The sequence below is a fragment of the Polypterus senegalus genome, chromosome 12 (assembly GCF_016835505.1).
Source record: "Polypterus senegalus isolate Bchr_013 chromosome 12, ASM1683550v1, whole genome shotgun sequence".
In the NCBI taxonomy this organism is placed as follows: Eukaryota; Metazoa; Chordata; class Cladistia; order Polypteriformes; family Polypteridae; genus Polypterus; species Polypterus senegalus.
Window position 1 is genome coordinate 160,970,764 of NC_053165.1, and position 63,468 is coordinate 161,034,231.

General features: G+C 42.1%; 3 protein-coding genes across 4 annotated transcripts; 2 read left to right on the forward strand and 1 right to left on the reverse strand.

The window, feature by feature from the left end:
• Nucleotides 1–22,558: 22,558 nt before the first annotated feature.
• LOC120540077 (neoverrucotoxin subunit alpha-like) lies at nucleotides 22,559–34,153 on the forward strand. 2 transcript variants are annotated; one of them, XM_039770554.1, is made up of 3 exons: nucleotides 22,559–22,711; nucleotides 28,609–28,746; nucleotides 32,128–34,153. In XM_039770554.1, exon 3 carries the CDS (start codon nucleotides 32,416–32,418, stop codon nucleotides 34,132–34,134), a length of 1,719 nt encoding a protein of 572 aa, XP_039626488.1. In that variant the 5' UTR covers nucleotides 22,559–22,711; nucleotides 28,609–28,746; nucleotides 32,128–32,415; the 3' UTR covers nucleotides 34,135–34,153. The 2 variants fall into 2 exon arrangements, with proteins under 2 accessions (XP_039626488.1, XP_039626487.1); XM_039770553.1 differs by lacking the exon at nucleotides 22,559–22,711 and adding an exon at nucleotides 23,187–23,270.
• An 82-nt stretch (nucleotides 34,154–34,235) lies between these two features.
• LOC120540078 lies at nucleotides 34,236–35,393 on the forward strand. Its single transcript, XM_039770555.1, has one exon. The coding sequence runs from the start codon at nucleotides 34,257–34,259 to the stop codon at nucleotides 35,370–35,372; it is 1,116 nt and encodes a 371-aa protein (XP_039626489.1). The 5' UTR covers nucleotides 34,236–34,256; the 3' UTR covers nucleotides 35,373–35,393.
• Nucleotides 35,394–41,359: 5,966 nt separating this feature from the next.
• LOC120540079 lies at nucleotides 41,360–56,419 on the reverse strand. The gene is made up of 3 exons (XM_039770556.1): nucleotides 56,074–56,419; nucleotides 50,463–50,568; nucleotides 41,360–45,118 (listed from the first exon to the last, which is right to left on the reverse strand). Exons 2-3 carry the CDS (start codon nucleotides 50,560–50,562, stop codon nucleotides 41,577–41,579), a joined length of 3,642 nt encoding a protein of 1,213 aa, XP_039626490.1. The 5' UTR covers nucleotides 50,563–50,568; nucleotides 56,074–56,419; the 3' UTR covers nucleotides 41,360–41,576.
• Between the last annotated feature and the right edge of the window lie 7,049 nt (nucleotides 56,420–63,468).

The window sequence follows — 63,468 nt, forward strand, 5'->3', positions numbered from 1 at the left end:
GAACATTTAAAGCTCCCCACAACCTCACTGACCTCCTCCAGACTGACACTCCTCTGCTCACTCAGATCCTGTAATTTGAGAGGATTCAGTCTGGTAATACGTGCAGCCTTAGTTTGTGGAAGACAGACACAACTAAAGACATGAGCATGAAATGATGGTTGTACATTTCAAATTGTGTTTCCTCGATGTGCTCCTTGAGAAAAAACACATCATCTGAACCTATCTCAGCCCAAACAAACTGATTGATCAATGATAGACTGACAGCTTGTCCTCATGTCGACTGTCGGATAACACGCTCAGCTACTTTGACCACCTTGACTGTACCCTCAGAAGGATTCATCAGACCTCCTTTGTTTTAATGTGAGCGAGTGGTAGCTTTGATCATATGATGCTGGTACAGCGTCTGTTACCAAACTTGCACGGCACACATCACAGGACAGCTTTCTCAAAATCTACCTGACCTCCCACTGCTTCCTGAAGTGGATTTCTTTGGGAAACCTTCAGAGTTTGAGAAATGTTAACAGCTAACAACAATCTACATAGTTAGTGACTAAATACGTTTAGCCAAAACGTTTGGAGGCTCACTTGAGCACATAAATGCATAGCTTTGCTATCTTAGCCTGGCACAGCTAAAGTGAAGATTATGAAACAGGATTTTCTAATGGCCAAATATAACCAAAACAATTGGTCAGCCTTACTTATGAAATGTAATCCCCGGGATCTGGTTTGGAGTATAGAGCGGTTTGCACAATCCCAAGCAGTACATGTGTGAGGCATCTTTATCCACTACTTCACTCCATAGCAGTGCCACTCGCAATATGGCGGAGAAGTTGATATACGATGCTGCTGGTCATGCAGTGTCTAGTAATTCTATGTCTATGGTCCAGGACCCTTGTCAGCTGATTGCGGAGTGAACTTATAAAAGTAGCAGGGGAAAAAGGCAGGATAAGCTGGGTGAAAGGTTGGACGTCTGGGGTTGCTTGAGGCCAGGAGTCTGTTAATAGAAATTTAAAGGGAGTGAAGCACCCATGGGTCAACAATTGGATTGGTGCAATTTTCACAGTACTTTTTGTTTTGTTACTTGAGATATTTTTGTGCATTTTAGTACATCCTAACAGCTATTGGATTTTTTTCCTTTGCCTTTTTGCGACGCACAATTTTTAGGCACTGTTGTAGTAATTTATTGCGCAATAAATTGCATCTTTTGTCAAATTACACTTCTGTGTCTGCATCACTTACTGTTCCACTGACCTCGGCCCCTCTATCAAGAACTTGGGGTCAATTGTATCTGGTAAGGACCTGAGGGCTTGACACCCCTTTCACTTCACTTCAGCAAACGATTGAATGAAAAGAGAGACAATGTGAGTGATCCACACTGTAAAGTGCACTCACAATCACCCAGTAATCCCCTGGACGTCTCCTATCCCATAACTGAACTTTCTAAGTAAAGCAAAGAACAGGAAGTGCAGGACACAAATGAAAGTAGAAGCAGAGAACACTTTTTCAAAAAGTACACAACTAAATTCACCAGGCATATCACAGTGTCTCACTTGTATTTTGCTGTAGCATCGGTTTCACTATCTTTGCCAATGTCAGAAAACCAGTTTACATTGTCCATGTTTTAGACCGTCACACATATTACATTTTATGTCAAAATACAGACAAGTGATGTGTCTGTAGAGCATCTGTAGAGCAGCAGAGCAGAACTGATCAGAGGCAGCAGCTTCAGGAGAATCAGAAAGAGAATCAAAACATACTCAGGACAAAACTTGAGAAGAACAACACTTAACTTACATGTCAGTACAAATGTGAAAATGCGCTGGATGAGGTTGCAAGGATGGCTGGTGTCCAGCTGTTTGTGGCGGGCCAGCGAGGAGAAATGTCAAGGGCCTATTTAGGATGCAAGTCTATCCCTGCTTGAGTATGTTTACTATGTACCCATCTCTCCATTACCTGCACTTCCCTTTTCACCTGTTCTGTTTTTCTCCACCTGTCCAATTTGCTAATGTTTTCTGGAATAAATAATCATAAAGAAATAAAACTTTTTGTATTTTTCAGGAATTACCCTGTGGGACTCTGAGACTCTCAACAGCCACACTAAAACTGAGGCTCGACCAGACACGACATTCCAGCTGATCTCATCCAGTTCATTCAAAGCCAAAGCTAAGGGCCTCGCTATTGGTCATCCTCTCAGGGCAAGTCTTTCAAGTGGACTGATTCCATTAAAGGACTCATTTGCATATTTGAATATTAATGAACAATCCTCAAACAAAGTATGTGTTGGCCTGCTGGTTCAGATATCATCCAAGTACAAGAAACTGAGGATGACTGAGCTGAAGAAGGTGAAAGTCACCAATCCAGATATTTCTGACCAAGCGAAGGTAACACATGTTGTCACTGCAGTGCTATATGGCATCCAAGTTTTTGTGAAATTTGAGATTTTTGACCCATCCTCTGATGAGAAAGACAATCTACAGTGCAAACTGGAGTGGCTGATCAGAAGTAAACTTGTTCTGAAGAGAGGCCACGATGTGCATCTGACTGACATGGAATCAGAAGTTTCCAAGAGACTCCAATGCACGTTCTTTTCTGATTTTCATTCTTCCAATGATCTCGTGAATTTTGAAGAGGCCTGTGATATTATTTCTACCCTACCAGATCTGCTTGGAGAAAACAGAAAGAATGCTGTGCCAATGAAAGTGTGGCTCCAGCCTGTCAGTTACGTGGACTCCAAGGCTTCCCCGATTGTTCATGAGGTGCCTGTGAGTCTAGTTGAATCTTTACAGGCTGCCCTGGACCACCTCGACAACTTCACCACTTGGTGTTCAGAAGCCTTGAAAGATGAGGTTTCATTGAAGTTCACAGCATTTAAAAAACGGTTCCAAAAACTCCAAAGTCTCTGTATGGAGTACAAGTCATCTTTCCAGACTCGTTTGTCGAAAACGATTCCCTCAGTCCGTAGAGGTGAAAAGTCAGAAAATGCGATTGTGGAAATTCTGAAAGAACATGATCAGTCCCCATTTGGTCCTGTTTCTTTAAAGGCATGTCTGGATGACAAAGAGAAGGAGATGGCAGTCATACGGTCTTATTTGAAGATGCTGGCTGGTTTCAAGGTGGTGTCTTCAGCCTCTCAGTTTGACTCGGAAATCTTAGACCCAGAAGCCGAGCATGTGATCTGTTTTATGATTACATCTTTGAAAGAGAAAGAACCTTATCTGTCGGATATGTCCAGCTATCTCAATTCCCTCATCAATGGAACTCCAGCAAGCCAAGAATTAATTGACTATGAGTATGAAAAGCGAGCTGGTAAACGTTGGTTCAAAATGTCTTCCGTGTCCAAAAAGATGCGAAGCACGGCCAGACATTTTGTGGAATTTGCAAAGACTAACGCAGCTACAGGGCAGGTGAAATTCATTGTGGCGTCCTGTGAAGACGTCGACCATGCTGGTGCCTCCATTTACTGTTACGACGATGGCAATTTGGAGAACACAAATTTTGAACTCCCATCAAAACCTGATCCTCCTCAAATTGTGGAGACAAGTCAGGATCAGGTGACAGTAAAGTTAAATCTGCCGAGTCAAGGGGCGACACACGTCGATAAACTTAGGCTTGAGTACAAGGAGGACAAAGACTCTAACTGGTCCATAAAGGATTTTTCATCTAGAGAAGAATCATTTTGTGTAAAAGATTTAATTCCCAACATTAAATATCAGTTCAGATATGCAGTGATTTGTAAAGTGGGCATTAGTAGTGTGAGCGACATAACCGAAGCTACAACGATGGCCTCAATAAGTGACTCCAGAAACACATCAGAGATGAAGCAGCCCACTGAAAATTTGATTCCTCAGAAGGAGAGTTCTCCACCAGCATGGCCTTCTCCAGATAGTAAAAGAGATGAACATCAAAGTGGTGTCCCCAAGGCACAGGACAAAGAAGGAGACAGGAGTGGAAAGCCGAAACCAAACAGTTATGACAACACAACACCAGCACAGCCACAATCGAGAAACAAGCAAAGAAACCAAGAAGGGAAACAACAAAGACGACTAGCGTTGAATGTCCGTGATAAAATGAGCAGGAAAAATAAATCCAATGCCCAAAAAGGACTGAAGATATCATTGCATAATCTAAAACTAAGTGAAGAAAATCTTAATAAAGATGGAAATTGCAGAAGGGTAACGTTTGGGCATACAAGCAATAAAATGAACAAGACCATCATGATGATTGGTGCAACCGGAGCAGGCAAGACAACACTCATCAACGGTATGATCAACTACATCCTTGGCGTGGAATGGGAGGACGATTTCAGATTTGTCTTAATTGATGAGAAAACACAGAAGTCTCAAGCGGAAAGCCAGACTTCTGCTGTCACAGCTTATGAAATTAATTATATGGAGGGGTTCAGTGTCCCATATTCTCTCACCATTGTGGACACGCCAGGGTTTGGGGACACGAGAGGAATCAAACACGATCAAAGGATCACCGGACTGATCCATGACTTCTTTTCTCAACCCGGAGGTATTGACCATATTGACGCCGTATGCTTTGTAACACAAGCTTCACTTGCTCGCCTGACTCACACACAGCGTTACATTTTTGATTCGATCCTGTCGATTTTTGGTAAGGACATTGCAGACAATATCGTGATGTTGGTCACATTTGCTGATGGACAGAAGCCCCCTGTTTTGGAAGCAATTAAGGCGTCTCAGATTCCTTGTTCTGTGAATAGAAATGGCGAGCCCATGTACTTCAAATTTAATAATTCTGCCCTCTTTGTGGACAATTCAAAGCCGAAATGGACAAATGAAGATGAGTTTGAAAGCGATAATTTTGACCACATGTTCTGGAAGATGGGCACATATAGTTTAAGACATTTTTTTAAGTCACTCAAAAGCTTCAGCCCCAAAAGTTTAAGTTTAACACAAGAGGTCCTCAAAGAACGACAGGAGCTTGAGGTTGCCATCGAAGGCTTGCAGCCCCAAATTAATGCAGGCCTGACAACGCTTGATGAAATTAGAAAAATCAAAAATGCCCTCGAGCAGCACAAAGCAGAAATGGAAGCAAATAAAGACTTTGAATATGAATTTGATGCCACAGAGCCAGTTCAGGAAGAAAATACAAGTGGTATGTACTTAACCAATTGTCAAAGGTGCCACTTCACGTGCCACGATAGCTGTGCATATGCAGATGACAAAGACAAACACAAGTGTTGTGCTATGGATAAAAAAGGTTACTGTAAAGTATGTCCTGGAAACTGTGCCTGGAATGATCACTTCAACCAGAAGTACAAATGGACGTATGTGACAACAAAGAAAAAGGGAACTTATAATGAGCTTAAACAGCGCTTTGAAGAGGCTCATGGTGAAGTGATGACAACTGAGAAGATCTTTAAGAAGCTAGAATTTGAATTTTTTATTGTGCAAGACATAGTCTTTGGGCTAATCCAGAAATCTCATCAGTGTCTCGAGAAACTGAAGGTGATAGCACTGAGGCCAAATCCACTCTCTGCTCCGGACTACATTGACCTGATGATCGAGTCGGAGAAACGCGAATGCAAACCAGGGTTTCAAGATCGGATTCAGTCCTTGATGGAGGTGCGGCAGAAAGCGGAGATTGTATCAAAGATGTCTTCAGGGGACCTTCTGCCAGAGGAGTGGAGAAAATATGAAAAGAAACAGGTGACAATAAAGAGTGTGTTTGGTAATGTCATGGACTGGGTGTTCAGGTATGTCCCAATTAGACAGCATCTGTCCAGCACTCAGTCCAGCCCCGAGCCATTGGACTTTGATAACAACCCAACAGATGTTAAATTGTGCCCATTGAATCCCACCCAAGGCCTTCAACAAGATACACCAATGGCACCCCCTGTCCCTCAAAAAAATAAAAATAAAAAACACTATGCCCAAATTAATGCATGAGCAATTAATGCAAAATAAAAAAAAAAACAGAAACACCTTCATTTAGTACAACAGACCAAAGTAATGGCAAACTAAGCATGTGCATACAAGGTAGTTCTATATAATAATAAGAAATATCTTAAAGAGGTGATTTGAGGTTAATGCACAATTACAAATATACAAATGAGAGAATATATTAAAGAGCACTATAATCTCAGGAATGATGTACATTATATGTTATATCACTAAAACATAACACAGTAATTGCAGAGCTTCATGTCTGACATTTAACAAAATTCCAGGCCTGACATGACATTGAGAATTTGTACATTCACAGCTTTACTTTCCTGGACTTCCTTGCTACAAAGTCCTCTATGACATTGTCGTATGAAGTTCGACCAGCGATCTCGTTGCGGATACTTATTACAGCCAGCTTAGGAAGTAGGATGAATTTGATCATTATTATGATATTACAGTAACTTCACAATGGATGTTCCCTTAAAACCTTTCTGACCACTACAGAGCTTAGTGATGTATATGATGACCACATAGCAGTATTAAGCATGTGAAGTAAAGAAAATACAAGTAACTAAGTGTTAAATAGTTAACAATTCCCAGGCTTAACACCGATGTCACGTTACGCGACTTCTAGATTTTCTGACTGATTTTGCTGGTCTTGTCGCCTGACTAGGTCAGCTTTTGTGACTGAAAATATCCTGGCATCTCAAATTATGTGACCGTATGACAACTTTTTCTTACTTATGCCACTAGATGGTGATAGAGAAGCAGATTTAGACGAACTGAAGAAAGAACAGAGAAATAGATAGCACTTTAAAAAATTCTAAAACACATTATTTTAACATGGCCTTCTCATAACTTCACCTTCATTTAATCCTGATACTCTGTAAATTCAATTCATCATAATAGCTATTCATGGTGGCTTTAAAATCCGTACTGACCCCTTCTCTCTCTTCTGTTTCTTTTCCGGTTTTCTGTGATGGTGACCCGCACCATCACCACCTAATCAAAGCACCGTGATGTTCCTACATTGATGGATTAAAACCAGAAGTCTACATAACCATCATCATCAAGTCCTTCCATGAGAACCCTAAATACAAAGAGGACTGTTTCATTTATGTTAGGTAGAATGCCCAGAGTGGACTGGCGGTCCTGTGGCCTCGCTACCCCTGCAGATTTTATTTTTCTCTCCGGCCGTCTGGAGTTTTTTTTTTCTGTCCTCCTGACCATCGGACCTTACTCTTATTCTATGTTAATTAGTGTTGTCTTATTCTAATTCTTACTTTGTCTTTATTTCTCTTTTCTTCTTCATCATTCAAAGCACTTTGAGCTACATTATTTGTATGAAAATGTGCTATAGAAATAAATGTTGTTGTTGTTTGTGTAGATAGATAGATAGATAGATAGATAGATAGATAGATAGATAGATAGATAGATAGATAGATAGATAGAGATAGATAGATAGATAGATAGATAGATAGATAGATAGATAGATAGATAGATAGATAGATAGATAGAAATGTAGAGTAGTAGGCAAGATAGATAGATAGATACTTTATTAATTCCCAAGGGAAATTCACATACTCCAGCAGCAGCATACTGATAAAAACAATATTAATTAAATAGTGATAAAAATGCAATGCAAGTTAAAAAATGCAGGTATAACAGTCCATAATCTTGTATGATGTTAACATTTACCCCGAGTGCATAGTGTGGGGTCTCCTCAGTCTGTCAGTGGAGCAGGACGGTGACAGCAGTCTGTCTCTGAAGCTGCTCCTCTGTCTGGAGATGATCCTGTTCAGTGGATTCTCCATGATTGACAGGAGTCTGCTCAGCCCGTTGCTCTGCCACGGATATCAAACTGTCCAGCTCCATGCCTACAATAGAGCCTGCCTTCCTCACCAGTTTGTCCCTCTTCTTTATGCTGCCTCCCCAGCACACCACAACCGTCTGATAAAACATCTGTAGCATCTTATTGCAGATGTTGAAGGACGCCAGCCTTCTAATGAAGTATAGTGGGCTCTGTCCTCTCTTGCACAGACCATCAGTATTGGCAGTTCAGTCTAATTTATCATCCAGCTGCACTCCCAGGTATTTATAGGTCTGTACCCTCTGCAGTCACCTCTGATGAGGTCCAGGAGGGCGAGAAGAGATTGTGTTAACTGTGTGTGTAAGAGCCATTTTCCTAGTTAAATAAGATTCATAAATATTTTACTAGATGACAAAGCATAATCTATGGGAGGCTCCTAAAACCCCCACAAGTAGAATTGTATTGGTATATTCTTTCCATTTCTAATAGCTCTGACTAAATGTTATTCTCAGTTAATGACCAGCCTTGCCATGTGTAAGGTGTAGAAGGCTGGTTTTAAACGTGCCTGGGCACATGCCTATGTGCCTGCAGGCCTACAGGCCTTTGAGTGTGTAAAGTAACTCATAAAACAGCACTTATTTAAGTGTTGAGCCGTACGTTTAAAGCGTACAGAAGAAGAAGCTAAGAATCTTTAAGTATATAAGAAGTTAAGAATCTTTAAGTATAGAAGAAGAAATTAAGAACTTTTAAGTACAGAAATAACTAAAGTTTCTCAAGAAAAGCTAAGTTTGGAGAAGATACATTTTTCCTTTTTTTTTGCCTTTTATTCTATGTGTGTAACTACTTTTTCTTTTATTCATGTATGGATTGTTTGCTTTTAACTTTCACTAAATATTTTAAAACAAACTTTTGGACTGAGAGATTTCTTTCGCACACGTTTTACTTCGGCGGCTGCAGTGTGCTTAAATCATCTTGGACATGCCGTCTTTTCATTCTACCACCAGACTACTTAATTTCAGTTTAATTATCGATATCTTTTACTTCCGGTATTATTTAAAATAACAAAATGCTTTCTTTGTCATTTTATTAGCAAGTTTCCATTAATGGTAATTGCTTTGTTCCCTTTCTTTCTCCAGATGATGCTTTGCCCCAACGCACTCACTTGCCCACCTCAAAAATATTTAATGCAAACCCCGTTTCTCTCCTACTGCCCTAAATCACCAAACAACTCAAATTGTACGTGACCACGACTAGCGAGGAGTGAAACAATTTGTACAGAATTGAATTCGTAGGGAAGCTCCATGTTTCCCTTAAGCCGATGTCACATTACAGGACTTCCAGCCATAGGGTGTGTAAGACCTGCCGACTGTTGTTGCTGATCTTGTCATCGAACCAAGTCCATTCACCGGGCATGTCAAATGACATGACTGTGTGACAACTTTGAAACACCGTCAAGCCTTTTTCTGACAGCCAATAACGTGCAGGCTGAAGGAGCTGGCGCTGTACGAAGGATTAACGGGCATAGCAACTTCACCCGCTATCTCTGCTCTTTTTTCTTTCTTCTCTTCTCCATTCTGTCGTGGTATACAAAACACGAGACATCAGACAAACAAGCTACTCTTCTGTTCGTAAAAATCCGAAACACCTGCATTCTATGCATTGTACTTCGAGATGAGCATTCATTGGTTGTCAACTCTCGTGCTCACAGAGCCACTCCATGACTACAAAAATCATCGGGCAAGTCGCATAACGTGAGTTCCATTACCTAATGAGGTGAGCTTACTTGGCTTACATTTGTGTTAATGGTGATAGTGACGCCATCATGCTGCAGCAATAACACAAACACGATTAACGTGATGGCAGAATGTTTGTACCTCTTTGTGTTTAGTTCACCACTCCTCTCTCCATTTGTCCATTTGCTGTATTGAGTGCCTGGCTGCTTTTGCCTTTTCATCTCGAAATGCTCCTCGATGACTCCTCATCCTCTTACAATTTATTTTGTTGGCGGGAGTGATGGGTTACAATAAGCTACCCCAATAGCGGCCTTGTCACCGTTCTCATCTGCCCTCCATCTCATGTAGCTACCCTGTGCTGGTACTGCAAAAGGTGTGTGTTTCTTTTTTCTTATGGGGGCAGATTCAGAGAGTGACATGTACCATCCAAGACACAGTGAAATCATTTTACAAAATCGACGCCTTCTTCCGCCATTGATGGTGTCTTTGTGAGAGCAGGAATCCTTTGTTACTGAGCAGGCAGCCACAATGTGGGCCTCAATTCCGCTAGACCTGATAGGGGTGAAAAATGAACGCAGCAGACCCACACATGAGACCACAGTGGGCTGGCAAATTCCCTGTGCCAGCCCGGCAAGACGATCCACCAAATTAATTGAACTGGTGGACATAAATCCTTGCAAACAATGTGCGTATTATCGGGATCTAAGAAAATCTGAAAAAGTGGCGCTCAGCGGTATTCCCCTCGTTGCGCAGGTTCAACCCGTCTATTGAAAGATGTCACATGGTTTCTCCACATCAAGACTCTTCCTACCCATTGATAATTAAATTCCTCAACTTCTATGACCACCAGGCATGTTTAAAAAGGAGGCAAAAAAAATTTGTAATCTTTCTTTATGGTGGTCAGCGTATCTCTTTCTTCCCAGACTTTAGTCCAAAAACTAGGAAGACTATGCAACCCGCCATACGGAATGCACATGCTGTGGGCTTACAACTATGGAGGAATATTTCGGACAAAATGAAATAAATAAATAAATGCGTAAATAAATAAAAGTACTGTGAAATGTGAGCATAAATAAATAAATGTGTCATGAAATGAGAGCCTTAATAAATAAATATGTCATGAAATGAGAGCATAAATAAATAAATGTGTCACGAAATATGTTTTCGGTGCTTATTTATTTATTTCATTTTGTCCGTAACATTCCTGCAAACCGTCATGAAATACGGCTTGAAATAAAACTGTCACTTTCACTCGTCAAAGTTGAGAGGGTGGGCTCTAACACGCCCTCTAGTTACTGATTGGTGAATCGATAGCACAAGAGTTAATTAGAAAAATGCTTACTACTGCCGATGAAATGGATTCTGCCGAAGATATTACGTATTTCAGAGAGAGAATTGAAGATTTATCGGAAGAAATTACAATATTGGCGGCCCTTTTAGACTCTGATATAGATGAAACTGATTTTGAAATTATCGAAGAACAGGTGGAACAGACTCGACTGCACTCCAGTTCAGGTGATGCAGTACCCTGCTCTGAACGTCCATCCTTTGACATTCCAGCTGAGTCAATAGAACACCTTCTGTTATGCGGTTTAAAAGTACGACAGATTGCAGATCTATATGGTGTATCGGAGAAGACGATCACAAGGCGAATGAGACAGTTTGATATACGGTAAGCTGCAACGGCTGTATTAGTTTAGGTACTTTGACATGGAATGCCCAAAGCAGCTCCAACTAATATTTTGAACTGAACAAGCGGGTTAGAAAATGGATGGATGAACAACTTTGCCACTGATCAGAGCTGTACAGTTGTTTGAAAAAGTAGCTGCGAATATGCAACTGACTTTCTACTCGTAAAACAAGGGTCAAATACTCAGTTCTAAAAGGGCCGCCAACATTGTCATTTCTTCCGATAAATCTTCAATTCTCTCTCTGAAATACGTAATATCTTCGGCAGAATCCATTTCATCGGCAGTAGTAAGAATTTTTCTAATTAACTCTTGTGCTATCGATTCACCAATCAGTAACTAGAGGGCGTGTTAGAGCCCACCCTCTCAACTTTGACGAGTGAAAGTGACAGTTTTATTTCAAGTCGTATTTCATGACGGTTTGCAGGAATGTTACGGACAAAATGAAATAAATAAATAAGCAACGAAAAACATATTTTGTGACACATTTATTTATTTATGCTCACATTTCACAGTACTTTTATTTATTTACGCATTTATTTATTTATTTCATTTTGTCCGAAATATTCCTCCATATACAACATTTCTTTTCATATCCCGCATGTCTTAAGCTGTCTCACACTTTTGGAAGTTTCATTTTTTGATGTCCCCTAAACAGGCCTATGAAGCCATCAACAGCTTTCAGCACACTTGTACTTTTCGTTTATGAACTCTGTCATGGCTGCCCACAATTCAGGAGCTTTGGACTCTGTTATGTCTTTTTGTGAATGTTTGATTTTTAAAATGGTTCATTAATACTTAAGCTCATTTGTCTTCTTGTTTTTTTTTAAATATTTGTTATTTCATTTTTCAGGGGTGGTAGCATTGCTGCCTCACAGTAAGGAGACCCGGGTTCGCTTCCTGGGTCCTCCCTGCGTGGAGTTTTTATGTTCTCCATGTGTCTGCGTGAGTTTCCTCCCACAGTCCAAAGACATGCAGGTTAGGTGCATTGCCGATTCTAAATTGTCCCTAGTGTGTGCTTGGTGTTTGTATGTGCCCGCTGGTGCCCTGCCCGGAGTTTGTTCCTGCCTTATGCCCTGTATTGGCTGGGATTGGCTCCAGCAGGCCCCCTGTGTTCAGATTTTGCGGGTTAGAGAATGACTGACTGACTAATTTTTCAGGGTCGATTCAAACACCTTGCCTTTGCTTGCATCTTCCCATGATCCTTTGCGTCCAGGAGTATGCATCAAGAAGTGAAGGCCCAGTACGCGGTGTGCCTGTGGTATTGCCTGTTTTCTTTTCACTTGGGTCTTCAAGGTGGTACCCTTCATCTTGTTACTTTTATTATTGCTATGCCCAATAGGATAGCTCAACATTTAAGGCTCTCCTGTGCAGGGGGATTGCTTGATGATTTATACGTGTCAGAGTTGATAGGTTTAACATTCCAAGAAGACTCTTAGCTTCAGACCTCCAGAGCTCCACTCCATTGAGGAGGTTGTCACCTTTTATTAAACGTCAGTGCTAACACCAGAGCCGGGCCTTGAGGTATTTTTCACCTGAGGCAGGAGGATAAATCTGTGCCCCTATGTATACAGTTTTTGTATTAATTAAATTAAATTAAAAATATAAATAAATGATTTTGAGAACAAAATAAATGTATTAATTATTAAATAAAAAATCACAGAATGCAGTAAAAGTACAATAGTAATAGGAACATAAAATTGCACATATTAAAAATAAAATCACACCAACCTTAACAAAAGAAAAACAAAATAAGTATTACACACGAGATGAATTCAAATATTACAAATTTTTCAGTAATTTAATAATAATAGAGAAAAAATAATATCAATAATACTTTAGACAAAACAAAATTGTATATAATTACAATGAATAAATAATTAAATAAATGCCCAATATAAAGTTTTACTTTTCTTGCTTTTAGTGAAGCAAATTCATCAATTATTTTATCAGAATTAATTTTTCAGGGCCGTTCTCAGGTTTTTGCGGGCCCTAGGCAAAGGTACCTGTAGGGTATCTATCTGTATGAATGTATGATAATTATTTTATCCATATGAATGTGTATTAATTAGTGAGGTATACCTTATCATTTTATGATTATATATTATATATATCAGATTTGAGAGGAACATGTCAAAGAAACCTACTGACTAAAGCGAGCGTAGCATGTAAATCAAAGCTTTCATGTAAAAATACCTTCCGTAATTTCATTTTTGCAAAGTCTTTGATTAAGTGTGAATAATCGAGGGAGTCGATGACTTTGTGCTCAACTGATATTAACGCTAAGCCATTTTGATCGATCTGTTGTGCAGACGCCCTGGCAGGTGAAGAGCATGATCTGCCCTCCCATTGGGGCGCTACCCACTACCCCAGGCCCCACTGTCACCATCAATGTTGCTTGTCGTCACTGTTTCCTCTCTGCTCACGCGTAACCATACTGATAATTCTGCCACCGAAAATTTGTACTTCTGAAATATGGACCTGTAAGTTGTATTTGGTTATGTCTTAAAAAAATGGCTGGGCGGGGGGCCCTTTAGCAGTGGGGGCCCTAGGCGGTCGCCTACTTTGCCTGTGCCTAACAACACCCCTGATTTGTTTTGTCAATTCCTGTTCAATTGATAAAATTGCCATATTTGACAATTTTTCCTGAGCAAGTGATGATCTTAAATATGTTTTAATCATTTTTAGTTTACTAAAACGTCTTTCACCTGAAGCTACAGTCACAGGTAGTGCTAGGAATGTTCTCAGTGCAACTTCTAAATTTGGATAGGACTGAACTAAACTCTATTCATGAATCGTTTTTGAAAGATCTAAACGTGTAGCTGCTTTAAGGTCTGGAATTAATGTCATTGTCTGATTTTTAAACTATTACATTACAAATAAAAATGGAAAACAATATTGAAATCGTAATATAATGTAACATACAATGAAATATTTTTAGAAATTTATATAATAGAGAAATTACCTTAAGTTTAACTTATTGAAAATGATACTTTCTGCTCACTGTCATACGAGCACACTGCACAAATAATGCACATTAATGTCCCCGTTTTCTTCTGCCTCTCTTATCATATCCTATACAACCCACGTTTTCCTTCTTTTAGATGTTTTCTCTCTCTTTCTAGCAGACATTGTTCTGTTTAGGCACAATCACTGCATCTTATATTCTTTCCTTTTACTTTTGGAAATCCTCTTTCTACTGCCTTATTCTTCTAGCAATCAGCTGCTAGAATTAATGGTGTGATGGGCTCAGATATTTCTAAGTTGCCAATCACATATGCAACTTGCCGGGACTCCCCTGCTTTATTTCAGGACCACTTGGAGTTTCCTGTGTGCAGCTGTGCCATCTCCCATCAATAATTAACTTGTGTGATTTGGGGATATGAGGTGGGTGCCGTGGCTTGGGTGTTTTATTTTATATTAACATTTTCATGGTTATGTTTGATTTGCTGAAGCTCATATCTACTATTTACTTAATAAAAATTGAATAACAATGTAAAACATTAATGTTCCTTTTTTTAACTTTATAGTAATTTATTTACCTCTTTGATGGCTGCATTCAGCTCCAATACTGTATTTCAATCATTTAGTTCTACAGTAGCTTGAAATAAAAAGAAAGCACTGCCCTGGGGTCTCCTGTTTAAAACTTTGCATGGATTTAAGTGTGAAAAGAGGCACATGTCAAAAAAATCCTATTTAAAAAACCCATCATAAACACATTCATACGCAACTTAATGTTTATATATCACAACCATCTTGAAAACATGTATACGTGAATGTGCATCAGACCTCATCCAGTTGAACTGAAACAACCATATTTGGACCACGATAATCAACCTCACACACAATCAAGAAAAGAGTCGCCTGTGAGATGGGACAATGGTGACAGCAGAGAAGAGTGTGAGACAGAAATAGAGGACCTCAAAGGACCCTTTATTTGGTGGCCTAAGTGTCAGCAACAAACACAAATATATTGAATGGAAAGATAGATATTAAAGGCACTATATAATAGATAGATAGATAGATAGGAAAGGCACTATATAATAGATAGATATTTATTTTTAAAATGACCTTTATTATGAACATTAACAATATACACAGTCATAAGACAAACAGTCCCAATATTCAAGATAAACAAAAGGTATATATCAGACAACTACCACTACTCCCCCTTTACACTCCTCCTACTCCGCACATTAATTAAAAAATAAATAAATAAAAATAAATAATAAATTACAGTTCATTATGATACAAAGACCACCACTGCCCCTTTACACTCCTCCTACTCCACATTAATTAAAGCATATTGTTGAAGCCCACCAATACTTTTCATTCCCAGTTGATCACCAGTTCGCCCCCCTCCACAGCACACAGTACCTGTCGTGTCCCCCACATGTCGCTGAACATTTCTAAATTGTTTGTTAGTTTATGGTACATGAATTCGAGTTTTAGTCGACTTTTAATTAAAACTTTGAACAGCAGCAGAGCGCCGGTCCCCATGAGGTTTTTCTCTTTATTCCTCCTTGTTTTTAGGATTGCCAACTTGGCCTGTCCTAAGAGGAAATTCCCAAGAACAGACTTATTCCTATTTTTTTGATTATAGTTAATACCAAAGATAAAGTTAATTTTTGAGAGACCAAAACCAAAACCACTAAGAATTAAATCCAAGAAAATAAACAAAGGCCTCAGCCGTTCACAGTGAATGAACATATGAAAGATGGTCTCCCTTGTGTCACAGAACGGGCACTGGTCAGTCTCTGAAGCGTTAATTATATTCAGAAATGAGTTTGTGGCCAAGGCCGAGTGCATTATCCTCCACTGCAGATCCCCAAGTCTTTTCTGTAACGGGAGTTTATAAAAGCTCTCCATGAAGGTGTTATGTTCTCTGAGACCTGCAGTTCTTTCCTCCACAAAGTATCTGGCAACCCTTTCAGTTGGTTATAAAATGTCACTTTGACACACAGTTTATAAAGTTCTTTTTTGTTAAACAGTTCAAAGTCTTTCTCGACCAGAGTCCCAAATCTGAGAAGGTGTCCAGGTCTGTCAGTGTGGTCAGTGACGTGTGGTCTTACAATGATGGTGGGTGATGTCATCTCTGCTTCTGGTGTACCCTCACCTGTGAAGTACTCGTCACACAGTGAACTCGCTCCTGACCTCCGCAGTGCTGTTTGTACTTGACTAAGAAAAATGTCAACCAGGCGTACTGATCTGATCCCCAGGACTGTCGCTAGGTGGGCAGGGGTGTGCCAGCACCTCATATTTGTATTAAATAAATGTCTTATTTTTAAAATTTTTTGTTTAAAAGAATTGATACGAATGAGTCAGAAAATAATAACGAACAATCTAAAAGAGGATTCCAGACTAAAGGTTCTTCCAAGAACCAAAAAATACTTTCCAGATTTAGCCTGGTCCTCCTGAACTTTCTGTGCCAAACCTGAAGTGCAGATTTATAAAATTCCGGCAGGTCAGACCCAACAACGTTGGCAGAATGTAATAAAAATAATGTTCAGCAAAATTTAAATTCCTTACCCCACGAAATAAGGTAAAGGCCAGCTGTCTCCATGGTAGGTGCTCAGGGCCGTATAAGAGCCGATGTAATGCCTGTAACCTAAAGGCCTCCATCTTGCTCACCAAGTCAATGAGTCCCTGACCGCCCTCTTCTACAGGCAGATACAGGACACTGCGCTTTACCCAATGCAGGCCATCCCAAAAGAAATCTAAAAGTATTGCCTGGATGTTCTTGATGACCGATATTGGGGGTCTATACACTGTAACTTATGCCAGAACATGGAGGCTATTAAGTTATTAATAATGAGGACCCTGCCTCGACAGGAGATCTCCTTTTGAAGATACTTCCATTTCTTCAGTCTGGCTTGAACTTTTTCCACCCAGTCTGCCCAGTTTTCTTCAGCTACTCCTCCTTGTCCTAAAACACCCCCAGGTATCTGAAGACTCTTCTGTTCCACTTAAGGCCACCAGGTAGGCCCGGTGGGTCTCCATCCCTCCAGTTGCCAATTAAAAATGCGGTACTTTTGTCCCAGTTAATTTTTGCCGATGACAGTTTTTCAAATTCATCCAGGCAATGTTTCAGCTCCGTGATGTCTCCAGGATGACAGATGAACACGGTTAAATCATCAGCATACGCGACCACCTTGAGCTGTAAATTCGGGCACTGAGGGATGTTCAGACCTTGAAGGCGGATGCGAATTTGTTGTAGTAGCGGCTCCATGGAGAGGAGAAGAGCATACCGGACAGAGAGCAACCCTGACGTATCCCTCTGGTGACCTTGAAGGGCGGTTAGTGTTCCATTGAGTTTCACGACACTAAAACGTTGTGATATAAAAGTCCAATGTGTTTAATGAATGAAGGTCCAAAGCCAAAGGCCTTCAGCACTGCTAAAAGGTAATTGTGGTCCACCCTGTCAAACGCCTTCTCCTGATCCAGTGATAAAAGACCAGCATCAAACCCAAAGAGCCTGGCAGCATCAATCACATCCCGAACCAGGAAGATGTTGTCCAGAATACACCTGCTGGGGACACAGTATGTCTGCTTGGGGTTCACGATACACGCCATGACTCTTCCTAACCGGTTAGCCAGGGCCTTGGAGAAGATTTTGTAATCCGCACACAGCAGGCTTACTGGCGCCAGTTCTTTAGCTCCGTGAGGTCTCCTTTCTTTGGGAGTAGTGTGATAACCCTCTCGACAGGAAAGGGGCAGTTCACCCACTCGCAGACTTTCACAGAAAACCTCTGCCAGATCAGCGCCAAGGTGACACCAAAAAGCTTTAAAAAACTCAACAGGCAAACCGTCAATTCCTGGGGACTTCCCAATGTTCAGCCCATTCAACGCTGTGGTCAACTCATCTAGAGAGATCGTAGTTTCCATGAAGTCTTTCTCTCCATCTAGAACCTGAGGTAAGTCCTGGAGAAAACTGACGACTCTAAATGTACCTCTTCAATGTCTGCAGAAAACAGTCGCTGGTAAAATTGGTGTGCCCAGGATCGAAGGGCTTCAGGCTCCAGCAGGTTGACCTTTGTCATTTTTAAACAGTTGATGGTCTTACTTTGGCCAATTGTTTTTCCAGTTTAAAAAATTGTGTGGGAGCGTCCATCTGGGTGAGCGACTGCATTCTCGAGCGGACGAGTGCCCGTTGACTCTCTTATCTATAAGGTCCATCAATAATTGTTTCTTAGTTTTGAGGGACTCAAAATGCTGCCGTCAAAGTTATTACATAAAACTGAATGAAGTTCCTCAATATCCTTCTCCAGTTCAGAAATGGCCGCATTCACATCCCTGGTGGTGTGCTCGGTGTATTGTTGGCACAATACGTATCTCAGTTTTTGAGCAATCCCACCATTGCCTCAGTGAAGAGAAGCTCTTCTTTGTATCTCCATTGTGTCCAGAAGTATTTGAAACAGTTGATGAAGTGGGGGTCTTTCAGTAGATTATTATTAAAGTGCCAGTAGGATTTAACAGAAGGAGCAGAGAGAAAAGAGATTTGAAGGGAAACAAGACAGTGATCAGATAAACTAGTTGGAAGAATGGAGCAGTTAGCTATGAGGTTCCTGTGATTTTCTGGATGTAAATTCTGTCAAGTCGAGCCATAGACAGCAGCCCAGCTGAGCTCTTCACCCACGTATACTGCCGGACCCCCGGATAAAAATCCCTCCAAATATCAAGGAGATTATTATTGGTGACCACAGACCTCAGTGATTGGACGGACCCGGTGCGGTTCTAGCCCATTCCTGTCCAGCTGCGCATTTTCTGTGCAGTTAAAGTCGCCCCCAACAAACACCAGCTCATCATTGTCACATGTCCCCAGGACATCATTTAAAACTGAGAAGCAGTGAGTTCTCTCAATCCCTACATTTGGGGCGTACACGTTAATGAACACCCACTTCTTCTCTCCCAGCTGCGCTTCTACCTTCAGCAGCCTCCCCTGGATTAACTCAGTACAAACAACACTGTCAGGTACAAAACTCTTAGAAAATAAGATCGCGACTCCTGCACTGAGATTTGAGCCATGACTAAGATGTGCCAGCCCTGGCCACTCTCTGTGCCAGTCAGACTGATTAGCCTCGTCAGTATGGGTCTCTTGAAGGAAAACCACGTTAATTCTTTTTGCGCTAAGTGCTCAAATAGCGCCGTTCTTTTACTAGATCTCTGCAGCCGTTTATATTGAAAGAGCACAGGAATAGACAGGCATTTTAAAAGAAAATAAGGTGGCGGTCAACAACACTACATTAACCAAAGAAACGGGTAATCGCATTAAAACTGCCATCATGATTGTGCTTCTAGTGAACGTTTCACTTTGCTTATGATATTCTTTAATCGGACTCTCTCTTTGGAGGTCATACCTAATTCAGCAGCCCGCCGCCGCACTTGCTTCGCCGAGCTCAGAAACTGATGGAGATCAGGAAAGTGTTCGACTATACTGACCCCCCGCTTCCCTTCTAAAAACTCTAAAAAGCGCAAAATGCTTTCTGTGCTGTAAGCCTCGTGTAAGCTCGAGTGAGATGACAGATCAACTCTTATCGACGGGTCAGATTCATTGCCGTCCTCCCCTCCTTCCTCTCTCGCTTTGATTTCAGTGCCGTCTGTCTGCTGCTGATCACTAGCGGCGGCCTCTGCACTTTCAGTCTTAGTGCTCTTCTTGGCGCCCACCACTGGTTATTTGTTCTTTTCTTTTTCTGGTTACCGGCTTAACATAACCGTGTTCATCGTTACTGTCTTCAACGAGCATTTCTCCATCGGCCCCCGTCTCATGCGTTGTTTCTTCAGTCAATGCCTGCACAGCCAGCGCTCTTCTCCGCCCCCTTGAGAGGCGCATCTCGGCACGTCTCTAGAGCGGCATACTCTCGGTGGGTGTTTTTGGAGAAGCGCTGCAGGGTCATCTTTATAATATTCGACCCCTGATATCACCTTAGCCACCTCCTCCTCCTCTTCATGGCTGACTTCAGCCTTCTTATTCCCATTACTTGTACTAATCTGCCCGGCATTAGCCACTGCGCCGTGATCATTTCAGCCCTCAGGTTTTTTCCTAACGCAGGCTCTCCGCTGGACACTTCCAGCTCCCCTGCTTCATGTCCCGGGCCAGCTGTGATACTTTGAACTACAGTAATTTCACTCTGATCTTCAGCCGCTTCATCTGAATCGTAACTCAGATCCTCCATTTCCAATCACTGATCACCGACTCATTTCTTCGTTGTCCGAAGTTCTATCACGGGCTCTCTGTGCACACCAGACGGTCCCGGCATATCCGAGCCTCCGTCATCTCACCCGCTTACACTGACTCGCTTTGTGCCCTGTCTGACCACACTTAAAGCATTTCATTTGTTCCGTAGTGATAAAAACTATATATTCGTAACCCTCTACTTTAAATTTCAAGGCCACATCAAGCTCCTCACGCGAGTTATTTAGTATCATGTACACCTGTCTCCGGAAAGACACGACATGCTTTAAATCCGGTGAGCGGCAGCCAAGCGGTATCATAACCACATCAGATATGACTTCACCATATCTACGAAGTTCATTTAATAAAGCCTCATTTTTCAAAAATGGTGGAACATTTGAAATAATAACTCGTTTAGCAGGAGTCGATAAAGGCAGAACCGGGACTAGCGAGCCGTTTATCACCAGGCCTTCCTGCACTATAGTATGCACCATAGCTTTGTCGCTTAAAAACTACAATAGTTTTGTTCATTCGGATGCTGACTTCACATTCTTACAGCCAACTCTTTTCGCCACCTCAACAACACACGCCTCAACAGAAACCATCGGGTCCACAACCACTTTAATTCCATTTTTCCTTGAAAGATTTTCAAAATTTCGCGGGTTAAGCCCTGGAGGCTTTGCTCGGGACGCGGCCATGGCGGCAAGCCGCAGCCGCGTCCGACTATTACAACAACCACTGACAATAAACTATATACTTTCAAATAAATGGCAAATCAGTAAAAAAATCTTTATACATAAAACTAATAGTAAAGAAAGATAGAAAAGAAAACGAGAAATACTCACAGAGACCCAAACGAACGGAGTGGACCTGCGACCAACAACCATGTCCTCCCAGACCAGAGTAATCGACAGACAGAAAGGAAGGATAGATAGATAGATGGTAAAGGCACTATATACTAGATAGGTAGATATATAGATAGATGTGAAAGGCATTATAAGGCAGGCAATGCCGGATAAAGAGTAAGAAAATCAAAAAGAAAGGAAAACCTTTGACGTGGCAGGCCCAGTGCCAGTGAGGCTCTATACACGCATATTGCTGTTGGCATAAAGGAGCCCCCTCTACATAATGAGTAATGATGAGTCAAACAGCCAAGACTCTTTTAGTTTATAGTTTCACAAACCTGATACTAAAATTCACTTTTCTAGTGATTTTGCATGCAATCTCAAAACTCACAAATTTGAGATTTGTTTTGTTTTTTAGTTATTAAAGTTTTTTGAGAGATGGGAATGTAAAGAGAGGAACATTGCACCCTAAGGGTCCATAGATGTCACAGAAAAATTTCTAGAGGAAAATAAATGAAAAAAAAACACCTGTCTTTTGAAAATGCAGCTTGGCTAAATGCAATCCACGATTGAGATGGAGACACACTCTTAGGCAAAAGCTGGAAGTCATTAAATTTGTCCTCCAAAGTAACTGAGACAAACCCAACTGCAGTTGCGCTCCTAGATGAAGTGCTGCTTTTGCTTGTCCTTTTAATTTAAAGTTTGTGTTTGCACTGAAGAAGGCGTCTCTCCATTGGCCCCATAATTCTGCTGCCTGTTGGGAATTGTAGTCCCTGTGTTAGCACTGCCACAAGGCTGAGAATGAGATGAAAATGTACAGGAAAACAATTTTCTTTTTTTTAATATGTTCTAACAAACTTTACCCCTGGAATAATGGTGTGTTGGAATCGCTGGCCCTTGACTAATAGGTTAAACGTAGCCTGGGTCATGGGGATGCAGGTGGGCCCCTTGGTTTCAGTAACCCCCCAAACACCCCCTCCCCAAATTCTATGTCACGGGGACCGTCTTCAAAACAATAAACACATAGCTAGACACGGAGACAAGTCACGGCTCCCTCACTTTATCACTTTTTGGCGTCCACCAGTATGCAGAGCCACTTGCATTCCTTCATACATTTGTGGACTTGTGGTCAAATCTTAGGGATCCCAGCAGACTCTACCTGCGGACCTCCAGAGCTCCACTCCGTTAGGAGGTTCTCACTTTCTATTATACCTGTCAGTGACAACAGCTGGTTACACTAGGATTAGGATTAGGATTAGGGTTGGGGGAGGAGTTATCTGACACAAATCGAGTAGACCAGTTAACAAAAACCTGCAATCCAATTGGCTGTCCAGCAGAGCTGCTGAATTGCGGAGTCTCGGAGGTGTGCAGCTGGACCCCTCTCTGGATCCTGTCTCCAGCACATGGGGGTCTCCTGGCTCAAGTCCCCCTAATTACCTTTTATTAATATGACCTAAAATTAAGACGGTGCGGTAATCTGGATGAGAATGAGTTCAGATGGTACGCTGAACATTGGGGCTTCAGTACTTTGTAATTCTAAAACTCAATCCTGTATGTATTTTTCCTTATGAATATACACTGTTAAAATAGCGGTGCTATATCCGTCTCGTACAACATGCAGACGTATAGCACTAATAACAAGGAGTGTTATTAAATGTTAAATATTACAGTTTAAATAACTTGTATTTCACATGTAAAAAGACGGTGCGATGCAGACGCGTGGACGTGTGAAATGTGCGTTATGAAAGAGATACACTTAATTTGTTTTTTTCTGAAACGGAATGTTATGTCATACGACGTGTTAAATATTTAAATACACATTAACGTGAATATCTAAATTCTTTATTGTGACTGTCAAAACGACTGCAGAAGGGTTAAAAAGTAAAAAATAACTGTAAAAGTAATACGTCACGTTGCACTTAGTCCAGTCCTTTGAAACGAAACTAAACGGCTGTTCTCTTGAAACGAAACCGATCTGGCGTCTGACTTCAGGCGGACGAGGCGCTGATTGGTCGATTGTGTGCTCGTGGCTGTTAGCTAAGAAAAGCCTCCCGACGAGTTTCAGTTATCACAAATCAAGAGATCTGCACTGTCCGACTGAATGACAGAGGTAAGGCCGAATGTGTGTTTTTAATTCCTATATATAAAAATCTTGCTAACGTATATAACGTACATAAGAGCTTACGAGTCAGCCGGCTTTGTGATCTTTAACTTTTTATAAATGTCCATATATATACATACCTGTACATATATATATATATATATATATATATATATATATATATATATATATATATATATATATATATATATATATATATATAATAACGTCCTGTGAGTGTCTAATCAGTCTTTCTATTTTGAAACGCTGATTAAACATGAAAGTGCAGTATAAAACATCGAGAACCGCAAGGAGCCCGAGGGATTACGTGCATTAAGTACCATTAGTGTTTTTTAAAACTTTTCTCAAGATATCCGAATAATTTTCTCGAGGAAGTGCAATATCATTAGTGTTTATTTTTTCCGTGATAACGAAATAAAAGCGAAACTTATCCTTTGCTCCCGGCTAACTAATAACACATTGATAAAAGCAATGATATCGACTGATGCAAACTCGTGTGAAATGCGAATACAAATATAAACCGATTTGCATCGTGCTGTTCCGTTAGGGTGTAATTATATTGAGTGTTTTTGTCAAATTGCAACAGCTAAGGCAGGCACGAGTTCAATGCCAAGATCCGATTTAATTATTTTTGGGCATCCCCACTCCCGTTGTGAGGTTAGAACATTGGAACATTAGAACCCTCTAGACGAGAACAGGCCATTCAGCCCAACAAAGCTCGCCAGTCCTGTCCACTTATTTCTTTCAAGAAAACATCAAGTCGAGTTTTGAAAGACCCAAACGTCTTACTGTCTACCACACTACTTGGTCGCTTATTCCAAGTGTCTATCGTTCTTTGTGTAAAGATAAACTTCCTAATGTTTGTGCGAAATTTACCCTTAACAAGTTTCCAACTCTGTCCCCATGTTCTTGATGAACTCATTTTAAAATACAAGTCTCGATCCACTGGACTAATTCCCTTCATAATTTTAAACACTTCAATCATGTCACCTCTTAATCTTCTTTTGCTTAGGTTAGCATAGCTGTTCATGTGACGAATAGTACCCTTTTGGGGTAGTGCCCTCTCAGGGTCTTCTATGTAGAGTGCCCTCTCTGGGTTCAAAGATGAGTGTAGTTTATACTCAGGATCTTCAGTTGACCTGCAAATCTTACGGCATTCAATAAACTAAACGTTGCGCTCTTTGCTTTGGGAAAATAGTTCATTTCCTCGAGAGCCCGTCATTCCGTTATCGTGAGAAAACAATTTAAAAAAATAAAATAAAAAAAATAATAATGCTTATGGTCCCGGGAAGTCGGAGCCAATCCTACTTGCACGCAAGCTTGTTTGGCACAAATAAGGGCATGCTATTACGTCTTGTGAAACAAAACAAAACGTGGTTTGATGAAATGTTTACATTGGCAAGCCACTAAAAACTCCATCAGTCCGTCTGTGACTTTAATTCCGGCGCGAGTTAGTTAAACAATGTTTTAGATTTTGGCCCTTTAATGTTTATTAATTTTATTTTAAGAAAGTAACAGTGGGCAATCAAGCAGATAAAAATGTATGTAATAAATTACTTTAAAAATCTAGAAACAACACCAGAAATTTTGGGGGGTAGCCGAGGGGATTTGGGGAGAAAAAAGAAAGCCTAACAGAACAAGACTTGAAGTCGCGCAAGAGGACGCCGCTGGTTTAGCTGCGCATGCTCTGTGCCAGACGCTGTGTCGCCCTCAGGTGACGCACACGGACGTTGTCATTTCTCTGTTCAGCGTTTATGTTGAACGACTCTGCTGGAATTTACCAGACCCAGAGCAGAAGTTCAGAAACCCTGAGGCTGCCTTTGCACTTTAGTAAACTCTCCTGAATCACATCTGTGCTTTAAAATAACAGCTGATCTGACACTTTTAATAAAATCAAGACGCCAGAGTGGTGCTTCAGATTTCCGGTTCCATCCACACGAATCCTCCAGAAAGATCAGGCTTAGCAGGCTTCATAAAGTAAATGATGGTAACAGATTTCTGAAACACCAGTGGCTCCTGATTTTAAAAGGACTTTTCCTGCATACGTCCCATAACACAGCAGAAGTTCAGGTTTTCTTAATCTGTGGTTGTCCTGTAGCCTACCATACATTAAAGGGATCCGATTTTTTAAAAAATGCATAGTAAGTCAGTCATTGTCCAACCCGCTATATCCTAACACAGGGTCACGGGGGTCTGCTGGAGCCAATCCCAGCCAACACAGGGCACAAGGCAGGAACAAACCCCAGGCAGGGTGCCAGCCCACCGTAGGCCATTTTAAATATATATTAGAAAGTTGTTTTTTTTTTTTTCAAATCACCCAAAAAACAGCTATTGTTACAAAGAATGAAATCGTTGTTTGTCAAGCACAAGTCCTCGGAGGCACCACACAACCTGGTAAAGAACCCTAAAATGCCATGAGAAAAAAACAGCATTTTTAAGAAGTGGACCACACGTCTCAGGTCCTCCCTGCGTGGAGTTTGCATGTTCTCCCCGTGTCTGTGTGGGTTTCTTCCCACAGTCCAAAGACAGGTAGATTAGGTGGATTGGTGATACTAAATTATCTTCTGTTGTCTGTCTGTCTTATGATGGACTGGCATCCTGTCCAGAGTTTGTTCCTTCCTTGTTCCCTGTGCTAGTGTAACTGGACTCCACCGCACACGACCTACTGTTGCGTCCTGGCCTTTAGATTCAGCTTCTGTGTTGTGATATACAGTATATACAACATGCCGTACAAACCGCCACGAAAGAGTAATGCAAACACCCTTTAGCTCTTGACGTTTTCTCTTTTTTATTAATAGTCTGAAATATTAAAACACAGAACATAAAAAGTGATAATTCAAGCTCTGTGATTCCTTAGTAACTCTAACAAATACTGGGATCAATCTAAATTGCAGCAACATACATAACCATGCATAACTCAATCCATCCATCCATCATCCAACCCGCTATATCCTAACTACAGGCTCACGGGGGTCTGCTGGAGCCAATCCCACCCAACACAAGGCAGGAAACAAACCCTGAGCAGGGCGCCAGCCCACCACAGGGCACACACACACCCCAAGCACACGCACGGGACAATTTAGAATCGCCAATGCACCTAACCTGCATGTCTTTGGACTATGGGAGGAAACCGACGCAGACACGGGGAGAACATGCAGGGAGGACCTGGGAAGCAAACCTGGGTCTCCTTAATGCGAGGCAGCAGCACTACCCACTGCGCCACCATGCCACCCTGCATAGCTCAATATACAAATAAAAAATAGCATACCCGAAATATTAAAACAGAGAACATAGAAAGTGACAATTCAAGTTCTGTGAATCCTCCTGTTAACAAAAGAAAACCATGTGGAAAGGCTGTTAAACGCTCACATTAACACATAACCAAAATGAATAGAAAAGCATTCAAAGCAACAACTGTATACAACAAAATATACAATTATATTACATATATATATACAATATCTATTACATATTATATTATATATTACAATTATATATTACATATTATATTATATATTACAATTACTGTCACATACAAAAAAAAATGAACTCAAGCAATTTAAAATAATTTAATTAATTTTACTATACAGAGAATAACAGCGTGCTTACCTCCTCTCACAGCAACACAACGAATACGGGGAGAGGCTCACGCTGATGACGTAACACAACACAACAAACATAGTCGGGAAATATAACAGGAGCACAAGAGGAAAACACACAACACAATGAATGTTATCAGGATTTAGTGAAGCTCCAAACTACTAAACGTTTTATTTTATATACCCGTTACACTAGCTGGGATAGGCTCCGCCCATGACCCCGCCCATGACCCCGCCCTGAGACCCCGATGACTGACTCTCTAACTTCTGTTTGGCGGCAGGAGACTCCACATTCACTTAATTATTTGCAGGGCTCAAAATCCAAGGCACTATCCTTAAAATTCACTGTATCCCCAAGACGTGACCCAGGTCTGAATTTAAGTGGGTTAGAAAATGACCTGACATGTTTCACAACTCTATAAAGGGCTTCCCAGAATGCTTAGTGGCAGAAGAGGACTGCACTGGTGTGCATCTTGAAGTGGGGAGGAACAAAATACTGATGAAGGTCAATCCACTTCAAAACATCAAGGAAAGGTTTTTAGAACAATGGCTTCAGCTTTTGTGCCGTCATGAGGCAAATGACAGGTTGGGGGCTGAAGACAACCCGTTTGGGGTCACTGCCTGCCTTGTTCCATAAGCTGCATCAGTTAGGCTCACAACCCTCCTTTGGATTAAGCAGAATAGGAAAATGAATGGATGGAGAATGAAGAAAATATGAAGAAGTAAGAAAAGGTGGTAAAAAGGACAGAAAGAAAAGTAGAAATGATGAACAGAGGTGGGGGGCTAAAGTGGGTACTTATTACTATAATTTGGCAGCACCTGCACTTCAGAACAGGTAATTTACCAGAAGCTACGCACGTTCAGGCCCGGCCAGTACTTGGATGAAAGACCAATCAGGAAAAGCTTGGGTTGCTTCTGGAAGAGGATTTGGCGAGGCCAGCAGGGGGCGCTTACCTTGCAGTCTGAGTTGGGACCCCAATGCCCCAGTGCAGTGACGGGGACAATGTGCTGTAAAAATGGTGACAACCTTCAGATGAGATGTAAAAACCTGACTCTCTGTGGTCATACAAGATCCCTGAGCATCCTCCATGAAGAGCCGATTGTATTCTGATGTCCAGGCTACATTGCCCACCATGGCCCCCTAATCACCCCCTGTCTCTGATTGGCTGTCTGTCTCACCACTTCACCACCTAACAGCTAATTTGTGGTGAGTGTACTGGTGCAAAAATGGCTGTCGTTGCATCGTATAACTTAGTGGAGGTTGAAGTGGCTCCCCATTCCATTTTGAGATGTAAAGAATATTATTAATAGTAATCATTTTATTGCCTCATTTCCCTGTGGTGTCCAAAGTCCAGATTCACATTGTTAGGTGTGCCTGGTGATTTTTATTTGTGTGAATGAAGGTGTCTTTGCGTGTGAGTCTGCTCTTGGATCGTCTCGTATTCTTTTCTTCCAGGAAGTCACTACATTGTCCTCACTGTTGCAGGGATAATTCTGCTTACTTGTAATTGAGAAAGTGGAGTGATTGATGACCGGCTGACTCTTTAAAGTGAAATCCTAATCCTGTTATTGTTTTCTCTGCTCTTCAAATTTTACAATTCAGTTCCTTGTTGACTGATCTGTCGTTGTCATAGAGACGGACATTGACATGTAATGTGTTGCCCAAATCAATTGAATAAATATGTCATTAGTGGCAAAAAACAATTAATGAATCATTTCTTCTTTAGGATTCCAAGAATCTTGGGTGGCTTTGAATTGTTAAATGATGACAGCCAGAGGAGACGAGTGCTTGGAGCGTCCGACCTTCGGCCAGTTTTTCCAGCTGGGCATGTTGTACGACTGCTGCTCGGAAACGACGAACTCTGGTGAGTGAGCTGCTGGAATGTGGAGTTTGATTGAGAGTTTAGATTTAGAAAGAACTTTATTTGGCTTTTTACAGAAGCTCTTTAAATAAATGATACATAAACAAATACATATAAATACAAAGACAGACACACACACATACACAATAGTCTGAACTCAAACCAGAATGATTAAAAAGAAAGAAAATTAAAAAGAATGAAAAACTTCTGACTTGGTAGAACTTTTTGTACGTGTATTGCTGTTGGCATGAAGGAGCCCCCGTTGTGTTTCCTGACACACGTCTGCTGAGTGATTCGTTGGCTGAAAGTCCTCCGTGTTGGTGGGTCACAGAGAGAGGATGTGCGGCGTTGTTCTTAATGGCACTCAGTTTTGTCTTCAGCCTCTCCTCCAGTACGACCTCCTGGGGGTCCAGAGTGTGTCCCATAACTGAGCTTGCTCTATTAATTAGCTTGTTTACTTGGTGGGCCTCTCTTGAAGTCCATCAATTAGTAAACTTTGTGGAAGGTTTAGGTCAGTGGTTCCCAACGTTTTCCATTCTCCACACTACTAGAAAATGTGTTATTTCTGTTTGGACCCTCTTTCTTTCTTTTTCTTTCAGCTGCTCCCGTTAAGTGTCGCCACAGTGGATCATCTTCTTCCATATCTCTCTGTCCGCTGCATCTTGTTCTGTCACACCCATCACCTGCATGTCCTCTCTCACCACATCCATAAACCTCCTCTTAGGTCTTCTTCTTGCCTGGCAGCTCTATCCTTAGCACCCTTCTCCCAGTATACCCTTCATCTCTCCTCTGCACATGTCCAAACCAACACAATCTCTCCTCTCTGACTTTGTCTCCCAACCGTCCCACCTGAGCTGACCCTCTAATGTCCTCATTTCTAATCCTGTCCATCCTCGTCACACCCAATGCAAATCTTAGCATCTTTAACTCTGGCACCTCCAGCTCTGTCTCCTGTGCCACCATCTCCACTACATATAACACAGCTGGTCTCACTACCGTCCTGTAGACCTTCCCTTTCATTCTTGCTGATACCCGTCTGTCACAAATCACTCCTGACACTCTTCTCCATCCATTCCACCCTGCCTGCACTCTCTTCTTCACTTCTCTTACACAATCCCCATTACTCTGTACTGTTGATCCCAAGTATTTAAACTCATCCACCTTCACCAGCTCTACTCCCTCATCCTCACCATTCCACTGACCTCCCTCTCATTCACACACATACACTCTGTCGTGGTGGTCCTACTGACCTTCATTCCTCTCCTCTATAGAGCAGATCTCCACCTCTCCATGGTCTCCTCAACCTGCTCCCTACTATCACTACAGATCACAATGTCATCAGCAAACATCACAGTCCACAGGGACTCCTGTCTAATCTCGTCTGTCAGCCTGTCCATCACCATTGCAAATAAGAAAGGACTCAGAGCCAACCCCTGCCACAGGGGACACACAAACCAGTGTGTTTTTTCATACCGGTCCCAAGCTCGGATAAATGGGGAGGGTTACATCAGGAAGGGCATCCGGTGTAAAATTTTGTCAAATCAATATGCGGACAACAATACAAATTGTACCCCCTACAGAAGTAAAATCACATTTGAAGATAAAGAAGTCAAATTTTTGAACCACACATTGAACAGTGTAGCATAGAGTGCAGTGGGTGAACAAACTGAACTCAGAAATATAAGCTTTTAACTCCGTCATAAAATTTTAATATAAATTGAGTAATTTACCTTTTATAATAAAGGTGCTATTTAGCGCCCGACCCAGCACAGATGGACACAGAGGCACATATACAATGAAAGACTTCATTTTCTCTTCAGCCGTGAGGCATGTCTTCCCCGTGTCCCACAGGCCCAACACAGTCTTAAAGCACAAGCAAAGACACACAACACACTTCTCTCTTCTACCACCACTCCTCCTCAAGCTTCGTCCTCCTCCTCCCGACTCTGGCCGCTGAGTGGTGGTTGCAGGCCCCCTTTTATCAGGCACCTGGCAAAACCAATGCCCAAAAGGGGCCAGCCGCTCCTGTTGCAGCACCCGGCGGCGCCTGCCAACCCCACAGAACTGCACAGAACTCCAACCCCCATGAAGCCCTGGGGGAGTCCAAGGCACCGCTGTAACCCAGGGATGCTGCCATCTAACGTCCAGGGGGAGATACTGGGCTTCCCACCCTTGTACCCCTGGCAGTAGTGGTGAAGGGGCTGGGCATGGACCCTGGCCATCTGTCACACTTTATAAATTTCATTAACCTTGTAAATGTATCTCCATGAAGCTTAGACACTCAATTGATAATCTGGGGGTTGGGGTATCCCACAAAACATTAAATGGAATGAGGAAATGACACACAATCAACAATCGAGGGGTTTAAGGGATTGAAGACCCCCGTAGAACAACTGGTGCCGGCACACTGCTAAGCAGTAAAACACAGTCGACGACCTTTATCCCCCAATAACACCGGCACTGCAGTTAAAAACCAAATGTGCCGCACAATTAAAATTGCTGCGCTGCTGCCAGGACCGCCAGCAGGAGAAATGGGCTGAGTGTAATCAGCAGGTGTTACGTCCAATTTAGTCCCCCTCCTTGTTTCTCCCTGGCAAAAAATGTCATTCAGACCTTGAAACCAGTGATGTTTCACAATCAGAAATTAATACTAGACTTCGTCCTTTTGTACTGATTATTGCAGGGTCCAAATTCCATTCTCTTCAAAAAAGTTATTCGCCTTTACAAGTGTACTGCCTGCAGCAGTATTTGTCATTCACAGGTGACAATTGTGTGCACAATGCTTGATTCTTTTCATATCACAGTACAGGAACACTAACCAATAAATGACCCACAAATGATGGCACACGGCAAAAGACAGATTGCACCACAATAAAGTTGGTCGACATACCTCACTCAATTTTGGTGAATTGTGATGCAGCCTTCCACTTTGTCGCACCCCCCTGAAATACCATCTTGCTCAGGTTCAGGTTCAGATACAAAGATGTACCTTAATTGAATTTCTTAGAGGGTATCACTGATATTGGGGGACTGGTGTTATTGTTGGTATCATGAGCACCCTCCTGTGGTCTCTCCACACCCAGGCTTATTGCCACGGAGTTCAAGATCTCAGGTTTCATAACAAAACAAACAATGGGAGCTCAACACATAAAAACAAAATCCAAAAGTACAAAACAACACACAAACCAAAACAAAAGCCCAACTTGGCCATGGGACCATGCTAGCACAGGCCTTCATCATGTTTACCAGTGGACTGGTCACTTGCCCGCCCCTCCAATACCATCTAAGCACTCCCACTTGCCTGCTCCCCTCTAAAGTCCAATTTGCAAATGTTTTTATGGAATAATGAATCATAAATAAATAAAACTCCTTTGTATTTTTCAGGAATCACACTGTGGGACTCTGAGACTCTCAACAGCCACACTAAAACTGAGGCTCGACCAAACACGACATTCCAGCTGATCTCATCCAGTTCATTCAAAGCCAAAGCTAAGGGCCTCGCTATTGGTCCTCCTCTCAGGGCAAGTCTTTCAAGTGGACTGATTCCATTAAAGGACTCATTTGCATATTTGAATATTAATGAACAATCCTCACACACAGTATGGGTTGGCCTGCTGGTTCAGATATCATCCAAGCACAAGGAACTGAGGATGGCAGAGCTGAAGGAGCTGAATGCCGCCCAACCCAAATGTCATTGACCAAGCGAAGGTAACACATGTTGTCACGGCGATGCTGTATGGTGTGCAAATTTTTGTGACGTTTGAGATTTCTACCCTATCATCTGATGAGAAAGATGATCTTCGGGGCAAACTAGAGCTGCTGATCAAAAGTAAACTTGTTCAGAAGGGAGGCCATGATGTGCATCTCTCTGATGAAGAATCAACAGTCGCTAAGAGACTCCAATGCACGTTCTTTTCTGATTTTCATTCTTCCAATGATCTCGTGAATTTTGAAGAGGCCTGTGATATTATTTCTACCCTACCAGATTTGCTTGGAGAAAATGGGGAGAACGCTGTGCCAATGAAAGTGTGGCTCCAGCCCGTAAGTTACGTGGACTCCAAGGCTTCCCCGATTGTTCATGAGGTGCCCGTGAGTCTAGTTGAATCTTTACAGGCTGCCCTGGACCACCTCGACAACTTCACCACTTGGTGTTCAGCAGCCCTGGAAGATGAGGCTACATTGACATTCCCAGTATTTAAAAAGAGGTTCCAAAAACTCCAAAGTCTCTGTATGGAGTACAAGTCGTCTTTCCAGACTCGTTTGTCGAAAACGATTCCCTCAGTCCGTAGAGGTGAAAAGTCAGAAAATGCGATTGTGGAAATTCTGAAAGAACACGATCAATCCCCATTTGGTCCCGTTTCTTTAAAGGCATGTCTGGATGACAAAGTGAAGGAGATGGCAGTCATACGGTCTTATTTGAAGATGCTGGCTGGTTTCAAGGTGGTGTCTTCAGCCTCTCAGTTTGACTCGGAAATCTTAGACCCAGAAGCCGAGCATGTGATCTGTTTTATGATTACATCTTTGAAAGAGAAAGAACCTTATCTGTCGGATATGTCCAGCTATCTCGATTCCCTCAGCAATGGAACTCCAGCAAGCCAAGAATTAATTGGCTATGATTATGAAAAGCGAGCTGGTGAACGTTGGTTCAAAATGCCCTCCGTGTCCAAAAAGATGCGAAGCATGGCCAGACATTTTGTGGAATTTGCAAAGACTAACGCAGCCGCAGGGCAGGTGAAATTCATTGTGGCGTCCTGTGAAGACGTCGACCATGCTGGTGCCTCCATTTACTGTTACGACGATGGCAATTTGGAGAACACAAATTTTGAACTCCCATCAAAACCTGATCCTCCTCAAATTGTGGAGACAAGTCAGGATCAGGTGACAGTAAAGTTAGACCTGCCGAGTCAAGGGGCGACACAAGTCGATAAATTTAGGCTTGAGTACAAGGAGGACAAAGAGTCTGACTGGTCCATGAAGGTTTTTTCATCTGGAGAAGAATCATTTTGTGCAAAAGATTTAATTCCCAACACTAAATATCAGTTCAGATATGCAGTGATTTGTAAAGTAGGCGTTAGTAGTGTGAGCGACATAACCGAAGAAACAACGATGGCCTCAATAAGTGGCTCCAGAAACACATCAGAGATGAAGCAGCCCACTGAAAATTTGATTCCTCAGAAGGAGAGTTCTCCACCAGCAGGGCCTTCTCCAGATAGTAAAAGAGATGAACATCAAAGTGTTGTACCCAAGGCACAGGACAAAGAAGGAGACAGGAGCGGAAAGCCAAAACCAAACAGCTATGACAACACAACACCAGCACAGCCACAATCGAGAAACAGGCAAAGAAACCAAGAAGGGAAACAACGAAGACGACTAGCGTTGACATGTCCGTGATAAAATGAGCTGGAAAAATAAATCCAATGCCCAAAAAGGACTGAAAATGTCATTGCATAATCTAAAACTAAGTGAAGAAAATCTTAATAAAGATGGAAATTGCAGAAGGGTAAGATTTGGATATGCAAGCAATAAAAGTGAACAAGACCATCATGATGATTGGTGCAACCGGAGCAGGCAAGACAACACTCATCAACGGTATGATCAACTACATCCTTGGCGTGGAATGGACCGATAACTTCAGGTTTGTCCTAATTGATGAGCAAACACAGAAGTCTCAAGCGGAAAGCCAGACTTCAGCTGTCACGGCTTATGAAATTAATCATATGGAGGGGTTCAAGGTCCCATATTCTCTCACCATTGTGGACACGCCAGGGTTTGGGGACACGAGAGGAATCAAACACGATCAAAGGATCACCGGACTGATCCGTGACTTTTTTTCTCAACCCGGAGGTATTGACCATATTGACGCCATATGCTTTGTAACACAAGCTTCTCTTGCTCGCCTGACTCACACACAGCGTTATGTTTTTGATTCAATCCTGTCGATTTTTGGCAAGGATATTGCAGACAACATCATGATGTTGGTCACATTTGCTGATGGACAGAAGCCCCCTGTTTTGGAAGCAATTAAGGTGTCTCAGATTCCTTGTTCTGTGAATGAAAATGGCGAGCCCATGTACTTCAAATTTAATAATTCTGCCCTCTTTGTGGACAATTCAAGGCCCAATGGGGCAAATAAAAATGAGTTTGAATGTGATGATTTTGACCACATGTTCTGGAAGATGGGCTCATATAGTTTAAATAATTTTTTTAAGTCTCTCCCCAACTTCAGCCCTAAAAGTTTGGTCTTAACCCAAGAGGTCCTCAAAGAACGACAGGAGCTTGAGGTCGCCATCGAAGGCTTGCAGCCCCAAATTAATGCAGGCCTGACAAAGATCGATGAAATCAAGAAGACCAAAAATGCCCTCGAGCAGCACAAAGCAGAAATGGAAGCAAATAAAGACTTTGAGTATGAAATTGATGTCACAAATCCGGTGCAGGAACTGAATACAAGTGGTATGTACTTGACCAATTGTCAAAACTGTAACTTCACGTGCCATGATAGCTGTGTATATGCAAATGACAAAGACAAAACAAGTGTTGTGCTATGGATAAAAAAGGTTACTGCAAAGTGTGTCCTGGAAAATGTGTCTGGAATGTTCACTTCAACCAGAAGTACAAATGGACGTATGTGACAACAAAGGAAAAGAGAACTTACAATGAGCTTAAACAGCGCTTTGAAGAGGCTCATGGTGAAGTGATGACAACTAAAAAGATTTTTGAACAGCTAGAGATTGAATTTTCGGCTGTGCAGGAAATAGTCTTTGGGCTAATCCAAAAATCTCATCAGTGTCTCGAGAAACTGAAGGTGATAGCACTGAGGCCAAATCCACTCTCTGCTCCGGACTACATTGACCTGATGATCGAGTCGGAGAAACGCGAATGCAAACCAGGGTTTCAAGATCGGATTCAGTCCTTGATGGAGGTGCGGCAGAAAGCGGAGATTGTATCAAAGATGTCTTCAGGGGACCTTCTTTCAGAGGAGTGGACAGAATATGGCAGCAAAAAAATGAAAGGAAAGGGTGTGTTTGGGACTGTCAAAGACTGGCTGTGCAGTGCTTTCAAAGGTAGACAGCCTCCGTCACTTCCCAAACCGATGGAGATCTCATTCCCCAGCACTCAGTTTGGCCCCCAACATGGACAGGCAGGATGTATTGATTTTGGGACTAACGACACAACTGACAGTATGGACAGGGGAAGAGGAGGGTGGAGGGACTGGGATAGAGGTAGGGGCAGAGGAAGAGGCTGGGGTGGTGGCAGAGGTAAAGGTGAAGGAGATTGGAGGAGTGGCAGCGGATATTGGGGTCGAGGTGGGTCTGGGAACACATGGAGAAGTGATGGAGATTGGAGAGGCAGAGGATATAATAGAGGTAGGGGTAGAGGCAACAGACGTGGGAACTGGCAGAGCAATTCCTTTAATGACTAAGCGATCAGAGGACCTGAAGGTACTTTAAAAGAAACTGCTGCTGCCGTCAACATCCCAATTTAGACTTCAACAGAACATCACAGCTGGTTAGAAGGTTGAGAAAGTGCAGTTGTAACTGCAGGAGTTCCAATAGGAGACCTGAAACAATACGGTTATCCTTTGATGTTGTGAGTCAACCTGATGTGAAATCCTCACAACAAAAATGGATTTCATGTTTGGTATTACTTATTAGGCATTTGTAAATCTAACCTTTGCAAAATTAATTGATCAGTATGCAAATATGCAATTTTTTACAAGTCTTTACATGCTTTTGTAATCTTTTTCTTTTGAATTAGAATAAAATTACAGTGTAACAAACACGTTGAGATGGAACCACAGCTAAGCGCAAGAATGGTTGTGCTTGTTAAACAATGAAAAATTTTACTTTGAGAATTAGCACCTTCCTGCTGTCGTCACCGTGGATAAAGACAACACTAAATAGCAGATACCCAATGGCCATGGCTATTGTTTGTATCCAAATCCTATTATGTGATATCATCTACTGTTAAATTCTACTCCATACTTCTAAAATTTTTATTTTTATACTGTATTGAGGATTTGTTCTGTTCTGTATATTGTGTTGTATTGACCCCCTTCTTTATTGACCCACTGCACACCCAACCTACCTGGAAAGGGGTCTCTCTCTGAACTGCCTTTCCCGAGGTTTCTTCCATACAAGGTTTTTTTTTTGGGAGTTTTTCTTGTCTTCTTAGAATCAAGGCTGGGGGCTGTCAAGAGGCAGTGCCTGTGTGATTTTGGGCTAAATAAAAATAAATTGTATTGTATTTTATTGTTGTTCCCCATTGTTTTCAATGCTCACGTGTGGCCTCATCCCACAACCCACAGAAGACCACTCATCATCCGCTACGAGAGTCTCCCCCTGCATTCTCCCCCGTGTCACAAATAGTCACGGGCTTTATGGAAGGTTGAGATCTGTGCCACCCGTGTGACAGGTCGCTGTCAATCATGCAATCAGCCCCGTCCATCTTTAGGGTAATCGGCCAACTCCAACAATATTAAATGAAAGCATTTGCACTGCAATAGCATAATATTGCATTATTGCATAATATCTCTCTTTGAACGGCCTTTCCCGAGGTTTCTTCCATTTTTTCCCTACTGGGGTTTTTTTGGGAGTTGTTTCTTGTCTTCTTAGAGAGTCAAGGCTCGGGGGCTGTCAAGAGGCAGAGTCTGTTAAAGCCTGTTGTGGCACTCTTTGTGTGATTTTGGGCGACACAAAAATAAATTGTATTGTATAATACGAGTTGCATGTTGATGAGTATATGGAAGTAAGAATTTCACTGCATTCTGCGTATGTGATAAGACTATAATGTAAAGTTACTGTGCCGCAAAACCATCCAAATTTAAATGTATGCTTCTGTTTTCCTGAGTTAACATCAAACCTTGCTCCCACAATGGCTGTCTTTTTTTGTTCCTACTTGAACGGCTTACTCAACCGTTAACTGTGGGTCCCGACTGGATCTATAAAGTACTTACGTCAACACTCTGTGTGAAGCTGAGACCCCTCCGCTGTGACGATATCTCCTACAGATGAAAACACTCACTGGGTTGGACCAGAAAGTAAGGATTGTAAATTTGGCTGCTCTCCCTCTCTGTCCACCAGGCTAGAGGAATGAGAACAATGAAATATTCACTGGTGTAGAATTCCACTTTGCTGTAATCTTCCTCCTGTTTTTGAATCAGTATCGGTAAAAGTCATATTGATGTCTTGAGCGCTCATTTTCACATCCGCGGCTCGCGAGAGTTCAAGTAACCACAGCTTGCTGCTTCCTGTTTGAGCATTTCATGAGAACTGACCCAGTATGATGGCTGGTTTGTACTTGAGCGGTTCCGATAGGTCCAGTTTGTCAGTTTGAAACCAAGCCTGTAGATTCAATAGTGAAACAACACAGCAGATTCACCGTGCCCATCTAAGGATGTGAGTCATTAATTTAAACACATCCTGCGTTCCAAGCCCACTTTTAAGCACAGTGATGTTCATGTCAGCTTTGTACATGTGGCCAGGTGTGAGAATGACAAGTCTCCACACAGCAAAAAGAAAGTCTGGGTCACCCTGCTTATTGTCCATGGACACGGGAAACACAAAACAAAAGAAATGATCGCTTTCTGTGGCGTGCGTCCCATATGTGAGAATTCAGTAAGGAATGGTAGCGGGTGGCAGGCACTCCTAGTGGAGCTCCGATCGGCAGGCTGCTTTAGCCAGTACATGATGGTTCCTTTGCGGGACACTCAGGGTTTTAATGGTAGCAGGACCAGAAGGGCTGCGGTCAAACGCCTTCTCGGCATTATGGGGAAAGAAAGATGATGAGGTTAGCGGCAGCGACCCTCCTCTCATCTCGGTGGGTTATTTACACACCTCGACAGAACCTGTGAGGAGGTCCTCCGACGCAAATACGTGACAACCTTCAGATCATAATACAGATGGTGAGAAACGATTCTGCCGAAGTGCAGTAAATCTGTCTAAGTAGACTTTAGTTATTGATTTCCAGTCAGATTTATAAATTCCCTGCTTTAGATGAAAGACATGTTTTTCTGTCTTTGTGTTTTATTTCGGTTATGTGGTACTGTCGGACAATACTGTCAGTGTTTTGTATCGTGAAATTTTATCTTAACCCTAAAGCTTTTTGGACGCTTTGTTGTAAATATCTTATCTCTGGGATTGCTGCGTTCAACTCAAATGCAGTATTTCATTCATTTAGCTCTAGTCTGATATGATACAAGAGCAAGTGCCCTGATGACTGATGATGTCAGAATTTGATATTTTATTTTCTTCTTTTTGTTTTTGTCGTTTTTATATTTACTGACATTTCCTTTTTTGAGATTGGTTTATGTTTTGTCATTTTCTTTCATTCAGTCGTTTAGGGCTCTTTTCTTATTTCGATCAGGAATTACCTAAGAGCCCCATGTAGGACCCCAGGTGCCACAGCGAGCTTGCAGTGGCATTGTCTCTCCGAGGAATCTTTAATTGTTCCTCTCCCTTGTGCCGTTTCTTCTTCGTCTTTGTTTATTGACTTTTTTGGGTTTTTGACCTTTACTTTGCAATTGATGGGTTCTTTAACTTTGCATTTTAGCTCTCTAATTTATTTAGGTTTCAGTTCTCTACATATTTTCAGTGGTTTTCTTCATTTTGATTAATTTTTCTTTTAAGATTTAGCATTCATATTTGGCATTTTTTGTATTTTTATGTTCTTTTGGGGCTGACCTTTTGTAATTTTGAATATGTCGATTATTTTTTGCTTATTCAAATTAATAAATTGAATAAAAAAAGGGTTTTGATAAAGGTGATTTTTTGTCCTTTACCCAACTGGGAGAATTCCACACTCTCCCTACCCGAAAAAATACTATGAATGAATGTGTGGAGACTTGTGTTGCCCATGAAGTCTTTTATGCAGAAGCCTGTGCATCTTTGGTATGGTCTTTACACCTGCTCCAAGCAGTCTCTCCATTTACCTTAACTTCTCCATCTCCACCTCTCACGTTTATAAGGGATATTTATTACCGACCTCAGGCCTAGGGGAACCAGGGCCAGGTACAAGCCACTGTTGCTACAGGGTGTAGCCACAGCGATATGGTGTAAAGCATAAAAGAAACGGGCAGCAGCCCCGAGTCTCAGACCATACGTCTCTGTTGTCTTTTTTATTCTCCTTTTCTCAGAAATATATATGTATGCTTCAATTTCTGTATAGATCAACATGGCAATCAGTGAAAACAATGGTGCAAGCCAATTTCCTCTGCATAACAAATAGTGTAAACACATTTACTTTGAGTACTTGATTAGAAACCAATTTTCCAAGGAAGCAGACAGTTCTGTATCCCCCCACATTGTATGTAGATGAGATACTAAATCAAAAGCAGTCTGACTATTCAAAGCAGGTGACACTTTAGCAAGACAGGTAAATATTTACTGAGCAAGAGCCAGGGCCATTACCGCCAGGACGCCAGCTGGGTTCTGTAGATAGCCATCAGCAATAACCTGTAGCAGATCGGTAGATATAACGGGAGTAGGAATAGGAGAGCAGTAGATCTTGCTACAATAAATAACCGTGCTGTTCCTGTTTCAAACTCAATAAAGCTGGTTTTGCTAAAGTACTGAGACTGAGCCTCGTGTTTTGGGGTCTCACACGTTACAATATACAAAATTCTAAGGGTTGTCTGTCTGTCATGCAAAAATTTGTGAACTGCTGGGCCTTGAACCTTGATCATGGTGTTAAAAGAAAGCTAATGATGTGATACGCGTAACGCGACCCAAGAACTGGAGGTGTGGGCTACCTCGGCTACATAATTGGGCTTTGGGTACTTCTCACAATAAGCGGTAGGTTCAAAGCTTGGCCACATGCCTGTGGCTGATGGTAAAAAAGAATGGAGGTTTGGGCACGGGGTATTGCTGACAGCAAGAGAACTACAGCAAAATCTACATAGCACAGGCCAACTGATCATTTTCATTGCAAACAGCAAGTCACAGACAACCAAAAAATTGGAGATGTGGACTAGCTCCACCACATGATTGGGCTTTGGGTTCTTATCGTGACAAATGATAACATGGCTACATGACAATGTGGACATGTATAGAAAAGCAGTGTCATGTGATATGACAGAAAAGGAAAGAATGGCGATGACATCTGCTGACAGTAAATACATTGCACTGACTGACTGATCGTTTTTATTGCAAATGCACGTCACACACTCAGAGTGGAAAAGACAGTCATACACATGGGGTGGATCTCCCATTAGGACATCCTGGATGTCCGACCAGCAACCTGTGATGGCAAGGAACCTTTTCACCAATGAGCACCCTGACCCCCTTTCGATGAAATAATGGTGTATAACCAAGGGGGACTTCTCGATAAAATGAAATGATCGAGTATCCATGAGTGAAAAAGTCTGAAAAGTGAGAAATACCTTCCTGCACTAAACGACCTGGTGTGAGCGCCACATTGTTAAAAGTGTGATCAAGTCTCTGTTAAGGAGCCAAGCCACCCAGGGGCCTGTGGGGGTCTTAATGTAGTCTTATATACACACCATTAGGGTATGAAGAAGGGGGCGGCACCCCCTGTGAGGTGACCTGGGGTGCTGTGCTTCATAAGTGCACCTGACCCACCTTTATTCGCAGTGTTTTATAGTTAAAGAATCACAGGTAAGTCAATAAGTTTCGTTCAATTTATTTGCTGAAAATTTTCCAAACTCATTAAGTGCAGACTTTTGAGTTAATAAAATTCTAAGTTTGTTACCAATTATATCATTCTGATGATCAATTAATCAATTATGTATTTAATTGTTTCAGCATTTAAAAAAAAATATATAAGTATAAAAACATCTCCCCTATTTACTCCATTCTTTGTACCTATTGGGCTGTAGCTCATCCGTCTTGCTTTTGGATTTCCCGCAGCGACTGAATGCGGCCCTCATAGCCCGGCTTGCCTTCAAATTGTTCCGATTCAATCATCAAGTTGATATACTCGGCGACGGTTTGGATTTGCCTCTGTGCGCCCATTTTATTAATTTTCTGAAGATCCCTATGCAGGTTTTGTATCAACGTGATCGCTGCTCCTTGATAAACGGTGATTTCCCTCTGTAGACACGCAAGTATCTGGTCTGCTGTCATCACCTCGTCGTACTCTCGTTCAAATCTCTCCTTGACTTCCCGATACTCTTTCTTCTCCTTTGTAACTTGGTAGGTCCATTTGTATTTTTGGTCAAAATGAATTTTCCAGGTACATTTGTTGGGACAGATGCTGCAGTTGCCTTTGCTGTCATGTATGGGGAATCGGCCGTTTTCTGCATCTCGATCGGTAGAAAATGGAGAGCCACACTTGAACTGGCAGTTCATGCAGTTTTTGATGTGATGGCCACTTGGAAGCGGTTCTCGGACAGGTTTCGTAGTTTCGACTTCATACTCAAAATTTTCGCCTTCTTCCATTTTATTCTGATGCTGTTCCAAAGCAAGTCTTGTTGCACGTAATTCATCGAGAGCACACAGGCAAGAACTGATCATAGTCCTCCATCCTTCTGTGGTGACCTCCAGCTGTTTCCTTTCTTTAAGCGCATTGTTAACTAAAGCCAGGCTTCTTGCTTTCGTTTGGCTCAAGAAAAGAAAAAAATTCTTGAAGCTGTGCGACCCCATCTGCCAGAAAATTTTTTCAAAACTACATCCGTCTTGCTCTTTGTTCCTTCCGCCGCTTGATTTTGAACTGCTGGCATACAAGGAGGAACTGTTGAATCTAAAAAAGACTGGGGTACCATCTGCATCTTTGGCATAGGGCACCTTGGAGTTCGTGATGGCCTCTAGGACTGGTGGCTTCTGTGCGTCCGAGAAAGTGGTCAGGATAACCAAATTCTGAGCGACGTCTTTCCCGAAGACAGAAGTGATGGCGTCAAAGATATATTGCTGGGTGTGGGTCACGCGAGCTACAGAGGCTGGAGTCACGAAACAAATTGCATCGATGTGATGGATGATAGGATGCTGGGTAAAAAGATCGCGGATCAGCCTGGAGATGTTTTCATCTTCTTTGATTCCTTTAGTGCTTCCGAAACCTGGCGTGTCAATGATAGTGAGGGAGAACGGAATTTGAAAGCCCTCCATATGATGAATCGTGTAGGCAGTGACTTCCGGAGTCTGGCTTTCTGTTTGGGATCTCCTCAGTTCTTCTTCTTTCAGGATAAATCGGAAGTCATCCGCCCACTCGATTCCCAGTATGTAGTTGATCATGGCGTTAATGAGCATGGTTTTGCCTGCTCCCGATGCCCCAACGACTAAAATGTTCTTGTTGGGTTTTGACCCTCGTTCTCCGAAGGAGGCTTTTCTAAGATGTCCACTTGCATCCAAGTTCTTCTCTTCTAGAGAGAGCTGAAATAACTGTGGCTTCTTTGAAGCATTTTGGAATGTCACGGGGCGACTCATTTCACTACGGATTCGCAAGGCGAGCTCACTGGTGACATGATTACAGACGGTCTCGTCATCGGCCTGTTTAGTTTCGTTTTTACAGCTGTCCTCAATGGAAGAATCAAGGGTTTCAGAACTCTCATAACCCAACATTTCGGATTCATCACATTCTTCGGACTGAGAATGATGCCAGTCCTCTCCATGCTCGTTTTCTGTATCATATTCATCTGCAGAGAGCTCCTCATGAGATGAGGGATGTGCAGTTAATGATAACTTCTCTTTGTTGCCTGTTTTCAGTGTACCAATTTCACTTGTGTCACTTGCTTGACTGACTCCAGGTAGGCTCACTCCCGAGGACTTGAATTCATAACGCTGATCAGGAAGTAGGCCGCCAACATAAAGGTTTTCCTCCTTCCCTTTGGTTTCGGCGGTGTTCCACGTTCCATGTGGCAGGGCTCTGTAATGGACACGGTAGTTGAGGATGTTAGCACACCCTCTTTTGGGAGCTTGCATCTGAAGGGTCACCCCGTCACTGGCCTTATGGGTAATCTGGACTTGGGCAGGCTTTGATGGAGGCTCATAGTCCGTGCTTTGCAACACACCTTCCTCATAGAAGTAGACCGTTACCCCAGGATGGTCCTTGTTTGGGACTGAAGCGATCGCAAATTTTGTTATTTTAGAGTTTTTGTTTGCCTCGGCAAACTCTGCAAAGAATCGAGCGCACTTCCGTGCCTTTTTGGAGCCTGAGCTTGCCTGAAACCACCGCTGACCCACTTGATTTGCGTAATCGTAGGGCTCTGACTGTTGATCTGCTGTTGTTTCGTCTGTTTGCCGAGCACAGTACTTCTCCAGCTCCGACAGATACGGTTCTTCCTGATCCAGTGAAGTGAACACAAAGCACAGCAAATACTCTGCGTGGGGGTTTAAAACTTCCTCTTCCAGCTGTTTTTCTGAGGACATGACCTGCAGGCCATTGAAGAGTTTCAGGTACGACTGAATGGTGGTCATCTCCTTCGTCTTGTCATTTATCCAGGCATCTAATGAGTTTTTACTGAACGGAGACCGCTCCCTGGCAGCCAGAATTTGTTGAAGAACGTTTTCTTCCTTTTCACTTCTGCGGGCGAGTGGAACCAACCTTGACAAGCTCCTCTGCAAGCACAATTTGTACTCCTGGCACAACTTTCTGAAATGTTGGAACTTCTTCTTAAGTAGTGGAAATGTGTGCACAACGTCATCTCTCATCATGTCGATGCTTCTTGCCTCGCAGTCCTCCAGGTGGTTAATGACTCCCTGCAAGGACTCGACTAAACCTTCACGAAGCTCTCGACCAGGTTTTGGAGCTTTGGGGTCCACCATTGTCAGGGGCTGCAGCCACACTTTGATAGGTACTACTTTCTGATCGTTTTCAGGAGGTCCGTTTTTCAGGGAGTGATACAAATCGTAGGCCTCCGTGAACGTCAAGGTCTCTTTGGGAAGCCTCAAATCAGTGAAGGCCCTGCAATTGACTCTCTCAACAATTACCGTTTCATGGACATTACACTTCAGGCCTTGATTTCCTGTGCTCATGAGATTATTTTTGACCAGCTTTGTTAACTTATCTTGGAGGTCTTCTTTCTCCTCAGACGGAAGAACGTCAAGATCAAAAACCAGGAAAACCTGCACTCCATACATCAACCCCGTGACGACATGCGTGGCAGAGCCCTGTTTCGTGACATCTACAGAGGACCCTTTGTTTGCTTTCAGCTTCTCCATCACTAACTCTTCATATCTCATTGAGGCCTTGTAATGCAAAGTCACCTGCACGCCTTTCCTAAACGTATTTCTATATTTCCAGTACCTGGCAGAACCTTGGAGATCAATCAGCTCACTCAGAACACTGGCTTGGAGAGACGCGGGAAGAGAAAGGGCTGCATCTTTTTTCTTGATGGAGTCTGAAGGAATCAAATTGCTTTTGCTGCTGTGTTGTGGCTTAACATGAACAGCTTTCTCCAGGGCTTCGGGGGGCCAAAGTGTGATATCTGAAAGAAAATGGACAGTGCATACCATGACAGAGATTTGGAATCTTTGATTTAATTACTGTAACATAAAAGGGTTCACCTGCATCAAACAGTACAACGTCCCCTTAGAAACATTAGAGGGAAACGGTGGTATTGGGATGGCGTACCCATCATATAGAGAAAGAGACAGAGAGTGAGAGGAGAGAATTAGTAACCAACACACTAGAGGGCAGTAGAAACATCTGGCACCAAGGATGCCTGTGCTTGTTCTTAAAGGCATGAGTGGCAGTGGGGAGAGAGAGGCAGAGTGTTAGAGAAAGAGAGACACAGAGAGAAAGGGAATGAGAAAAACAGAAGGAGAGAAAGAGAGAGAGAGAGTAAATGAGTAATTCTCCTTCAAGACACTAGAGGGCAGTAGAAACATCTGGCACCAAGGACGCCTGACCGAAACAGTGGGGGGAGGAGAGAGAGAGAGAAAACGACAGAATGAGAAAAAGAGAAGGAGAGAGAGTGAGAGAGGGAGAGTGAGGGGTAGAGAAAGAGTAAATTACAAACTCTCCTCCAAGCTGCTAGAGGGCAGTAGAAACATTTGGCACCAAGAACGCCTGACCGTGATCTTAAAGGCATTGCCAATAGTGGGGAGAGAAGAAGACACAGATAAAGAAAGGGAATGAGGAAAACAGAAGGAGACAGAGAGAGAGTGAGAGAAAGACAGAGGGTGGGTTAAATTAGTAATTATCTTCCAAGACACTAGAGGGCAATATAAACATTGGCTCCAAGGGTGCCTGAGCTTGTTCTTAGAGAGAGAGAGAAGAGGACAAGTGAATTAGTGACTCTCCTCCATCATTACACCTTTAAGGATGCTTGACATTTTCTTCAAAAGAGAAATAAAGAGGAAGAGAGAAGCAGAGAGAGATGGGGGTATAAGTTAGTAATTCTCCTCCATGACACTAGAGGGCAGTAGAAACATTTGGCACTAAGAATGTCCGACCTTGTTCTTAAGGAGAGAGAGAGAAGGACAGCGAGTAAGAGAGGGAGAGAGACAGGGAGTCAGTGGTGGGGGCAGAAATAAATTATGAACTCTCCTCCATTATGCTAGAGGGCAGTAGAAACATTTGGCACCAATGGTACCTGACCTTGTTCTTAAAGAGAGGAAGAGAGAGATAGAAGGGTGGAGTAAAGACACTAGTCATCCAAGACACTAGAGGGCAGTGGAATCATTTGGAACCAATGGAACCAGAGCATGTTGTAAAAGAGAGAGAGAGAGAGAGAGAGAGGGAAAGAGAATGAGAACAAGGGAGTAGAGAAAGGTAGAGAGAGAGTAAATTAGTAATCCTCCTCCAAGACGCTAGAAGGGCATAGAAACATTTTGCACCAAGGATGCTTGATCTTGTTTTTAGGCAGGTAGAGAGACAGAGAGAGAGAGGATCATGTAGGGTTGTTAGGAGAGGAAAAGGAGCCATGTTGCTGAGATTGTTGTGCGGAGTGATGACTGCATACAGTATCATGAAATAGCCCTTAAAATAATTTTTTTTATGGAATTTTGCAATTGCAAAACATAAAACATACTAATTTTTTTTTTTCATTTCAATTTGGGCTAAAACATGGACTATTCGTCTATTAGCATTATTTTGCAGCCAAAAGAGTTACTCCCAGGACTGGCACACAAATGTTCTAGGGCTCCTTTCATGTGACTCCATGCAGGATCATCTGCCTTGGGCACTGCCCGCCCACACATTCACACAACTGGTTCCACCTCACGCTCTGCTCATTTGGGGTCAGAGGTAAATGCCATCACCACTTGCGTGATCCCCAACTTCATAAGCTGATCCAAGCCAGGATCCTTCCAGAGACTCGCTGGTGTCCATGCACCCCAGACAATGGATTTTAGCAGTGCCAAAAAAAAAAACTATTTCAGATTAAGTGCTCTCTAGCTGTGCTTTACAGCTTGGTTTTTGCCCACAGATGTGCCTTTCGAATAAATTTAGTTTGCCACAGGGGGTCTCCAATCAAGTTCTAGAAACATCTCAAGGAGAATTAAAGCAAACAGGATGGACCTGAGCACAACCACGGCAAAGGGTCCGAATGCTCCTATAGGAATGACAGAGTTCAGCTTTTTGGTTTATAATCAATCAATTAATCAATCAACATTTATTTATATAGCACATATTCATACAAAAAAAATGTAGCTCAAAGTGCTTTACAAAATGAAGAATAGAAAAATAGAAGACACAATAAAAAATAAACATAAGTCAACATTAATTAACAGAGAATAAGAGTAAGGTCCGATGGCCAGGGTGGACAGAAAAAACAAAAAAAAAAACTCCAGACGGCTGGAGAAAAAAAAAAAAAATCTGTAGGGGTTCCAGACCACGAGACCACCCAGTCCCCTCTGGGCAATCTACTTAAGGAATTTACAAGCCATTCTGGTCAAATGTGTTCATGTGGTCATTATGGGTAACTGAGTGTAGACTGGTGGACAAAAAAGGCAAATGTATCCACTGGAAATGAAATCTAAAACACAGTAAAATGTTCAGAAAGTGAAGGAGTCTGAATACTTACTGTATCCACTGTATATTTCATTTTAAAAATTGGATAACTGAATACAATAATCAAAAATGAAACATCTTCCCATTTCAGAGCAGCCATGTGGCAGTGGCGTAGCTAGGGGCGGGCGGAGGGGGTGGTCCGACTCAGGTGGCACATTTTTGGGGGCGACATTATTGGCCAAAAGGCTCAGTACACTTCATGTGTAAACAGCAGGGCTCGGCAAAATATGAATGAAAAAAGTAAAATTCTCTCATTTCTGTCCACAAATGCTTCAAAAATAATTTTCAGACTGTCCTTCTGTGACGGCATCAGACACAGCAGTTGAAATTTATGAGGCAATAACAAAAATAAACAGAAACATTGCACCGATAATAACTTATAGGAAGATAAACAACTAATTTATAATTTATAATTTCGTTTCGCTATCAATCTGAATGCGTTCAAACCTCCCCACCTATCACTTGTACACCACGCTGGTTCTGGTTTTCGCAGCATAATTATATTAAACTAATAATTAGATCACGGCTTATCAGTGCGTCTATACTATATTCTTGTCTAGCTGATGCTTATAAATAATTATATGTGAAAAATGATTGCTGTTTCTCTATATATGAATAAATCTATGCAAAATGTATCTTAATTTTTCTCTATATGCCATTTTAATTTTCTATTTAAATAGGTTAACATATTCAGATATGGGTGGCATGGTGGCGGAGTGGGTAGCACTGCTGCCTCACAGTATGGAGACCTGAGTTCACTTCGAAGGTCCTCCCTGTGCGTGGAGTTTGCATGTTCTCCCTGTGTCTGCGTGGGTTTCCTCCACAAGTCCAAATGCAGGTTAGGTGACTTGGCGATCCTAAATTGTCCCCAGTGTGTGCTTGGTGTGTGTGTGTGTGTGTGCCCTGTGGTGGGCTGGCGCCCTGCCCAGGGTTTGTTTCCTGCCTTGCACCCTGTGTTGGCTGGGATTGGCACCAGCAGACCCCGTGACCCTGTAGTTAGGATATAGCGGGTTGGATAATGGATGGATGGATATTCAGATACAGTGGTGTGAAAAACTATTTGCCCCCTTCCTGAGTTCTTATTCTTTTGCATGTTTGTCACACAAAATGTTACTGATCATCAAACACATTTAACCATTAGTCAAATATAACACAAGTAAACACAAAATGCAGTTTTTAAATGATGGTTTTATTATTTAGGGAGAAAAAATCCAAACCTACATGGCCCTGTGTGAAAAAGTAATTGCCCCCTTGTTCAAAAATAACCTAACTGTGGTGTATCACACCTGAGTTCAATTTCTGTAGCCACCCCCAGGCCTGATTACTGCCACACCTGTTTCAATCAAGAAATCACTTCAATAGGAGCTGCCTGACACAGAGAAGTAGACCAAAAGCACCTCAAAAGCTAGACATCATGCCAAGATCCAAAGAAATTCAGGAACAAATGAGAACAGAAGTAATTGAGATCTATCAGTCTGGTAAAGGTTATAAAGCCATTTCTAAAGCTTTGGGACTCCAGCGAACCACAGTGAGAGCCATTATCCACAAATGGCAAAAACATGGAACAGTGGTGAACCTTCCCAGGAGTGGCCGGCCGACCAAAATTACCCCAAGAGCGCAGAGACGACTCATCCGAGAGGTCACAAAAGACCCCAGGACAACGTCTAAAGAACTGCAGGCCTCACTTGCCTCAATTAAGGTCAGTGTTCACGACTCCACCATAAGAAAGAGACTGGGCAAAAACGGCCTGCATGGCAGATTTCCAAGATGCAAACCACTGTTAAGCAAAAGAACATTAGGGCTCGTCTCAATTTTGCTAAGAAACATCTCAATGATTGCCAAGACTTTTGGGAAAATACCTTGTGGACTGATGAGACAAAAGTTGAACTTTTGGAAGGCAAATGTCCGTTACATCTGGCGTAAAAGGAACACAGCATTTCAGAAAAAGAACATCATACCAACAGTAAAATATGGTGGTGGTAGTGTGATGGTCTGGGGTTGTTTGCTGCTTCAGGACCTGGAAGGCTTGCTGTGATAGATGGAACCATGAATTCTACTGTCTACCAAAAATCCTGAAGGAGAATGTCCGCCATCTGTTTGTCAACTCAAGCTGAAGCGATCTTGGGTGCTGCAACAGGACAATGACCCAAAACACACCAGCAAATCCACCTCTGAATGGCTGAAGAAAAACAAAATGAAGACTTTGAGTGGCCTAGTCAAAGTCCTGACCTGAATCCAATTGAGATGCTATGGCATGACCTTAAAAGGCGTTCATGCTAGAAAACCCTCAAATAAAGCTGAATTACAACAATTCTGCAAAGATGAGTGGGCCAAAATTCCTCCAGAGCGCCGTAAAAGACTCATTGCAAGTTATCGCAAACGCTTGATTGCAGTTATTGCTGCTAAGGGTGGCCCAACCAGTTATTAGGTTCAGGGGGCAATTACTTTTTCACACAGGGCCATGTAGGTTTGGATTTTTTCTCCTAAATAATAAAACCATCATTTAAAAACTGCATTTTGTGTTTACTTGTGTTATATTTGACTAATGGTTAAATGTGTTTGATGATCAGAAACATTTTGTGTGACAAACATGCAAAAGAATAAGAACTCAGGAAGGGGGCAAATAGTTTTTCACACCACTGTATGTTGGAGGGCGGCAAATTGAAGCCCCGCCCCGTCTTGAGCGGCATGAACTCGAGCTTCGCCACTGCCAGGTGGACATTTTCGAACTTGTTTTTTTTTGTTTTTGATCTTTTCTTCCAATCAGGTGTAGACGTAACATATAGAAACACCTGACGCTCACTCAGATGGCTTACCTTGGATGATTGCATCAGAGCACGAGTCATACAGGCCCCCAAGTTTGAATGGCCGACTCAGGGCAGGAAACTCCAAGCCTTTCACCTTTTTCTGAGACATCTGGGCCTGTAAGTAACAGAAAACAGAAGCTTGAAATGATCTAAAAACACAGAAGTCATGGCTTCCATGGTAAAGGCAGACATTAAACACAAACCTCAGACATCTTTTTACAGCTGGTGGTGCGCGCAGATGCACCAAATTCCCAGCAGCCTTCATCTCCCTTTTGTCTGATGTATGAACTTTATTTTGACATATTTTGGTTTTCCTCCACGTCGTAAAGATGCGGTGTTAGGTTACCTTTATGGTTTGCCCTTTGATAGATTGGAACCTCATCCAGGGCTGGTCCTCGTTTTGTCCCCAGTGTTATACAACCTGACTTAGAAAACGCAATTTCTAAGATTTTTCAGATGGAAAACTGGAGTACAGAGAGACCTCTGTTCATCAGCTCCTCTTTTCCCGAGTAATCCGGTATACAAGCATTTTTCCGTCATGAAATTTGTCTCCGTACACGAGTAGTTACTCGCAACTAGAGCGTTTCGAACACGATCAAGCATGTATGGTTTGCGCAGCGTCAGTTAGACAAAGGAATCTTGAGGCAGTCTGAGCCCATCCTTCGCCAAATGAATACATAAGTTATTTTATTGCGAACACGTTAGCAGTTTTTGGTGTAATTTACTGTTGAGTTACGAAAGTTTATGACCAGCATGGGGGCCAAATTAGTGAACATAACCATAGAACTGAAAAAAGAGATCATCAAAAAACACAAAGATGGTGTTCATGTGACTGATCTGGCAGGGCAATACGGCAAAGCAACGTCAACAGTAAGTACCATTCTTAAAGAGAAAGAGAGATTCAAGGGTGCTGATGTGGCAAAAGGTGTTAACGAAACAAAGACCTAAAGCAATCGATGATACTGAAAAGTATGCTGATCTCATTAAGACAACCCCAGGAACGAGTGATTCAGAAGCGAGCAGTGGATGGTTAGAGAAGTTTAAAAAAAGAAGTGGCATAAGGCATGGCAAAGCTGCAAGCTCAGATAAAGTTTTACCCCTGAACCTTACCTTATATGTAACGTTATTATCTTTATATATAAAACTAACAGTCCCCTGTGGCTCCGCCCACATAGTAGTAAAACAGGGCAGCGAGGGCCCCGCCCAGCTCTCTATTCCTGATGTCACAGATCCCCCTCACCTCGGCCCACTGCGTGTCTCTCAGATTTACGTAAATAAATATGTACCGCAAGCGAACTATGATTCATAGCGCAATGAGAGAAGTCATGAAATCAACTGGAATGTTCAAGCAAATTCTAGAAAAAAACCCGATCTAAATCCGTGAAGTAGTTCTCTTGTGAAAAGTGGACAGACATACAGACAGACAGAGATTGCATGTTTTTTATATATATATATATATATATATATATATATATATATATATACAGTGGTACCTCGGCATACATCTGCTTTGGAATAAGTCCAACTTGGTATACGTCCTCTTAAAAGGCGAAATATTTTGCTTGGTATACGACCTTTGTTTGGAATACGACTCGTGTGCTAGAACAACATGTGTGGTATACCGGGCGCGCGCCTTCAAAAAAAAAGGGCCAAGTTTTAACCTGTACAGTAATCCCTCGCTATATTGCGCTTCGACTTTCGCGGCTTCACTCTATCGTGGATTTTATATGAAAGCATAACTAAATATATAACGCGGATTTTTCGCTGCTTCGCGGGTTCTGTGGACAATGTGTCTTTTTACTTCCTGTACATGCTTCCTCAGTTGGTTTGCCCAGTTGATTTCATACAAGGGACGCTATTGACGGATGACTGAGAAGCTAACCAATCAGAGCACATGGTTAAGTTCCTGCGTGCTGAATGTGGTGTTAACCAGGAAGTCTCGTCTCGCTCATTCAGCATCAACGTGTTTCGCTGTGTAAAGAGTTCACTTTTGTGCTCTTTTGTGTTTATCTTTGTGTGTAGTCAAGCCCTTCATTGTGGCTCCAAAACGATCTGCTCCTGCTACTGCTTCAGGGGCCGTGTCTAAGCGCCAACGGAAGATGTTAATGTTTGCCGAAAAGGTAAGCGTTTTGGATTTGTTGAAGGCTACGATTCTTTTTATTTAAAAAGTAGGAAAGGAATATAAGATCTACGGCAGCAGTGTCCTTTTAACCAGGGTGCAAAACGAGTTGTAAGTTGACGTAATAAGTCAGTAGTCTGGATGGAATCTGCTTTAGAGATTTGGATTGAAGAAGAACAACGGCAGTGCTACACAGTCGCCTGAAGTGGCTCCTTTAAGGGCTGTAACGCTCTCCTTTGTTGTGCAGTAAAATCGTCATTTTCATTTATTTCATCTAATTGCTTTTGTAGTTATGTATTTTAGTATTAAGCAGTGTTTAAATTATTTTATACAACCCCATCAATGTATAATATGCCAATAACAATAGGATTTTTTTTCATGGGAACGAATTAATCATTTTCCCATTATTTCTTATGGGAGAAATTCATTTGGTATACGTCCTGTTTGGTATAAGTCCAAGGATCTGGAACGGATTAAGGATGTATACCAAGGTACCACTGTATATATATATATATATATATATAGATATATATATAGAGAGAGAGAGAGAGAGAGAGAGAGAGAGAGAAATAAATAAAAATGCATTTATTTACCTACTAAATACAATATATGTTTACCAACAGTTCTGGGTTGTGCAACAGATTAATGAAATTTCTTATGAGAAAATTCAGTCCAGAATACAAGCATTTCTGTTCTCAAGTCACTTTCTGGAAGGTTCCAATGTGTGGTTATGATTCTATTTTTCCCACATTTTTTATGGATTCAATTATCATTTATTTCATATCCTTTTATAAGTTTCTGAAAATGGAGAATCCATGTATCACATTTATTTTTTCCATAAAACAACCATTAAAATTGCCAATACAAATAACATCTTATCATGGTGTCATTTTTTTTTTTTTTTTTTTGTGGATGCCACCATTTTTATTGTGAACGCTGTAAAAAGTGTATTAAGGATTTAAATAAACAGACAAGACCAGGAACTCTCTGAATCTGCCTCCCAAAATAGGCCTTACTCAGGTAACCAGACCCAAACCCTACCAGCAGGCTTTGGCCTATTCAGACCATAAAAATGGGGAATAGACTTTTAAATTAAACAAAAAAAATCAAAATGTCCAACTGCATGAAGAATAACTCTGTTGGGATGCAAAGTCCCACCTCAGTGTCCAACCAACTTCAATGGCAGAGATGGCATCCCTTTGTGCAAGTACCACGGACTTTAAAGAGCGCATGCCCCCTGGTGTACGGTGTGCACCCACTTTTACTTTCATTAATGGTGGCCAATCATTATTATCATTGTTTGACAGCTGGTGGTTGGTTCCCCTCGGTGTCTTAGATGCATCCAGCAGCTGAATCACGGAGCAATATGTCGCCGTAGTTTGAATACGTTTTAAATTGCAGTTTCTTGGCAGAAGTCACTAAATATAATGAGCAGCAGTTTTACAGCAGAAGTGATGTTACAGAACCTCACATCTATTACTACATACGAGGTGTGGCAGAAAAGTAATGAGGCTGATTTTTTATTTACCAAAGTTTTGATTTTTTTCCAACATCAATGTTATCCCCTTCAAAGTAGTTCCCTTGGGCAGCTACACACCGATGGAGACGTTGTTCCCACTGTTGGTAGCAGTGCTGGAAGTCTTCAACCGGTGTGGTCTTCAGCATGTCCGTTACACTCTTTTGGATGTTTTCTAAAGTCCCGAAATGACGTCCTTTGAGGACATTTTTCAGTTTAAGTCCCACGGACTGAGGTCAGGTGAATAAGGGGGCTGGGGAACCACAGGAATGCCTTTTGAGGTCAGAAATTCTGTTATGGAGAGGGCAGTGTGACATGGGGCCTTGTCATGATGGAGCATCCATTTGTCTGCAATGTCTGGTCTCACGCGAATGACCCTTTTTCTGAGCCTTTCAAGGACGTCTTTATAAAACTTCTCCAAGCTTAACACAAAATTTAATGGCACAACGTTGCTCCAAATTCCGCTGTTCCATTTTGCGTGACGCACAACCAAAAAGACAACTTCGCTAATAGCAGTCACAAAAATCACGTAGTTAACGGAAGGAGTTGAAACTCGCACTGAGCTATGGGAGGGGACTGATACACGGGCTCTATCAAGGACAACAGCGCAGCGTTGCCAGATCGCTTGCAGTGTTGCCAGTCTCATTACTTTTCTGCCACACAAACCCCTTACCTTAACAGCACTGACCCCTAACCTTAAATCACCCTAATCTTACTTCCGCCAAGGAACTGCAGTCAAAACCTGCGGTAATCTACGGCTCTGTAGTTGGATGTTATTGGGGTATCTGGAGAGGCGCGCCCCTGACCCTTCATAAATGACGCACCTCAGATGACTCCGCCCTTTATGTCGCCTAAATGGATTGTCAGGATGTGCTTGTTGACAAACACACGTGTATCGCTACGTTTCTTTCTCTCTCTTAGTTCATGTAATTCCGGGCATACACGTGCGATTTCGGCCCAATTTTAAGACCGACCCGCAGTCGCCGACTGATTTTGTAAAAGTCGGCCTGAATTTCAGTTTTATCGGCCGCTGTTTCACGTGCAGTATGAGAGGGGTTTGCAATGCCCGATGGCATCTTACGATTAGGCTGTCGTACGATCCTGTCATGTTAGAAATCTTTTGTAGTGTGACAGAATGACAGGCAGTTATCTCATGTCGCTATAAAATTTCATTGTGCCTCGATCTCAGTATTTTGTACTTTGGGTATTGCTGTTGTCAGGCTCATTTTCACTTTTTTGATTTTAAAAAGCAAACGCTCATATAAGCAACAGACATACAACTAAATATTCACTGGCAGGATCGTCTTATGAAACGTTCTCTTAAAATACCACGAAAGAACCTAAAATAAACACAAGGGTTAATGACGTAGATTACGTGTACCTCCGGGACTCAAACACCTGCGTTTCCAGTTACACTTTTAAAATTTCTTTTTACTTTCAGAACACAACAAGCAATGCAGCTATGTTACTTTTTTGAGTGAAGTTGTATTGCAAAATAATGTAAATTGTTAAAACTGTCAGTGGGGGCCATGTATTCATATAGTCTGATCCCCCCCAGGTCGTGTCGTATCAATCTGTCCAAACGTGTTCGTACAGTCAGGGCATATAAACGACTGGCGACTCGACTGTGCGGTCATTTGAACACGATTTCTAAAAACCGCACAGTGTATGCCCGGCATAACGCACTCTATCCCCATCTAGTGGTGTTACCAAGAACAGAACAAAAAGAAATTATTTCTTTTCAATTTATTTCAGAGCTTTACCGTGTTAATCCCGAACAGCAGTCAGCTGGAGGGTAGTAACTACTTGAACCTTACGATTTTTCACCATATAAATGGCATGAGACTGCATGCGCATTGTAGTTACACACGGTGTCTCTCACTCGTATTCGTCGCAATAATAAGTACTACAATGAGACCATTCAAATTCAAAACGCGTATTTACTTAAAATTCCAAGAAACGTATCTGAACTCAAACATACTTACAGTTCAGGAAAATTAGAGCAGGATGTCCTGTTCAGGGATCGCACAATAATAACATAAAGCTGAGCTGTAGGTTGACGCGATGGCGAGCGCCGCAAACTGACTGGAGAGACGCGGCGGCCTGGGGCGCTCAGCGCGCACTTTCGCTTTCCTCCCTTAACTTTCGTTTCCTCGGCTTTAGCTGTCATGTGCGCGCGCTCTGAGCCTCAAAGCTGCGGCTTGATGAATATAGGAAAGTAGTCAGTGGAAAACAGAACGTAAGTAATCACATTAATAAACAAATGCATTCTGTGAATAAAAAGTGTTCTAGAATGCGAACGACAAGCTTTACTTTTCGGTCAAGGGCAGGACTGAAAACTAAAGCGCATGCGCGCGTCAGTTGCGGTTTCTAGTATTGATCTGACAAATGTCCGCTCATTGGCGAACTTGCTTAATAATGAGTGCCAGTCGAGGTTGCCCCTCGTTGTCCATAGCGGGTTGTCGGAATTACTAGACTTCGACAACCTGTGCGTTTTTTTTCTATGCGTCCCCTATCGGTGTCAGAAGCGCGCGCCCCTTCAATAACGATAACAGCACCCCTTTTTGCACATACTGCGGACATTAAAAACAAAGCGCACCCCTTGGTGTGTTTTTTTTTTTTATTAACGGCTCCCACTCATTAACAACACCCGGGTTCCTCTCGGTGTCCGGAGCACGCGCCCCTCAATTTTCATAAACGGCGCCACTTAGATGAGGACACTCTGGTCACCCATATGTCACCTAATGGATTAACTGGCACAATTAAAATCGCTTCACTGTCATGGGTGCAGTCAGGTTTTGGTGAAATGGAGGATACAACCCTGGGCGGGGCGACCGCCCATCGCAAGACCCGTCCATGTATTATTTTTAAATCATATCATTTAACAGATGTCAAAAAAGAAAGTGTGCGAACATGGCTCGGTTTTTACAATAATAGATTTTATCACTGCTGGCTGTAGATAAATAGTTCAGTCCATCAAACCCATTTGTTTAGCTTAGCTGTCCCAATATCTCATTCACATTTTTCTTAAAAATAAATAGGAAAGGCACTATATAATATTTAGATGGGCAAATACCAAAATAACCAAATACAAGGATTATTAAAAAAAGAAAACTGATTTGGCTAAAGATAAAAAAGACCAGCCCCAATAAGGTGCTATACAGGCATATTTCTGTTGATATAAGTGTTCTTAACACACTTCTGCTGAATAATTGGTTGGCTGAAAGTCCTCAGAGCTGGTGTGTCACAGAGAGGATGTGCAGCTTTGTTCATAATGGCACTCAGTTTTGTTTTCATTCTCTTCCTTGCTCCGACCTCCAGTGGTTCCATGTTGTGTCCCATAACTGAGTCTGCCCTTTTAATTAGTTTGTTAATTCGGTGGGCCTCTCTTGAAGTGATGAGACCAGTCCAGCACACCACACTGACAATACAATACACAATACAATACAGTTTATTTTTGTATAGCCCAAAATCACACAGGAAGTGCCGCAATGGGCTTTAACAGGCCCTGCCTTTTGACAGCCCCCCAGCCTTGACTCTCTGAGAAGACAAGGAAAAACTCCCAATAAAAACCTTGTAGGGAAAAATGGAAGAAACCTCGGAAAGGCAGTTTAAAGAGAGACCCCTTTCCAGGTAGGTTGGGCGTGCAGTGGGTGTCAAAAGAAGGGGGTCAATACAATACAATATACACAACAGAACAATTCCTTAAGACAGCATAATAATAAAAATTGTAGAATTACGGTTTAACAGTAGATGATATGACATAATTAGGTTTGGATATTTTTAGAGTCCTGGAGACCTCATCCATCAGCTGCATCTCCATTTGGCCATGCCACGGCTGAAACGTTGCTCCAATGAAAGGACCCCTCTTTCCCATGATTCCTGTGATCCTCCATCAGGGATGACTTTACCATAGGCAGGCAAACAACTTGGCAGGTGGGCCGTGGCACCAATGGCCACATTTGGGTACCGAGAAAAGAAACAGAATAGGTGAGGGTTACACTGACCATCACAGAAATATAAAAGATTTAAAGGATGTCACTCCCCACATTAAAGGAACACAGTCGCCTAAGGAAGAAGAGTCCGCACTGCCCTTTCTTCAGTTGCTATGTGTTACGAGACCAGTTTAGCCTGTCACTGATGTGGACCCCCACGAGTACTTGTAGCAATGAACCACCTCCACATCAACTCCCTGTTTGGTGACCAGACATTGAGGCCCTTTCCAAAGTCAATAAGCAGTTCCTTGGTTTTGATGATGTTAACCTGCAGACGATTCTCACAGTTCTCCACTTGACTCCCCTTTGTTTCATCCCTCCTGTTAATATGTCCCATAAGTGCAGAATCGTCTGAGAATTGCTGCAAGAGATGGGACCTGCTGTTATAGTGAGAGGTGTACAGAGCAAAGAAAAAAAGAAGACACGACTGATCCTTGTGGTGCTCCAGTGCTGCCCACATCAGACACATCAAAATATTCTTTGTATATTTCGATATTATGGGTGTGCCCTGTCATTAATTTCATTGTTCTATAATGTAATACCATGTAATGTAAGAACGTTCCATCTAAATTAAAATATACACGAGCTCAACTATTCGATCCTTCATCACTTTTTCTTTATAGTTTCTTAACTGTCCACCAGAGGGCGCGTTGATGCCGCTTCATGTTAAAACAGCAAACACGAACTGCGGAGTAGCGAAGTGCGACGTGCGCAGCGGGACTCGTCAGACATGCGCAGTTCCGAATGTAAGGCCAGTCAAATGAGGACGAGGAAGATTTTACATATGATAATAGAGTCCTCTTTTGTTTAATTCTGGGCTTACACGCTGACAGGTGCAGCAGGAAGTGCTTGATGTTTCTCTTTGAAGATTTCACAGCTCTAGATTGATTAGAGGAAATCACCGGTGAGCCATGCATTGTCATTTGAGAATTTTTGTTTCTTCTATGAGTAATAAGCTTGTCTTCTCAGAGTTTGCTTGATTAATGCGTGGACCCTGAGAAGTACGAGGTATTCACGTAGATGAAAGGGCGTTTCTCTTTGAACAATTACCCTGTTTTGTTTTAACTTACTACATGGGGTGTTAGATGATGCATCCCTTTTGTCTCGTGCTGCCCCTCCGTTTATAGAGTACATATTGCACATACACAAGTGTGCATATTCTCATTCAAATCTCTCCATATTTACATTTTAAGGATAAGGAACAGTTCAGCAAGAAAATCTAAGGTGTCCCCGTCGCAAAACCCCTTTAATTGGTGACAAAAACAAGGACAACAAAATGGCAATGACGAGAGTACAAAAACAAAAAAAACAGCTTCTACCATCCACAAAGGATTCAAAGGAAACAACGAATTTTAGTGATTGGCACAATTAGAAACAATGAGGTTATTAGAAATAAACTTGATGCATTAGGATTAAAAGTCAAGGCGGAGGTAAAGAATTTAGGGGTAACTATTGACTCTGACCTGAATTTTAAATCACATATTAATCAGATCACTAGGACAGCACTTAAGAAATACTGGGGGGCTCCACTCCCTGCTCGCCCACCCCGGGTTTGGTTTACCGGAAATACAATTTAAAGAGATTGTTATTTTCATGGGAATTATTACATATGCATTATTTTCACTTTTACTTTAAAACTCTTGTAAAAATAATACTTGTCCTTTATTTCTGGCCCCGGTGTAGTTGAATCTTTCTCGCAAGACGTATAACGCTGCTCGTGTTGTGAAGGGGGGGCTGAACTCATGCTAAGGAGAAGCGGTCAGATCTTCTGCTGGCTTCCTGCTGCTGCTGCAGACGAGTTACATGCTCTGCTTGTGGTTGTTTTAAGAGCTGGGAGCACATGATGTCTGTCTGCCAAAAGCATTCCAACAACTGCTTGGTTAGATGTCTCGCATGACATTAAATTGTCTTCCGAGAAGATCACGTCTCGTCTCCCTAGTCTCCCTCCCAGGATTTTTTTTTTTTCTAATAGAGAGAGATAACAAAAGTTAGACCCTCTTATAACATTGCAAGATCCTGAGCTGACACTTTTGTTTCCCATCAGCCAGATTACTGTAACGCACTCCTCTCAGGACCACCCAAAAAAAGACATCAATTGGTTGCAACGAGTGCAGAATGGAGCTGACAGAATCTTAACTAGGAAAAGAAAATCTGAGCACATCACCCCAGTCTGAGCGTCACTACACTGGTTACCGGTGCCATTTAGAATTAACTTTAAAATCCTGCTCATGGTTTATAAAGCCTTCACTAATCTGCTTCATCCTGTATTTCAGAATGTCTTTCACCTTACACTCCAAATCGTAACCTTAGATCTTCAAATGAGCGTCTGTTTAGAATTCCAAGAGCAAAACTTAAAAGAAGTGGTGAGGCGGGCGGGTGGCCTTCTGCTGTTATGCACCTCAAATCTCGAATATGAGTTTACTGATAGAAATTTGCCAGACTGATACGGTGGATCACTTTAGAAAACTGCTAACAACACATTACTTTAACTTGGCTTTCTCGTAGCTTCATTTTCGTTTAATCCTGATATTCTGTATATGCATTGAATTGTCATTATCATTGATGGTGGCTCCACAATCCGTGCTAACCCCTACTTTCTCTGCTCTTCTTTTTCCGGTTTTCTGTGGTGTTGACCTGCTCCCCCACCACCTGATCAAAGCACAGTGCTGTCCCTCCATTGATGGATTAAAGGCCAGAAGTCCACGTGACCGTCATCATCAAGTCCTACCATGAGAACCCTGAATACCATGAGGACCGACTGAGATCATTTATGTCAGGTAGAAAGCCTAGAGGGGGCCGGCTGGGTGGTCTTGTGGCCTCGGGACCCCTGCAGATTTTTTTTTTTTTCTCCAGCTGTCTGGAGTTTTGTTTGTTTTTTCTGTCCCCCTTGGCCATCGGACCACCTTACTTTTATTTGATGTTAATTAGTGTTCCCTAATTCTATTTTCTTATTTATATTGTCTTTTTTCTCTTTCTTCATTATGTAAAGTACTTTGAGCTCATCATTTGTATGCAAATGTGCTCTAGAAATAAATTGTTGTTGATGTTTTTGAACAGTCGCAGGTCACTTCCACTTGCGGTCTATCACGGTTCATCCATGTTTATTTGTTTTGTTTATTTTTGGGCCATTTTTTGATGTCACTGTTGCTTTTGTTGAGTATGTGCAGTAGTCTTTGTATTGGATGTTGTATACAAGTTGCCTCAGCTATATTCTGTGTTTTGTGGGTGGAGCAAGAGGCGGAGCCACCTGCCAATCACCGCCAGGACCTGCCCTCTGCCCAATATGTTTGGAGGGTCTCTCCCAGTTCTTCTGCAGTTCATTTCATTTCTCTTTTGGTGAGTTTTTCTACTGTTCGTGCTTTGCGAAGCTTTTTGATTGCTCCGTATTTGACTTCATTACTAAATTGTGCTTTGGGATTGCATTGTGTTTTTAGGCAAATCCATTTTGCCTTTTGTGCTCCATGGAGTTTGTGTTTAAGAGCATTTCGTTTGAGATTGAAACCCAGGTGACGGAATGCATGAAGCAGCCACACTAAGGACTGGACAGTATCAAGTGGAGCCCCCTGCTGGTGAATTCATCAAAATGTAGAAGTTGCTGGCTTACCTGCAGGCTTTTTAGAACTCCAAGAGGTGGCGTACCAGCGCTAATGAATGTCAAAGATCAGAGAGAGACTCATAAACCTCACAAATGTAACATCCATGCCTGCAATATGTCAGTCAGTCAGTCAGTCAGTCAGTCAGTCATTGTCCAACTGGATATATCCTAACACTGAGTCACAGGGGTCTGCTGGAGTCAATCCCAGCCAGCACAGGACATAAGGCAGGAACAAAGACCTGGGCAGGGTACCAGCCCACCGCAGGGCACACACACCCACACACACACATACCAGGGACAATTTAGGATCGCCAATGCACTTAACCTGCATGTCTTTGGACTGTGGGAGGAAACCCACGCAGACACGGGGAGAACAAGCAAACTCCACACAGGGAGGACCAGGAAGCAAACCCGGGTCTCCTAACTGCAAGGCAGCAGCGCCACCCATTGCGCCACCGTGCCGCCCTAACTGAAATGTGATCTTTTTAATAAGTAAATTATATGTTTACACTGCAATGCTTGTATATAAAATCATTGACTGCTCATATACTTTATATGTCCAGTGCTTCACTGTATTGTTTTCTTAGATGTTTCATAAATTGCCTTGTGACGCTGCCCTCTTTGAATTTGAGGGTCCATCCATCCATCCATTTTCAAACCCACTTATCCTGAACAGAATCGGGAGCAGCTGAAGCCTGCATCATCAGCAAGGAGTGCCTATGAGGCGGGAACAACTCCCTGAACTGGGCACCAGTCCATCACTGGGTGAACACACAAACACAGAGAAATACACACATACTAGGGCCAAATTTACAACAGCAAATCACCTCACCTGCATGTCTCTGGACTGTGGATGACAACCGGAGCATCTGGAGGAGACCCACACAGACACGGGGAGAACTCAGGGAGCACTAAAGACGTGAACCCTGATCTCTTTACTGTGATACAGCCACGCTAATCACTGTGCCACCATGACACTCCAAAAGAGTGCATATAAAATGACTATACATCAATTTTATGAATATACTGTGTTGCGAATTTTTATTGTACAGGCATAAACAAAAATGTTCTTTTCAAAATAAATATGGAAAAAGAAACATAATCCCATCTGGAGAACGTAAAAAACTGCTGCTGTCATTTAAATCAAAATGCCGCCTGAGAGCAACAAAGCAAGAAAGGCCTGAAGTGTCAGTGCATTCAAAACTTGGAGTATCGGAGAGGGAAACCTAAAACAGGCCTTAAAGAGATAGATAATAATAATAATAATAATACATAATAATACATTTTATTTAGATAGATAGATAGATAGATAGATAGATAGATAGATAGATAGATAGATAGATAGACAAATAGATAGATGTAAAATAAGACAACCAAGATAGACACTACATAATAGGCTGACAGATCAGATAGATTTGTGTGAAAGGCACTATATAATATAGAGGGATGTACACAACTATAAGAGTGTAGCGCCTTACCAGTGTGGAAGGATGAGGGTGAAACACAGTTGTCAACTGGAGCTATTAATTTGTCCCCAGAATGGGGAAGATGTCACATCTGCTTCACCTATGGAAGTCTCGGCTCTTCCAGTGCCCCTCATATATAAGTCTGCCTTCATTCTGGACCCTGATCTCTCTGAGGACAAAACTCCCCTAGCAACTGGTGGAGTGACTGTCTTTCCATTATTTTCATATTTTGTTATCATTTGTTGTTTCATATTAAAAGGGGTAAACACACTGGCACCCCACCACCCTGACAGTACAGTGTCTCTCATCTCTTCCTACATACAG

What these genes read in the sequence shown, in the direction of transcription:
- LOC120540078 (XM_039770555.1), top strand. Translation starts at nt 34,257, where the DNA reads ATGCAAGCAATAAAAGTGAACAAGACCATCATGATGATTGGTGCAACC.
- LOC120540079 (XM_039770556.1), bottom strand. Translation starts at nt 50,562, where the DNA reads ATGTCTCAGAAAAAGGTGAAAGGCTTGGAGTTTCCTGCCCTGAGTCGG. An exon ending in CTCTGATGCAATCATCCAAG is followed by an intron (nt 45,119 to 50,462) that starts GTAAGCCATCTG and finishes ATTTTCTTTCAG; the next exon opens with ATATCACACTTTGGCCCCCC.
- LOC120540077 (XM_039770554.1), top strand. Translation starts at nt 32,416, where the DNA reads ATGCCGCCCAACCCAAATGTCATTGACCAAGCGAAGGTAACACATGTT.